At 41.8% G+C, this 68102-nt stretch overlaps 9 protein-coding genes across 17 annotated transcripts; 6 read left to right on the top strand and 3 right to left on the bottom strand.

The window, feature by feature from the left end:
• Positions 1–6968: 6968 nt before the first annotated feature.
• Positions 6969–14236, top strand: LOC117746515 (phosphatidylinositol 3-kinase regulatory subunit gamma-like). 3 transcript variants are annotated; one of them, XM_034555699.1, is made up of 10 exons: positions 6969–7306; positions 9368–9482; positions 9584–9682; positions 9800–9980; positions 10092–10208; positions 10340–10479; positions 10596–10772; positions 10891–10965; positions 11091–11261; positions 11372–14236. In XM_034555699.1, the coding sequence occupies exons 1-10, from the start codon at positions 7252–7254 to the stop codon at positions 11643–11645; spliced, it is 1404 nt and encodes a 467-aa protein (XP_034411590.1). In that variant the 5' UTR covers positions 6969–7251; the 3' UTR covers positions 11646–14236. The 3 variants fall into 3 exon arrangements, with proteins under 3 accessions (XP_034411590.1, XP_034411589.1, XP_034411591.1); XM_034555698.1 differs by having other exon boundaries at positions 10337–10479; XM_034555700.1 differs by lacking the exon at positions 6969–7306 and adding an exon at positions 7693–8214 and having other exon boundaries at positions 10337–10479.
• Positions 14237–19227: 4991 nt separating this feature from the next.
• Positions 19228–24785, top strand: ipp (intracisternal A particle-promoted polypeptide). Its single transcript, XM_034556028.1, has 10 exons — positions 19228–19328; positions 19692–20108; positions 20208–20419; positions 20661–20880; positions 21024–21179; positions 21278–21445; positions 21546–21683; positions 22427–22549; positions 22756–22976; positions 23057–24785. The coding sequence occupies exons 2-10, from the start codon at positions 19775–19777 to the stop codon at positions 23279–23281; spliced, it is 1797 nt and encodes a 598-aa protein (XP_034411919.1). The 5' UTR covers positions 19228–19328; positions 19692–19774; the 3' UTR covers positions 23282–24785.
• Positions 24786–24863: 78 nt separating this feature from the next.
• On the bottom strand, positions 24864–25822 carry LOC117746365 (transmembrane protein 69-like). The gene is given in 4 exon segments (XM_034555443.1): positions 24864–25172; positions 25175–25237; positions 25240–25465; positions 25784–25822. Coding segments are annotated over 4 exon segments (630 nt in total). The 3' UTR covers positions 24864–24870.
• A 619-nt stretch (positions 25823–26441) lies between these two features.
• gpbp1l1 (GC-rich promoter binding protein 1-like 1) lies at positions 26442–37907 on the top strand. 6 transcript variants are annotated; one of them, XM_034555765.1, is made up of 12 exons: positions 26442–26518; positions 28273–29599; positions 30080–30194; positions 31431–31560; positions 33821–34149; positions 34566–34641; positions 34756–34952; positions 35117–35260; positions 36438–36593; positions 36882–37006; positions 37102–37204; positions 37284–37907. In XM_034555765.1, the coding sequence occupies exons 3-12, from the start codon at positions 30135–30137 to the stop codon at positions 37452–37454; spliced, it is 1491 nt and encodes a 496-aa protein (XP_034411656.1). In that variant the 5' UTR covers positions 26442–26518; positions 28273–29599; positions 30080–30134; the 3' UTR covers positions 37455–37907. The 6 variants fall into 6 exon arrangements, with proteins under 6 accessions (XP_034411656.1, XP_034411658.1, XP_034411661.1 ...); XM_034555767.1 differs by having other exon boundaries at positions 26501–26780; XM_034555770.1 differs by lacking the exon at positions 26442–26518 and adding an exon at positions 26525–26797.
• A 1214-nt stretch (positions 37908–39121) lies between these two features.
• On the bottom strand, positions 39122–42934 carry LOC117746260 (histone-binding protein N1/N2-like). The gene is made up of 14 exons (XM_034555294.1): positions 42787–42934; positions 42494–42604; positions 42063–42143; positions 41851–41972; positions 41492–41752; positions 41309–41391; positions 41141–41220; positions 40985–41058; positions 40388–40576; positions 40141–40313; positions 39904–39975; positions 39649–39741; positions 39437–39561; positions 39122–39301 (listed from the first exon to the last, which is right to left on the bottom strand). Exons 2-14 carry the CDS (start codon positions 42592–42594, stop codon positions 39295–39297), a joined length of 1461 nt encoding a protein of 486 aa, XP_034411185.1. The 5' UTR covers positions 42595–42604; positions 42787–42934; the 3' UTR covers positions 39122–39294.
• Positions 42935–46490: 3556 nt separating this feature from the next.
• On the top strand, positions 46491–50528 carry prdx1 (peroxiredoxin 1). 2 transcript variants are annotated; one of them, XM_034555295.1, is made up of 6 exons: positions 46491–46619; positions 47928–48044; positions 48238–48391; positions 48488–48610; positions 48836–48966; positions 50043–50528. In XM_034555295.1, the coding sequence occupies exons 2-6, from the start codon at positions 47939–47941 to the stop codon at positions 50123–50125; spliced, it is 597 nt and encodes a 198-aa protein (XP_034411186.1). In that variant the 5' UTR covers positions 46491–46619; positions 47928–47938; the 3' UTR covers positions 50126–50528. The 2 variants fall into 2 exon arrangements, with proteins under 2 accessions (XP_034411186.1, XP_034411187.1); XM_034555296.1 differs by lacking the exon at positions 46491–46619 and adding an exon at positions 47102–47173.
• A 1110-nt stretch (positions 50529–51638) lies between these two features.
• On the top strand, positions 51639–55086 carry zte38 (zebrafish testis-expressed 38). The gene is made up of 12 exons (XM_034555275.1): positions 51639–51974; positions 52202–52346; positions 52647–52710; positions 52889–52925; positions 53021–53041; positions 53136–53162; positions 53283–53350; positions 53436–53584; positions 53687–53919; positions 54129–54174; positions 54253–54293; positions 54781–55086. The coding sequence occupies exons 1-12, from the start codon at positions 51924–51926 to the stop codon at positions 54826–54828; spliced, it is 930 nt and encodes a 309-aa protein (XP_034411166.1). The 5' UTR covers positions 51639–51923; the 3' UTR covers positions 54829–55086.
• On the bottom strand, positions 54867–60786 carry aldh9a1b (aldehyde dehydrogenase 9 family, member A1b). Its single transcript, XM_034555277.1, is given in 12 exon segments — positions 54867–55654; positions 55844–55969; positions 56085–56226; positions 56450–56537; positions 56631–56819; positions 56932–57072; positions 57324–57520; positions 58053–58187; positions 58540–58669; positions 59072–59217; positions 59923–60127; positions 60383–60786. Coding segments are annotated over 11 exon segments (1554 nt in total). The 5' UTR covers positions 60086–60127; positions 60383–60786; the 3' UTR covers positions 54867–55557.
• A 1312-nt stretch (positions 60787–62098) lies between these two features.
• uck2b (uridine-cytidine kinase 2b) lies at positions 62099–67749 on the top strand. The gene is made up of 7 exons (XM_034555276.1): positions 62099–62215; positions 64219–64378; positions 65388–65484; positions 65653–65795; positions 65898–65995; positions 66106–66154; positions 66507–67749. The coding sequence occupies exons 1-7, from the start codon at positions 62111–62113 to the stop codon at positions 66641–66643; spliced, it is 789 nt and encodes a 262-aa protein (XP_034411167.1). The 5' UTR covers positions 62099–62110; the 3' UTR covers positions 66644–67749.
• Positions 67750–68102: the final 353 nt, after the last annotated feature.

Raw genomic sequence — 68102 nt, 5'->3', positions numbered from 1 at the left:
CTGCAGGGGAAAAAAGAAACAAAGCATCCTCTGGCATGACCACCGAAAGCAGAGTCGACTGACTGCCCCAGGAAGAGAGACTGATGCTAAGCTAACCCAGCTAGGACCGAAGGCTACCCAACCAAAAGGAAAATATGGATTCAATGAACTTGTTGTGCCCACATCTCCACAGAGACCTGGTTCCATCGTGGCATCTCAAATCAAGCTGCTCTGGATGGGAAGACACAGGGACAGAACCCATAATGCTCGGTGCTCAAACATAGTCAATGTGGATTGACAATGTCTTCCTGCTGTCATCATTTTGAATGTTAAGATGCCATATTATCTACCCTCCTGATGCAAATTCACAACATGCACTACTGTTTTTCTTTTGTTTCTCGTGTTGTAAATGGGCTACAGCTGCATTGTGTCGACCTGTGCACTGCAGTCAGCGGTTTTACAGTCGTCACTCAATCGAGCATCTCTCGTATTGGGATTGACTGGGTGGTGGAAAGGCTTGTGGATAGTAATTTGTAATCAGTATTTTGGAACACAAAGTATTGGTACAAGTTGTATTAATAATGTAATTTAGTGTGGGAGGGAGTTTATGTAGCTTAAATTGTGTATCCAGATTGTTGCAGGAGATATTTCATGGAACAGAGGAGAGTGACTCTTGATAATTGTATTATTTCTGTCCTTTAATGTCAGAGAATGTTTTGTTCTTGTGAAAACTTTTTCTAAACCGAGTGAACTATTTTGACTAGACCGGAGGAGGACAAAATGTATCACATACTGGAATCTGACAATGGTTTGATTCTCTACACAATAATATGAATTCAATGTAATAGATTCATTTCGTGAAAAACAATCGAATACCTACTTTAGTTTGTTGCTGATATACAGTAGTCTAATTCTACTAACACAGATGGTAGGTAGCAGGAAACAAAGTTAAGTGAAACAGATGATGACGTTCTGGCGTATACATCTCAACCTATGGCTTTTAAGCATCAAGGTAAACCCCAATGCATGACGCCGAAAATCAGTTAAATTGCTCATGGCTCAAGGTTGTCTCATTTACACAAATCATAGACACTGTCATTGTTTGTGCACGAGATGTGTAATCCTAGATTCCTTTGTCCTATCCTCTTATTGTTATGGCTCCTGACGCAGCCTTTAACACATGCTGAAATAACTTCCTTAAGACCAATGTCAACAAATACCACTCAAAGTATTTGTGTGCCCGTACATGAGAGTGCATGTGTGTGTGCGCGTGTGTGTGTGTGTGTGTGTGTGTGTGTGTGTGTGTGTGTGTGTGTTGGCAAAATGGAAAAGGGGCTACTTGCGTGTGAGACAGGACAGGGGTGGTTTGTTTTGTCAGCAAAATGTCAATGTGTCTTTGCAAGGTTATCCCATATGATCTCCCTAAATAAGCAGGGCTTGGTTGTCCATCTGGTTGGCAGTTGAGAGCCCCCCCACACCCACCCATTTAACACCCACCGCTGCAAGCCCAGGTCTGGAGGTCTTGCCTTTCTACCTCCCACTGAGAGTATATGAAAAGGCCGACAAAGCTTTCCATTCTCTTCTTATACTGTCAGATTTTTGGATCAGTGTAATCCTCAACATGTGGACAGCGGTTTCGTTGCTCCTTATACGACTAACTTGACAACTAAACAATGCAATGCTTTTCACTCAAAAGGGACACTCAAAAGAATTTTGCACGTCCAGAAAAGATTCGGACTCCAAGTGGCGCGTGCACACACACTCACATAGCCAGGCAACCAACCAACATCCCTTAAAAAGCCCAAAAAGCTAGATCCATCCCCAGTCCAAACTGCCTTGGGCTCCCTTAAGCTATTCAGCATGTGCAAATGAAAGATGTGTCTTGGAACTGTGCAAGACTCTCGGCAGAGCAGGAACTAGCCTTGTGCACAGATATACACAGCAGCCCTCTGGACAAGTTTGGCACTCAGACCAGCAACTGTGGGCCAAAACTCATGTTGCGTGCTAACTCTCTCCCTCCCCCATCCCCTCATGCTATCCCGCTCTGCAATTATATGCTACGCTCCCACCCAAACATGCAAGAATAGGCCTTCTCAGTCAACAGACAAACCAAGTCATTCTGTCCTCAAACCATGACATCATGACCATTTGACTTCAGCGTGAAATCTAGCTTAATTTAACTTTGTCAGGGGAAAAAAAATGGTGCATGTTGTTACACGGTGAGAGTGCTGTCCTAGTGTGAACAGTAACTTTCGGCATTTATTCTCTAGAATATCACACACATGAGGAATATGTGACTCATGATAATCTCACACGTCATGTATTTATTGAAAGAAATGGTTTGACTACTTGTGCATGAATAGAGCAGGACATTTATATAACATTATTATGAACTTTAAAAAGTGAATCATCAGCTATGTGAGTTCCAGGCACATAATTAGAACAGTCACATGAAATTAAATTATCAAATAATTTAACTATCGCAAAAAAATTCAATATAATTTGATAACATCTTGACTTATGTCACAATATGGACATTATACTAACATATATGCCATGTCAATGGCATCCAGTGTCTGGAAGTTTCATGGGGTTTAGTTGCCTGAAAGGCATCTATCAAACTGCTGACAGCTATTGTGTGAAGCACACCTCATTTTCCAAATCTGCCATGCAACAGAGTCTTTTCCTCTGTCCTTGCAGCTTTGGGAGGGTATCCTAATGGTGTGTGAGTGCTTGCGTGAGCGTGCATGTGCATGTATATATGACAGAACTGAACCAATGACAGACACCTCAGCCCAGCCCAGCCCTGGCAACAAAGAGGGCTCGTGGGTTTCGTGGCAGCCCCTCTCGCTCTCCCACACGCTCATAAATAACCATACAGAGTCTCTGCCCCGGACAAGGAGAGAAAAAAGAGAGAAAAGAGCCATTTAGGTAGCTCCTCTCCTCTCATGCCTTCCAACTGACCTTTTCCAAGGGTCAATCAGTCCAACCACAACTCCTTACTGCGACCCCCCCCCCCCCTCCCCCCCCCCCCCCCCCCCCCCCCCCCCCCCCCCCCCCGCCACCCCCACCCACCCTCTCTACTTGCTGACACTAACCTGAATCATCCCAACACTGGTGCTGCGGAGAGAAGCCACTTAGCAGACTTGGGTCATTGTAAAGGAACATTTAAGACCTGAAGGCATAAAGCCTCACAAACTCTCACTCCCAGAGCATATGAGATGGCAGCAAGGGTCAGAGGTGAAGGTCACAATATGGGAGGAGGGGAATAAATCCTGTAGCATGGACGACAATGGCTGCAATCCCCGCTGACAATGATGCCATTGTGGGCTATGGGTTGCTTAGAGTGTCCTGGAGCTGTGCCTAATAGAGTTATAGTGCTGATGTGATGGCTGTGTAGTCGAGGAGAGTAGTGTCCTTTTATATAAAGGGGGCAACTGCCGAGGAGCTTGAAAGAGTCCACGGTTTCTCAGTTTTGCTTTGCATGAAAGCTGGGGATTGTGTGTGTGCATTTGTATGTTTGTGTGTGTGTGTGTGTGTGTGTGTGTGTGTGTGTGTGTGTGTGTGTGTGTGTGTGTGTGAGAGAGAGAAGGTTGGGTTACTAGCTTAACTGCACTGAGCTTCCAGCCATGAATCCTTTGCTTACTGACACCCAACATCCTCTCTGGGAAGACTCACAGTTGAGTCACAGTTGAAGATGCATCACAGAAGTTCTTCTAGTGGTGATGTTCAGGTGGGCTGTCTAAATCAGAAATAAAATATAGTTATAGTTAAATACATTTTAATTTATTCATGAGTAGTCCTGATATGACGGTATGTCAGTTCTGCTGATGTCTGGAGTAACAGTAGCCTCCAATTTGACATCCACCAAACATTGGTTTTCTGTTTTTTTCCTCTTTTTGGCTTCTTTTTGACCTCCTTAAAAGAACAAGCTATGTTTCCCATGGCCCAGCTATTTGAAGCTCATAGTTTTGGTCATCCAAAGTTTCCTGTTCCAACTCAAGCCGTTCAGACACTGTCCCCACATACATTTCCACAATGGCAGGGTCTTGGGGGCCAGACCATAGCCGCCCTAAACTCTGCCCACAGTTGAGTTGCCTCTGGCAGGACTACTGCATGCTTTGTGTGCTGGTTCTGGCCGGCTATCAGGGAAACCCCACAGTCTCTCCATGGTGGATGTCGAACACCCTGCCAAAACCATTATGCATGCCTTCAATGGCCGTGAATAGCAGCACACTACAGTACAGAAGATTTGAGAGCTGTACAATTCACCCTGGTCTACAATGCTAGACCATGACACAGATACCGACATTGGTGAACTGAACTAATTCCTGACACCGTTTCTCCATGTTGTGTATTTTAGTCTTTTTCTTTTTCCAACAACAAACAAAATAAATCCTGATGAAATGTGTCCTAGTTGCAATGCATGTGAAAACAGTTGATAAATGATATTCCTTGACACAGTTAGTGAACGAGCATTAGTCTAAAAAGCCAGGAGATTATTCCACTGATTCTACAAATACTGGTTGTTTTGATAGAGGGTGGCTGAGTGAATGACAGCAGGAGGCCTATCATATACACATTTAACACTCTTAAATATGGGGATTAAAGCACTTTCCATAATTTCACCAGAGTTCATGTACAACACACTGAACCTCACTGACCTAATAACCTCAAGGACACAAAAAAACAAGTTTACCATTCTCCTTAACTCTTGCATATTTATATTTCTCTTCCTGACTCAGTTGTCCTGAGAAGAGAATAGATCAAACTATAACGTCTTTAACAGCAACTCGCCTTGATGTTTGCTGCTTTTAACAGTTCCTCTCTAGTCATTCTACTTATATTACTTATCAGGTCAGTGTCAAAACATAAATCTAACAGAATTAGAGTTGAACTGTTATCTACATTTAGCACAGAGAAACATCTGTCTATTAATTTTAAACTCATGCAGCCTTTCCCAGCACTCCCACAGTCCAGTGGTATATTGAGATAGTGGATATCAAGATGAGTCACATCAGCTATAGCAGGCAGCTGGCAAGCTTGCCTATCCCGTTAATCTTACGATTAGCCTTCACTGATCCCATCAGGACTGCCTGGATCTGGGGTGCAAAGCCTAAAGGTTTATCCTGCAAGTCAGCCCACCCTTACCCTGGTCACTATACGCACACGACACAAATGGGGCCCACATACAAATACTCAGCAAACCCCCAAAATGTCAGTGTTTTCTAATACTAATCATAGAGATGGCATATTACAAACACAAAGCCCAAAGACTGGAGCTTGTCATGCCTCCCTGTCCCCCACTGACACGTCTGGAGCCCAAGTGCCGTTGCGTTTCCAGAGGATGGCGGTAGTGAAATGTGCCACGGAGTTCAGACCCAGAAGTTAAAGGGGCAAATTCTGTTCTCTTCTGACACCAGAGGCGAGGGGGGGTGGGGGAAAGTGACATGTCGTGACAGGCCCCAAGGCTTAAAGTAGGAACACATGTAAAACACACAAGCACTCACACATTGGCGCCCTGGTCGACTGAACTGGTAGAGCGAGCTCACCATGTACACTACTAAGGTTGATTCTTTACCAAAGCAGCTAGTGCATCCATACTCAACGTGTGCAGACACCCACAGGACCACATACCTGTCGAATGGTGGATATAATTCCAAAAATAATCCTGCCAACGTCCCACAACTATCCTACGGAAAGATAAACGGCATTTGCAGACAACATGCAAATGATACACAGTTTTATTTATTTTTGATAGCCGCTGTATTTGTTGGAAATAACTGTCCAGTGTGTTTTTCATGTCTGTCTGTGGATACGGGCTCTTTTGCCGAAATACGCTCCATCATGGCAGTTAGTTCAGGACGTTTTATGGGCACTGACTGGACACACTGAATGGTCTTACTGATGGGTAAAAGGGATGCTGGAGGCAATACCTCCCTGACTCTCTGTCCTCGGGTCAAAAGGGGGCCGGACATAAACGCCTGGACACCAACAGAGACAGACTTCTGACCATGCAGGCCTTGTTTCACTCTCCCTGCAGCCACTTCTGTCCGCTGGTGGCAGAGGCCATGGTTGTTTAAATTTATAGCACAACGTCATTCTGTGTCATGGACGAACAACAACGCATGTATTCATCCAACATGCATATGGGGATAGTAAGCATGATACTTTATACCACATGAAGATATAGAAACAGCTGAATTTTCCAATTCTTTATGCCCTTACATTGATTTTCAAGGCACTGATGTTAACACACCGGCTATTACCTATCATGTCTTCATCTGGACGATGTCAGAGCAGCAATAATTCTGTTGCATATTTTGCTGCTGAACGTGTTTGACAAGCTCAACAAGAATATAATACACACATGTAAAATACGCAGGCTACTCCGTCACCTCTCAGACAAAGGGGTTAGAGTCTGGTGCTCTGTGGATGCCAAACAGCTGAAGACGCTTTTATTATCATAGAATCTATTGCATGATGTCATTCTATTGAAACCTATTCACTGACCAGTACACTAGGACAAAGGTAAAGTGTCAGAAAATGCATTATCTCCAAGTTGAAGAAAGTATTTAAACGTCTAAGTTATACGTTTGGTTGTGTTATCATTAAACGATTCAAGCTAATAAACTAGGTTTTTCGATTTCCATTCATGCTCTGAAAGGCATTTTTCAGCTTGTAACTGTGCAGCTTGAGGAGAGCTGAATGAAACGGTCTGGAATGAACCATTACAACGTCGGGGGTAACTAATGTGGCACGAGCTAACTATATGTGAGTGGAATTCACATATTAAAATGTTCCTTTGTAAATTATACTCACAAAGTCTGGTTTTCTATTTAACTATGAGGCATACACTTGACTGGGTATGTTTTACATGAGGGTGAGATCTGCGATAAAAGTCGTACTCCCCCACTGTCAGTTGGACTGCGCCAAGATGATGTTACGAACAGCCCTTTAAAGTCGCTCTACTTCCGAGATGAAGTAAAGTAGAGCTCCGCCGCGCAGCAAGAAGGCAAGAAGTGATAATCCATCTGTCCAAAAATAACCTCAGTTGTACAGGATATGTTGAGAATACACAGTTGGACTTTGGGATGTTTCATGAACTCGGAATCAAAGGAGTTTTCTTTTTGTCCAAATCCATGTAGGACGTGGCGTTTACGACTGCATTGAAGTAGTCTACACTTGCGGCAAAAGAAACGTGCGTTTATTTGTTTTTAATTTACGCGTAAAGACAGCAACAGCAACCTGGACTACTCTTTTGAATCAGGAATGGTTTATCCTCCCGAAGGTTTATTCTACATCGAAATGGATCAAGCACCACCAGGTAAGTTAGGGTTAAAGGCAGCCATTGTCTGATCTGCGGGGGGTCAAAAAAAAACCTTTTATTCGTTTTCCTGCTTTCTCCTTTTGCATGCGTCGCTTTGTGTAACGTCTTTACTAAAGCTGACATCTGACAAATGCTGTGCAGGGGATGGTAAAAAAACAAAAAAACAACGTTATAATGGCCAGGTCCTGCGCGCTGAGCTCCCCCAGTGGCTTTGCCCAGGCATGCATAGCGCAATTCACTTGCCAATTACGTAATACCTTTCGGTGGACCAGGCGCAGTGGCTTTCTTTTGTCCCGGCGCGTATGTCAAAAACTTGGGACACAAATGCATGACAGTTTCGCATCTCCACGCGAATCAAACCCCGTTTTTTTCCCGACATGCCGATGACAATGTGAAGAGTGCATTTTAAAAGGGCAAAGCAGTTGAGGGCGCGTTAATAAGCGCCGCATGAAACGACCGCTTTGTTCTCCTCTGCAGCCAGCCGTGGTTAATTTGTGTGCTAGCTCTGAAAGTAGGCTAGAGGCAAGCAGGCGAGACAGCTCGTCTCATGACTTAACTCGCGAACACTTCATTTCTTCTTCATTTCTTATTTCATTTGACCGCCGAGTTATTACATCGCAGTGTGCGTCACTTTTTTTTTTTAATTGCGGTGCTTTTTTAATTTTTATATATGCCTTATCGTAAAAATCACCCACAACTCATTTAATTTGACACCAGCTCATCAAAAAATTGCACCATAATGTTAGGATCGCACTTTAATGATTGCGTGTCTGTTATTGATAACTGCAGTTGATATGATGCAATAGAGTGTGGACTTCAAGTGGTTACTACTGACACACCATAACAACACTACAGGTCCGCTTTATTGTTCCTATATGAGGTCTGTGGCGATGCCCCTCTGACTGGTATGTCTTTTATGAATTATACACACAGACGAAACAAGGCGACGGCGTGATTTGATGATTTGTTTTTATTTATTTATTATTCTATACTTTAATGACGTTGTTCGTGTCTGTACTGGTATGCGAGCGAGAGGTTTTTTTTGGAAGCCGGTGGAGTTTATTGGCAGGAGACGGAAAGGGGAAGGTGTGCGGATTTAATTTTGCTGAGTTCAGGAGCTTCGGCTTTACGTTTTGTGCAGGCCACTGTGCTGCTGCACCTGCCTTTTGTTTATTTTAAGGTCAGAAAAAGAGGCGAGCGGATGGTGGGAGAAACCCACATGTTCTCCTCTGAGGGTGCTCTTATTCTCCTTAACTGCCTCATGAAAGGCACTTTTGTCCTGCAGTGAAATATATCGCCCTACACCACCTCTTGATGCGGTTTGCCCTCATTTTTAGGAAAACGCTTAGTCTTTCAGCCAGACTCACAGATATTATTTCTTGAAGGTTGATGGAAAACTTAGTTTCTTCGAGCGTGCAATCATTCTAAAATGTGAGGAGTGGTCCAAGAGACTCATAACATGATTTATGGTGTATTCAATGCCTCTCGTGCACGTCCGTGCCAGAGGCTGCAGCAAACTTAAGAAGTTGGACTTTTATCTGCATTGGAAGAGTAGCAGGCAGCTGAAAACATACATCTTAGAATTTCTGTAATAATAAAAGAAAAACATGTTTCACATTTGTTGACTGATAGAAATGAGAAAATGAGGACTAATTGCCACATTTCCTTTTCAGTGCTGACCACAGAGTAATTATTTGGCAAGTGATATCTCTTGGAAACATGCCTGGGCTTGTTCTAAGATATTGACAGGCTCCATCAAGCAAGGGGTGTGACAGAGTGTGTGTGTGTGTGTGTGTGTGTGTGTGTGTGTGTGTGTGTGTGTGTGTGTGTGTGTGTGTGTGTGTTGTGTTGGGGGGGGGGATACATTCAGAACACTGCATTACCTAAACACGCATATAAAGACATCCTTGAATGATAGTCATAATATTGAAAAAGTCATGTTTACAGTACTTCACCTGATCGCATAACAGATCGATGCCATCCATTCTCTGATAGATCGCTGCTGTCCCGATCCTTTGCATTTCCTTTTCTTTAACTGTCTTTCTCTTCTGCTTGTAGCTCTACCCCCCAGGTCAACAAAGCCAGTGTCCTCCACCATGAACAACAACAACTGCCTTTCACCACCTACATACACGCTGCAGGACGCTGAATGGTATTGGGGAGACATAACCAGGTAAAGTACCTTCAGTTTAAACATGCCATCATTCTGTACGTTTGGTTGTTTACCGTATTGGAAAAGTTAGCTTTGTTAACCTTGAACTGACTTCCCCTCAGGGATGAGGTGAACGAGAAGCTCCGAGACACACCCGACGGCTCGTTTCTGGTGCGCGACGCATCCACAAAGCTACAAGGAGACTTTACGCTGACGTTAAGGTAAGCAGCAACATAATCTAACTATAAAAGCACGACCACAAATATCACCAACAGGGTTTGCATTTTTAGTTTTACGTGAAGATTCTAAACGTGCGACACAACGCTTCACTTTCTCAGGAAAGACGGACACAACAAGCTGATCAAGATTTACCAGTGTGATGGGAAGTATGGCTTCTCCGACCCCCTCACATTCACTTCGGTGGTGGAGCTCATTTGGCACTATCAGCACCACCCTTTGGTGGAGTACAACGCCACACTGGACCTAATGCTCACCCACCCTGTGTCCCGCTTACAGCAGGTCAGTGAGCAGCGGTATTTTATTTTCAAGAGTCTGAAACCGTAAAAATTATCATTGTTTAATACGGAGGAGTATCAATTGTACATATTAAGTGGTGTTTCTTTACTTCAGGTGAAAGAGGACAGTGTCGATGTGGCTGGAAGAAAGCTCAAGGAGGTTCACTGTCACTATCAAGAGAAGTCGAAAGAGTTTGATCGTCTTTATGAAGCTTTCACAAAGACCTCGCAGGTAAAAACCAACTCATTAAATGAGTCCTGATGTTCTCGGCTGTCAGACATTAGTACTTTTCTAAACAGTAGGATTTACATTCATCAGTCCTGAGTCTTTTCTAAGTGGATGAATTGTTTGTGGGCCAGGAGATCCAGATGAAGCGAACAGCAATTGAGGCCTTTAACGAGACAATGCTGATCTTTGAGGAGCAGTGTCGCGAACAGGAGCGTTATGGAGAAAAGTTTGAGATGAACAATCAGTCCGAGGGAGCCGACAAAGATCTGGAGAGGTACTTCATTACATCATGGTCTAAAGAATGTCCCTAAATGTAGTTCAACTTGGCTGCATGTTGAACCCTTTTCGTGAACTGTATTCAGACCTGTGACCTTTACTTCCCCTTGTTAGCTTTTTGATCAATTATGAGAAGCTGAAGTGCCGTCTTGGGGAGATATACGAGAGCAAAATCCATCTGGAGGATGACTTGAGAACGCAGGTGGAGGACTACAGAGAGACGGACAGGAAGATTAACAGCTTGCGGCCTGACATCATCCAGCTGCGCAACATCAGAGACCTGTACCTTAAGTAAGTATATTGTCAGAATACTGTCTGTGGTATCTTTGGAGAATATTTTGGTCGCTGCGCTGTGATTTATAACTATTCTATATCCAAATGAAACCTTTCTTTCCACATCTCTTTACAGCTGGCTTAATCACAAAGGCGTCAGGCAGAAACGCATTAACGACTGGCTGGGGATACTGAGTGACAGCCTTGATGAGTAAGTACCAAAAGATTCTGTCTGGAAACGTTGAACATTGCAACTTTTAACTTATAAATGAGACACTTTTAACATAATTGTTACGGATGTGTTACAATACGACTCTTGCTTCTTCTTTGTTTCAGCACATACGTGTTGAAGGGAGACGAGAAGAATTTGCCACATCAGGATGAGACAAATTGGTTTGTTGGCGAACTGAGCCGGACGCAGGCCGAGGAGATGCTTCAAGATAAGGCTCCTGGAACGTTCCTGATCCGCGAGAGCAGCAAACAGGGATGCTACGCCTGCTCTGTTGTGTGAGTATATTTTGGAAAGCGGATCGGTTTTGAGATTGTTATTATTACGCGTCATAATTGTGCGACGCACACCGATGCTAATTCATTTTTTTCTTCTTCATGTATTACAGCGTGAATGAAGAAGTGAAGCATTGTATGATCTACAGCACACCGCAGGGATACGGCTTTGCTGAGCCATACGACGCCCACTGCTCACTGAAAGACCTTGTCCTGCACTATCGCCTGCACTCCTTAGCGCAACACAATGACGCCCTGGATGTTCGGCTGTCACATCCAGTACACGCAAAAGCTGCAGCCACGCCTTCTCAACACGCAGATGAACACAAACTCTTACAGACTCCAAAACACACAGCGGGGCTCCCGCCTGCCGCGCCAGAAATGTAATTCAACGGAAAGAGACAAAAGGACATGTTTACTGTATCCTGCGAGAATGACTGCATTGAGGTGCATCGTGTTAAGTTTTGCACTACAGTGATTCCATCGTTTCTGTGAATGGGATTTCACAGATTGAAGTGGGACTGGAACTTGAATGTCAGCTTGACTGTTTAAGCTTTTAATAATTTTTTTTTTTTGTACTTCATTTATTGCCGTTTGTTTAATGGACATCTTTTCGGTAGGGATGTTGACAAGCAGAAAATTGCTCACTGACATCAGGTGCTGCACCTTTGTTTGACTTTGACTGACAACCCGAGTTGATGTTGCTAGAGATGTCCATTTCTCGAGGTAAATTGTATTCAGTTCTGAAAATCTGACCAATAGTTTAGAAATATATCTGGTTGCTATGGAGTTATATTTGTGCCTCATTCCTGAGCGTGTGATGGCAATTTGTGAGCACAGAAAAAAAGTTTTTTGGAACACATAAATTATATTTTGGAAAGACAATATTTATCATGTAAAGAAAATTTATCTTTGAGCAAAAGAAAAAAAAGAAGCTTTTTTTTTTTTTTTTTTTTTTCCTTAATAAATGTATTTACCTGTTCGCTAATATCCACGTAAGCATAGAATAATAACCTCTTTTACATTTGCCCTCTCGATGTGTACATTTCATAAAATACAACATGGTTGGGCAGCGGGTGCTACATCTAATTTTGTAAGAAGAATGCCCTGTCAATGCTAGCCATATACATATTCAGGGCTCTGCACAATGCTTTGGCTGCGTAGCTGGCAATCACAAAAAAGCCAAGTAGCTTCGTTAGCTGCTTCATATATGGCAGACGTTAGCTAGCAACCTACCAGGATAGCTCGGCTGCAAGTAAAGAGTAATTAACAAAGGTTCATAAAACCCGGAATGTCACCAAAACCACTTCAACTAAGCTTATCTCCCAGTGCTTCCCTACTCCCAGAGCAACTGATAATACTAACAATCAGACGCAACAGCCAATCAGAAATGCACTGTGGCATAATGTAACATTCTGTCAAGTTGAGTGCAGAGCAAATCCAAAGACACAGCGCAAGGCCCCAGGAAGAGCGCCAGGCTTTGAAGCAAATCAACATAGTGGCCAAACGGAGGAATTACAAATTTCCAGTTCTGTCACGTGACGCCATGGGGCCGAGAAAGATTGTTTCTCATAGACTTCCAGTGGGAAGTTTAAATAATTTAGGTCCTAAAAGTTGTAAAAGTCCACCGGAAGATCCGGGTAACTTTACACACGGAGGTGAAACTTTTTTTGTGTCATGTGCCACTGAGCCTCTTTCTTAGGAAATACCTGAGCACTGCCTCCACCGCTAGATCCAGTTCTCTTTACACATCTATGACGCAGAGCAGTGATGCTGAGAGTAAGAGAAACACTGAACTAGTGTCAAATCACACATTGAGAGTGGAAATGAGTAAAACTGAGGCGCACTCGTGGATAATAGGAAACACAGTGGAGCGCAAAATAGATTTGAGTTCACTCAAATTAAATAATTCTCTATTATTATAACTCTAAAAAAAATATGATTTTTTTTTTATTGTAAAATATATTTTCTGTGCTCAAAATGTCCCATTGTGTTCTCGTGAATGAGAAATGCGTTACTACTACTTAGTACATTTGTGAGGGGGAAAATGGTGCTGTAAACAGGCTGTTTCCGTCATACTGGTTTGGTGGACCAAACCGTTTTTTGGGTAAATGCCACGTGTGAATATGTGAAAAGTCGTGGTGCATCTTGACAATTTGCCCCTTTCTTAACAGACATTCATATACAGTGGACACTTATGTAGCATTAACATCCTGTAGAATACCATTGTAAGAGCATACTCAATGTTATACCCATTGACCAAAGCACTTAATAGTGAGCAAAACTACATCCCTGTTAAGTCTGGTTATTGCAGTTGGGCAAGGGGAGGGCAATTAATGTACACCTGCTGATGTGCTGATCAAAACATAATCTGAAGTACTGTATGTTATATTCTGTTACTCAAAGAAGTATAACCTTTTTGTATTCTATATATATTTTTTCTATAAACATGCCACAAGATGAAAGCTTGAAGAAAGTGCAATCCAACAGTATTTCTACTGTTGCAATGTATGATGATGATGATGATGATGATGATGGTGGTGAAGGTAATGCTGTTATGAGAGGATGACATTTGCCACAAAAATGCACTCTCTTTGGTGGTGTTGGTATGATGTGGCCTCCGATGTTTGTGTGAACTGCCAGAGGTCCGGAAGTATCCTGCCTCCATTACTTGAACTGTGGCATTGCTCAAGCTATGAATGTTTTTTCATGACATGCAGCCTACATAGCTTAAGAGCAAAGGAATCCATGTTGAACTTGGCACATTTTTCAAGTTTGAGGACAATAGATACTCTGTACAGAGAAACTGTAAAATGTATTTCTGAGGTTGGTTTATGGAAGGAGGGTGATTAAGCCTCTTATAAAAATATAACTCCACTGGGGGATTGAGGAAACTCCTCGGGTGAAGCTAAGCAATGTGAGATCCTGACCTTTTTCTTGCTGAAAGACAATAAACTGATGAGGGTTTTGTCAACTTACGTAATCCATTGCTTTAATTAACAGTCTATTGCTGATACTGTGCAACTGTCCGTTATTTAATTTATGGTATTATTTCTTTGACACAAGTAGAAATATTAAATACAAAGCATAGACGGACAAAATGAGAGAACTAGTTCTGTATGTGTATGTACCATATGTCTCCAGTGGAGCCATTGTCGTCCTTTGAGCTTATCCTTGGGTCAGCAGAGATAGGAGGCAGCGAGGGCACTGGAGGACACACTGTGGACAGATGGAAGAGAAAGGAAGCAATAAGACAATAGCAGGATATGTGCAGGCCCTTTCCCTACTCAGCCTGACCGCTGTTGAGTCACTGGAAAACAATGTATTGTTAAATACAACTTTCCTGAAGCTCCTGTGAAAGGAATGCCGCTAATCTGTATCCATTTAGCGCCAGCTGCCTTAAGTTTGGTTATATATGATGTCGGTGTTATGGTTTTATTAGTTTAGTTTGAATAACTTTAGCACCACCTATAAAGAAACACTTGTGTAAACCACAGGATATAGTCACCGATGATGACGAGTACCCCTAACCCTGGCACACCACCGCTAGGCCTCTGTGACCAGGGCAACAGGTGGCCTCTTTCAACTATCACATAAAGTCTGTGTTAGGTAGGGATTAATGAGGTGCAGAGGGCAAGGATGTACTGGGGTAGAGCGTCAGTTCCAGGACACGGATTACTCCCTCTTACCTGTGTCAGCACAGAGAGCTGGTGGACAGGCAAGCATGCGTGCTCTTTTCAGGATGGACCAGATGCAGGGGAGACTGATGCAAAGACAGAACAGATTGTACCAACGCTGAGTCACACTCGGAGTGTCCGAAAGACGAGGAGAGAGTGGGTAGAGAGAGTGTGCGGGCTACACAGAGAGGGGAAAGAGGAGGAACAGGAAATAGTGCATTTTTCTAACTCCTGTACAGGATGGTATAAAAAAATGAAGGCTGGAAAGGTTAAGTTAGGCCGCTGCTACATTTCCTTCGACCTGAAACTCCCCCATGGCTCTACCCCAAAGCTATTTGCTTTCACAACACTTCAGCATTCACTGCCCAGTCCCACTTTCCTTGGTTTCCTGAATCAAACTTTAATCTATGTAAAAGGCGGCACCCACGTTTTTTTTTCTTCTTGCTCATACACATACTACTTATCTTTTATTCCCTCCCTTTCTCTTCCCTTATCTGGACACCTCAGTCGCAAAACTCTCGCTCGTTTAAATTCATAGTCATTGTGCTTTATAGTTCTCAATTTAAATAAGTCCTGGCTGGGGGGGCAGCAGGACGAATTACCTTTGGAGTCACGCCTAAAATACACACACACTCAACTGTCTCACAGGCTCTCAGAAAAAGAGGTTTTCGCTTTCAGTTTGGCAGCAGCCAATCGCATCTCTCCTCCCCTCTGTCTCCGTCCGATTCCAGGGTTTCACGCTACCCGGTGAGCCAATGGGAGACCGAGAGCGTGCCGGGTGACGACCAATCAGCGACCAGTTGCTATGTTGGAGGCAGAATCGATAAGGGGCTTTTTTTCCTCCTCTCTTTTTTACTAGCTCACATTATAGCTGGCTTATAGGCTGAAGGCAAGAGATCCTGTTGCCTGCCAAGCAGCATGTAGGCTACAGACTGAAGCATTAAACATACCAGCTCCACATTTTCTTTGAAACCTCTGTAATACCACCATAAATAGAAACTGTAAAAGTGTATATTGTTTATCTGTGTGAGTGTGTGTGTAATGTATCTTATACACACTCTATGGAATGTAAACCAATTTTGGTTCACAAGTGCATAACCCTTGTTGAGTTGTTGAGGTCATGGAAAAGCTAGAAAATTAAGGTGGAAAATTGTTTCCAGGCCTGGCTGGATTATGGGGAAATAGTGCACATCAAACAGTTTCACAATGAAAACTATGTTGTGTAAGTTTGTACATGAGCTTTTCTCTTCAGGTATTGTATTCCTCAATATCTTGGCAATCACTTAAGAATAGCCCAAGTAACCACATTTTTGATTACTTGCAGTACGCCCCAATGTGCAGTAGTGACATTCAATACCTGGAATGCTGCAGTAAATAGGCTATTGTACATATTCAACAAAATAGTTAGGATAACATTGAGGCACACAGAGATATACCTGCATATACCAGCTTAGGCGGGGATGGAAGATGATGTGCCCAGCTCCTTGAAACAGGTAGAGCAAGATACTGAGTCAATTCTGAAAGTATAACTTTCCTTTTGGATAAATGCTCTACAGCATGCATGGCATACATATTTACATTGTACTTTTATTTCTCAAGGAAGAAATCCTCACTAATGGTTTCAGCCGTAATAAACGAAGGGCCTCAGCGTCCCTCAACCTCTCAGGACAATCTCATTGTGGGAGTTCAGCTCTCAAATAGATTAAAAAGAACCAGCGGGCTCATGGCCAGCAAACCAATGTTGCACAAGACTGACTGAATGCAGATGACTGAGGAGCTTCCGAGTTCAAATAAAACGTCTGAAAGCATAATGCTGTATGCACATTGTAGGTAGTGAACTCAAGATAAAGAGGAAGTACGTAACTAACAAGTCCTGTCAGGGGAGGAGAGAAGCTTTGTCAATATCAGAAAAAATACATGTAAATGAGATAACTTTTGAAACTACAATGTATTTGTGATAAGAATGATATTGTATGATCAATACAAAAAAATTACCCTCATCATACAAAAGATATATTTACATAATAAGTTATATATAAAACTTCAACAGAGTACTTTTATTACTTGTAATGTATGATCTGGTTTTATTTAAAGCCAAGTACTCAGTAAATGTTGAACTCTAGCTACTCCTATAAGAACCCTCTGGCTGTCAGCCTCATCTCATGATGTTTTTCTTTCCTGGTGAAGGCAATGTCTAGCCAGAAGACAGAGCCCTGATGAAAAAGTCAGACATACCCTGCACTTAAAACAGAATGGTAATTATGGTGAACGCTTTCCATAGGATGACCCTCACACTATTTACTTTTTCTCTCACTACATGGGAGATTCTGGGAGCAAGGCAAACACTCCCATCACCACAATGGAGAGACATGATGAATGGTGAAAATAATGACAAGTACAAATATTGCTTATAGGAAAAGAGAGACCAGAGCCATTCCTAAAAAATAAAAAAAAAACATAATCACACACTATAACAGAACCTCTTTCACAAAAAGAAGTCTATGTCACCACATACAAATTCATTGTAGCACCTACTTATTAAAACCTGTTTTACAGGAGACACCTGCCCAGGCAGCATAAAGAACAAAGGGGAAATGAAATGAAACACATTCATATTACAAATGAAACACATAAAGCCTTAACACTAGGGATAACGCATAATAATTCTGAAGTTAAGGTTAATTCAAAGGATTTAACAGAGGGTGTTTTATGCATCTCTAGTAATTATATCAGTCATTACAAACAAACAACAACAAATGCCTAAACTATTTAAACACTGGACTTGTAGAGAACATGTGTGTCTCTCACTAGCTTAATTGAAAGGGGACTGTTGTCATACTTATAAGAAACCAATGAGGCTCTTGAATTACACATCGGCACGGATCACTTCACAACTGCTAAACATATGTAATGTGATTAACACTCAGGCCTATGTGGTAAGTGTCCATGAGCCAACATTGAGAAAAACATATTTGAGTTTTAAAAGTTAAAACACATATATTTTCCTTCCAAATGTTTATATTGTTGGTCTCCTATGATAAACATGTTGCCAAATTAAGTTTAACATGACATAGATTCAAGTTTATTCATAAAAAAATTCATTGCTGAAAGTATATCATCAAACAATAGTATATTATTATCATGCATATATGATATATATGATATATATATATATATATCATATATATATATATATATATATATATATATATATATATATATATATATAGTATTCATTGAAAGTTTTTGGCAAACAAATTAGGTTTTTCATTTTCATAAACTTTGTAGTTTCTCAGGACAGACAAAAAAACATAAGTCCAGATTTTCAAATTCCTCCCAACATATTCGGCTGCAGCGAGGGTGGACATGTTATTTATATTGGCTCACTCGGAGTCCATTAAAGCTATATCCAATAAGCTAATAGTTCAACTGAGATAATGGCAATGATGGATGTCCTTTAGGGAAACAGGACACGCTGGAAGTTTAACAATACAGGGCAGACCAGACCAAACGTGTAGTACAAAGGGTTGCCAGGTTGGCACATACCTTTGAGTTTTAATTGGGCAACGTTGGTGCCACCTCATATTCTCTAGTTCATCACTGGCTGTTAGTGTGAACACATTGCAACAGCAGGAAATACAAGTAAAGTGACAATTAAAAGACATTTTCCTGAAGCCTAACTTTTTTTTTAACCAGGTAAAATCAATTGAGAACCAATTCTCATTTACAATGATGATCTGGCCAAGAGGCAATAGCAACTGTCATAAGCGTTTTTCATTTTCACCTCAACTCCAAGTTGTGTGTGTAATAACAGGTTTCCAGCCTAATATCTAATATGTAAATCAAGTTGTTGTCAAGCCACTGGTTGAAATAAACTAGACTGCCCATTGCCTGATGTCTAAAACGCAGTCTTCAGTGGAAGAGGTTACAGCCAACACAGTGGAAGATGACTACATTTAAAATGATCCATCTGCTGGGGGCTAACTTCCTAAGAATACTATGATAATTAACATGGCAGGTTTTTGTGGGTTCTTGTCAAGGACTTCCATTTGTTAAACTGCTTGTTCAAAGGCGACATCGCCATCTGGTGTTGTGCGTTATAACAAACATGGCGAGAATTGTTAGGTAAACTGACGGGGAATAAAATATAGCAATCATTAAAAAAAATAATAATAATAAGCCATACTGTTGTGTAATTTAAAGTCATGTCTCCAAGGGGGTCAAACCGAGGGCCACTGTCAATACAAAAATGATGCAGATGCATTCAAATGCAACGTTCTCGATGATTGATTAGTTCAGACTGGAGCCAGACCAGTGCAGTCGATCCAGAAAGATGTGTTGACAGTCTGGAGGGCGACGGAAGTTTCCAGCATCCTCATCAGTAAACTTATGGGTAATTCGCAGCTAAAATCCAGCTGAATATCGACATTTGTTTTCTATACAAGTCCGTAATTGTGTTTAAGTTGACAGTGTCTGAGAAGGGATTGTTCGAGCTGTAACGCTGTTTCATTACGGTTCATTTGATTGAGGAACACGGTCGAATCCACCCCGGCAAGATGTCAGTTGGCTAGCATGTCTGGCTAACGGCGGCAGTGGGGGTCTTTGTTATAACCAATATGGCAACAGTGTATATACAATAACTTGGACTCCCCCAGTGTGCTTAACCATGAGACCGCGAAGAAGCCTTATGGCTCATTCTGTGGCCGATATGGCCAGACGTGTCACTGACTGGGTGTTTTGGGGGTTGGTGCCTCAGTTCGTGTGTCTTTCAGGTCTGTTTCATGCTGGACTCACTAAAGAGGAGGGCCTCCATGTTAACACAGACCGACCCCAGCTGCTATGTCCTATACCTCAACATCCACTGGCTGTGGTGGTGATGTTGCAGCTGACATGGCAACCCAGGCGTCCGAGCAGGCTCTGCTGGCCTCAGACCGCTACGCCAGACTCATCCTGGCCCAGATGAACAAGATGCGGCTCCGCACCGATTTTTGTGATGTGGGGCTGAGGGTTGGCAGCCGGGTTTTCAGGGTCCACAGACTGGTGCTCGCTGCCAGCAGCCCTTACTTCTCCGCCCTGTTCTCCGGGAGGATGAGGGAGGCGGATAAGGAGGAGGTGCAGATCCTCGGAGTGGAGACTGAAGTCTTTGACGTTTTGCTGGACTTCATATACACAGGTCTGCATCCATCATATATATTCATAGTATTACCTTCCACAAGATCTCTGTGATTTCATACCATTTTGCTGAGTGGCTATGTGTTCCCTTTCCCGTCAGGCGTGATCAGTGTGACAGTGGATAACGTCCAGGAGATGATGGTGGCAGCAGACATGCTGCAGTTGAACGAGGTGGTGTCTATCTGTGGAGAGTTCCTCAAGGGCCACATGGACCCATCCAACTGCGTGGGCATCTTTCAGTTCCTGGAGCAGATTGCCTGCATGGACATGTTGGAGTTTACTGAGAACTACATCCATGTTCACTTTCTGGAGGTATGATACAATAGGAGGCACTTGATGTTGTTTTATTTCTCTGACAGCACTCACCCTCTCGGGTATATGTGTGTGTTGCTGTCCAACTCTGTCCTAGATGTACCTGACATCTTTTTATTCTGTCCTTAGCAAACACCATCAGCATATTATCAGAATAGTTTTATCATTTATTTTGCCAAAAATTCTCCAAATCACACTGAATTTTGTAAAGGTTTGATGCTTTAAACTTCTTCCCTTTTAGGTGTGTGTCACCGATGAGTTCAGAGGCTTGTCAAAGGATCAGCTGGTGAGGCTGCTAAGAAGTGAAGAGCTGAGAATTGAGGATGAGTACCAGGTATTTACTGCAGCCATGGACTGGGTTCTCCAAGATGTGGCAAAAAGGAAAAAACATGTAGTGGAGGTGTTGGAACCTGTCCGCTTCCCTCTGCTTTCTCCACAGAGACTGTTCAAGTACATAGAGGGTGAGGGAAACATACTATTTCACATGTCCCTTTTATACTTTATATTCTTTTCGATTTCTGTTTACAATATTGCTATCAATTTGATTAGGTCATGCATGGTAAACAACATATTTAAATGTTTGACATTTTGACTATTTTTAAAGGTATTACAGACTTTAGCCTGCGGGTGGCACTGCAGACTCTGCTGAAGGAATACACTGAAGTCACAAAGTCTCCCAAAGAAAATAAACTGTACAGTCAGCAACAACCAGCCAAAATGAGACCCAGAAGAAAAGCCAGGAAATATCTCTATGCCATAGGTTATTTTCAAATATTGTATTAACCATTTTTGGTGAATTTTGGTTCCAAATAAGAACTGCCATTTAATCTTGGACTTTTACTTGTTTCCTGGTGGCAGGAGGCTACACTCGGTTGCAGGGCGGCCGCTGGAGTGACAGCCGGGCACTGAGTTGTGTGGAGCGCTTCGACACCTTTAACCAGTACTGGACCACGGTGTCGTCCCTGCACCAGGCCCGCAGCGGGTTGGGGGTCGCAGTACTGGAGGGCATGATCTATGTGGTGGGAGGTGAGAGGGCTGAGGCCGTCTTGTGTTTGTGTTCAAGCCAAAAAAATGAAATAACCTCAACATTCTTCAGTCTGACAAGGAATAATTTTGTTCCCACCAGGGGAGAAAGACTCAATGATTTTTGACTGCACTGAGAGATATGACCCAGTGACCAAGCAGTGGGCCGCTGTGGCATCTCTGAACTTTCCGCGCTGTGGAGTTGGTGTCTGCCCCTGCCACGGAGCTCTGTATGCACTTGGTAAATGACACAGTATCACCATTTTTAACCAAAAACCATTGCCCATTGACATGGCGCTCAGTTTGCCCGTCATGGTTAGTGCTACTCGGCCTGTGAAAATGGTCTCATAATGTCTTCTCTGGCTTCGCAGAGTTTTGTCAAGTCTGATTACATTTCTCCAACTTGACAAAGCTCTTCAGGAGTTGGAGCACAATACTGAGTGAAAGTGAATGTACGAGGTGAGAGAGGTTTATTGAAATATGCTATTGAGTTGCATTAAATGAAAAGTAGGATCTGTGTTGTTGGAGTTTAACCCCTTCCATCAACTTCAAGTCAGGATGTCTTGATGATCTTCTTTTTCTTGTCTATGTGGCTCTTGCAAGTCCTCCAAGAAGTAGTTATTAACATGATTTTTAAACACTGCTATACACTGAACTATAAATGTGTTGACTTTGTGAAAAACCAAAAGCTGAAATAAGTTATCTGTTATTATTTTAAAAAAAAGTAGATGTGCTATGCTTGTAGTTTGTAAAAGAAGAAAACAAAAACAAGCTGACAGAGCTGGAATGGGTCATGGAATGTTATCAATATTGGAAAACAAAACAACATGGGAAGTTGGAGAATTAACATGGAAAAGTTCAACAAAATTACTTTGTGAAATGTTAATACTGTAAACAGTGAGTGCAATTCAACCAATAACCAGCATCTTGGGGAAACGTCAGACAAAAAGCATCAGTGATGACTGTACTGTGCCTCTGTGGCAGGTGGTTGGATTGGCTCTGAGATTGGGAAGACCATGGAGCGATACGACCCGGAGGACAACAAGTGGGAGGTCATCGGCAGCATGGCGGTGCCTCGCTACTATTTTGGCTGCTGTGAGCTACACGGTCTGTTCCTCCCCTTTGGTTGAACATCAAATGTGCACAATCAAATTTAGAAGTGCTTTTCTCAGTGTTCACAATTTTCACACAAACTTACAAATGCCACTGAACTCCCCTTCTCACTTTGGTTTACTACAGTGTATTTCTCTGCTTTTCTCTGGACTTGTACTCTGTGACGCAACTCTAAACTAAACGCTGTTGTCTCTTTCCAGGGTTTATTTACGTGATTGGAGGAATCAGTGATGAAGGAATGGAGCTGCGTTCAGCCGAGGTGTATGACCCCATCTCCCGCCGATGGAGCGCTCTGCCCGTCATGTCCACGCGTCGGGCCTATGTGGGCGTCGCCTGCCTCAATAACTGCATTTACGCGGTGGGCGGCTGGAACGAGGCACTCGGTGCACTGGAGACCGTGGAGAAGTACTGTCCAGAAGAGGTGAAGTGGAACAATTTAATTCTCAGTGTTCTTTTATGTGTCCCAACAGTCTCCTAACCATTGTACTGGTCTTTCTACAGGAGAAATGGGTTGAAATGTCTCCAATGTCTACTGCTCGTGCAGGTGTGTCAGTGTCAGCTGTTAATGGGCTGCTGTACGCCGTTGGTGGCAGGGCCGCCAGCCGAGACTTCTCTGCCCCGGTGACGGTGGACTCTGTGGAAATCTATGACCCTCATCTGGATACCTGGACTGAAGTTGGCAACATGATCACCAGCCGCTGTGACGGCGGGCTGGCCGTGCTCTGATAGCCAGGAATATTCAAAATGTGGACATCCATATCAGCACTTGAATCATCCCAAAACTGCATTGACTGAAAAAAAGCTGCACCTTAAGAAACACAAAATTGTGTTTCTGTCAAGTAGGCGTTCACCCGATTGTAGATGTTATTTATACATGGATTAGACATGTCTTTCCGTTTTATTTGTCGAGAACATTTTACATTAATTGAAAATATAACAGCAGATCTGAAACTAGAAAAACGTCTTACACGACTCGTCCGTCTCTATTTTGAATTGACTAAATACCTTTACAGAAATATCAGTGGAAACAAAGATATTTTTCATAGCAGAGGAGTTCTAGCTTGGACAGTTCTGCTTCTCAAGTCGTTTCTTTTGGGATCTGTTCTTGGACAAGAAGTGAAAGCACTCTTTATTTTTTCTCCAGAAATGTTTGAAATGAGTGCGTTGCTACTTGAAAGATTTATCAAACCACTTGAGCCTGTTTTATAATGGAACCAAACTTCCATGGTAAGTGGTTCCTGTAAACAGCACACCACTGTTGTCCCACTAGTGCAGTTATCACTAATTTCCACTGGATTATTTTTGTATATATGATACTGTATATAATAGTGCCTCTTAATCAATATTTACACTCAATCGAGCAATTGGTTGTCCTGTCATTTCACTCATCAGTTTCACGTGACATTACTCAAATTTAGATTTTAACGTTCCGATGTCGAGATACACAACATCATTATAAGACAATGTCCATACCATTATGAAGAAATATTTCTTTAAGTTATCTCATGTTTCCTCTTTGGATGTTGGAGTTCATCACGGTTGCTGACTGACTGAAGTTACAGTATTTCCTAGCAATACTAATAGCATCTTTTATTGATTGCTTTTCAAACTTAATAAAATGGTAATGTTCTTTCTGGGTTTAAACTTCACCTACAGTACCTCTCTCCTTACTTTGGATAGTTAGGCTCAGGGCCTCCTCCAGTGTAACATCACATTGATTTTGCACATACAAGACAAACACATCTGATTTGACAGTTCAAAGACATTTTCTGCACCGTGCAAACAAGAACATGTTCTGCACCGTTTACGTAACCAATTAAAAGTCAGGTGTCTGAATCATATTGTAAACTAACAGATCGGTAAGGAGGTTTTTGAACAGTTAAAAATAGTAACTGAACTATACTGACTTGTATCAGTTTGGAGTTGTAAAAGAAAGGTATGCAAATAGTCCAATGTTTATTGTCCCCAAGTTGCATATGAAAAATTGCCATATTCAAACACATTTCAATAATGGTACTTGTGTCCATTCTTTTTACAGCAAAGAATGATTTTACAAATGTTTTCTGATAAATGTTTCATTTCAAAGTCTGTCTTGTTTTATATTTTAAAACTAGCTGGAAAATTATGTGCCTATTTTTCAACTGTTATTCAGCTTCTAAATGATATACTACATCTATACATGTCACACTTGTCCCAAAAGATATTAAAAGTGTTAGATGTGGTAAAAGTACTGTTTTGCGTTGGTGTGCTGAATGAACAAAGCAGAGTGTCTGTTTAGCTGCATCTAATTTCACAGTGTCCACTGTCCTCATACATTAGTTCTGAAACTCTTTGATCTTCTTCTCAGTGCAGAGTTTTTTAATTGTCAGGGTAGCCACTAGTGAGAAGGTGGCGACCAGAGTGAGGAGAGTTCGCATGGCTTTGAACCAGGAAGGGTAGCCAGGCAGCAGGGTCAGGTCATAGTGCAGAGAGAGACCCAGTCCCATAATAACTACCAGGGCTCCCTCTGCAATATTGTCCCTGCAGAGCAGTGCCAGCCAGGCCAGAAGGGACGGCACCACACTGTTGCCCAAGTTCATCCAGTCAGGCTGAGCAGGACTACCGACAGGGATGGCAACCCCCAGCGGGCACCTCCCAGGAAGGAGACAATAGAGTCTCCATAGACCACTTGAGCATATGCAGTTCAGGGTAGAAGGACTGTGTGGCAGCCATCAGGACAGGAGCAGACAGGAAAGGGATGAGTCCAGAGAATCCAAGGTAAAGAGCTGGTGAGGGAGCCTGGGTTAGGGCCCTCAAACTGAAACCCTCTTTGGCGTTGCCTCTCTCCGAGGTGCTTTGTGAATCGCTGTGGCAGAGACGAGAGACCGGCCAGCTCACAGGCCTGATGCTCACAACCTTGTGGGAGTTAGTCTAGATGGCATTAACTCTGAGGAGGCCTCTGGAGTGAAACAGCAGCTGAGTTCTTGTGTTTTGTGGTGCTCCGATTATCTGCTGAAGACATCTCCAAACTGGAAACTGAGAATATAATTATCATAGAAGTGCATTAACATCATTGCCTGATAGAAGACATAATTGTCAACTTGTTACATTTGGTGGAGTGGACAGATTCGAAGGTCTGGACTCAGGAATAAACATAATGACTTCTTGTTATAATGCTGTCACAAATAGTACCTCTGTATTAATTAGAAAGCAAGTTGCATTGATCAACAGTCAAAGTATCTTACTTACCCCAGGTATTGTGCGTCTTCCAGATGCAAATCTAATCATTCTCTATCTGAAAAAAAGACGTTATTCATTTGTAATAAAACACTCTGCATAGCACAAACAAACTGAAGTTATAGTTATGATACAACAACCACGGGCTAACGGTGGTGCTATTAACAGTTAGCATACATCATCTAAACCTGATGCAAAACAGAGGTATCCAACTGTAACAACCAATACAACCCAACTGTTGCAATTGACTAAATCTTACCCTTTAATTGTTTATTATTCAATCGTTTGCCACGGCCACTGCAGGGACAATTGCATGAGTTAGTAAGTACAAAGTTAATGTTAATTAGCTAAACCAAAGGTCGTTTGCAGGCTATGATTATATCGGTGCTCAACTACATGCCTGTCTCCGAACAAACTGAATGAAGGCCGCCTCGTGTATCGACTGATTGGGCTGTCTGTGGCGGGGGAGGTATTAAGATATATTCAAGATGGCAAAAAACCCTTATCCGTGCTACCAACACCATGTTATAGAATATATATTATTATTAAATATTTTAAAAACATCATGTCGAAATTCCACGTATGCACAAGTTGTTATATTAAAATGAAACATGATTTACACAAGCTAACTCTGAACCCTGTTCGACTTTAAAAACACCGTGAAACCTCGTAAGGTTGCATAATCCTGCCAGATCTTGAACGTAGCATCATTGAGGTTGTTCGAGTCTCACAGCGCCAGCGCCAGTGGTAAGCCCTCCGAAAATCCAAACAAACATCAATAGCCTTTTAGTAAAGAAGAGTATATTGAGAAAATGTGAAGTCTGGTTAATATATTCAGATTATACATATATACTCGAATCCCTCTCTATCGGAGGCGATGCTGCTCATGAGAAAGAACACGGGAGCGTCATGAAACACTGCAAGTTAGCGCGAGCTAGCGAGCTGATAAATGTGTGCTGCCGCTGCTAAGGTGGCCATTTTGAAACTGTGTTGTTTCCAAAGAAGCCAGGTCTGTTTACCTCTATTGTATGTACGTGACAGCTACCCAAATATACAGTTTCAGCCACCGCGAGCCACATTGAGTGCGTTGTTACGGTACTAAGCCCTCTAACCGTGTTAATTAATTTAAACTACGTTGCTGTTTTCGGTTTGCTGACGTTACTTAATAGGCTGGGTAACGCTATCTTTTAGCTAACCAAAAGCTAAGCTAATGTTAACCTGAGCTAAGTATCTAAGCAGAGTTAGCCAGTAGCAGTTGGGACATATCTGATAACGTTAACGGTATTGGTTACCGATTAACGTTTGGCTGTTTAACAACGGCAGGACCGTGTCGCGTCGTAGTTTATTTCTATGCACTTTAATGTACAGCGCCACTCGGCTAACGTCAGCTAGCTTTTTTGAAACGTGCATGTGACGCTTCTGTGTGTTGGGATCGATCTACTGCAGTGTGTGTGTACATGTCCACATGGTGTGATAATGTCGAACTGGGTGCTTTTGCACACATATCGTGTTGCTGTTATTCATCTGATAAGTGTTTTTCAGTGAATGCACGTTTCGGTTAATGTCTGTGCTGCACATTGTGGTCCGTGGCAAACTCATTGATGTTGAGCTGTTACGTCAGTTGGAATATGTTCACGAGTCCACGGTAGCGCCGAGTTTGTGCGCACAGGGATTCATTTCGTGGTGTTTCTGTTTAAGCTGTATGATGGTCGAAGGTGTCGCAAAGGTGAATAATCTCTGAGATAATACACCTCAGTTTCATCCAGCATTGATCTCGGTGTCTGTTCGGATGCGCCGCAGTCTGGGAGAAGTACCGAGGAAGAATTTGTTCGAGTTATTTTTACACTGTTATAAATAATTAATTTACCAAAGCGGGCGCAATTTTACAAAAGACTCAGCATACAATGTTTCCTAGATCACAGAATCACGTTTTTCCTCATGTCTCTCCAACTGTATTTGAAGTGTCTTTGAAGGCATTGGTTGTATCTTGAATGGGAAGCTATTTTGGAGTTTAATGTCTGACATTAGGTATTTGCAGTTACACAGGCATAATATATAAATGGAGGTTTCAGTTTAATTTCCCTGTAAGGCAAACTAAGTCTAATAAAACAGTCCGGCAATGTATCTGTTACAGAGAGATGTTGATTAAATGGACTGGTCATTGTGAAAGCTCTCTGTTACATTATGTATTTTTTGCAATATTTTCATCAGTGACTTGTCTGCCCCTTTTTTATAACAGTAAGGGTAAACTAAATATTAGAAACGCATCCCAATGCAAATCAACAGCCTCACTCACACAATTCCAAAATAAGCTTACAGCCAAATTATTACAATTTTCATAAAGGTAGGATTTTATTTTATTACCAGGACTGATGTATTAATTGGTATTAGTAAGCTAGGTGTATCACATAAACTGGCAGTGTAAGTATTTGTGTGTTTTTTTTAACCTGCAGCTGTGAGATATGTTTTTCTTAATTAAGGCTGTTATTCTTTATTTGCAGGTCCAGTGTGCAAATACCAGTGAACCCTCAGCAAGAAAACCGAAAATTGCACCGCTATAACTTCATGTGTGAGGAAAAAAACTCGTTTAAGGGAAGGAAAGACTCTTAACTATCTTGGATTCTCAAACGGATGAAAGAAGTTGATTGAGCTACCTTGAGGAATTCTCTTTGGACACATTTTTGCTGAAGAACTCTCTGGACTCGCGGAATACCTTTTGGACTTGTGGAAGATTTTTGTTAAGCTTTTGAGCTTGCATATCTATGAAATCAGAGCTATACCCTTTATCTGCTTCAATCAGAAAAGAGCATATCATTAAATGGGCATCTTACAAATGTGATATTAAACGTATAAAGATAAAATCGGCATTATAATGCATCATCCAGCAGCATCTCTATTTCACTAACCAAAACTCAAAATGACGGCAATGTAACATAGGGTCTTACTTCCTTCATTGTCATGTGACTTTGAACCTTGGCGCATTATTTTTTTCAAACCTGGACAGTCTTTTTCATCAGTTTAATGAGGTGAGCAGTAGTTCTCAGTGACCTCCATAGCCAATAAAAGACTGTCTCTGAGCTCATTTTTCTTTTCTGCATGTGGTTTAGTAGATCTTAAAATGATTCGTTAAAGGGGAGTCGACGTAAAAACATACTGGCACGCAGTGTGGCAGGATAACACCTGTCTGTTTCCTTTCATCTGGTGTCAAAGTGGAACTGCTACAACAACTGCTGTCCATTTTCCAGGGCAAACAACTTTGACAGACTGCTTTCTTTTATTAATAACAACACAACCTGGCTCTTCCTCACCATTGGGACACATCACCTGTCAAACCAATTCATTTTGACATTCAGCATAAAATCCAATCAGGTTTTGAGTCTTACTTCTGACAATAAGAGCTAATGGCTCAAATACATTGGTGACGGATTCAGGCCGCCTGGAAACAAAATTTGGACTGGAATCCACAGAATTCATCGGAGACGTGACCTCCACAGGAGCTGTCCGGGAATCTGGTTGAAGTAGGAGAACTGGTTCTTCCTAGACCTCCACACTTCTACTTTGAAATCTACTTCTTGCCCCGCCAGCTTTCTGGATTGCCCTTCCAGATCATTCCTGCGACCTGTTGACTCAATCTCTCAGTGTTTCATCCTGGACGAAGGGATCTGCCTCTGGGGAAAGGGGCTGTGCTGTCCTGGAGGAGGTGGAGAGGGGGTTGTCTGTGTGCTGCTCCCCGTCTGTCAGTGCACGCACTCTGTGATCAGTGCCAACAGGCCTGAGGAACCGAGCCCAGCCGGAGCGGCAGAGGACTTCAGAGCCACAGACTCTGGGGTAATTATACAGTTTCACCTGACTGCCTTGGCTACTGCAAACATCCATGCATGTACTCGATAGCCATGAAATTAATTGAAACATTTTGTGGGTAGCAGATTTTAATTTTCTCACATTTTATGCACTATGGCTTTAAAGGAAAATGAAGACATGACCCGTTATATAAATTGTTATTGCATACACAATGTTGTACAATATTACTTGTATTATGCTATACAAGATATTTTTCATCCAGGCTGTCAACCAGTGATCAGCTTCATGGGTACAGCTTCAGCAAGTGGTGCTTTGTTGTTTTCTGTTAAGAATAGGACTCTTTTTTTTTGGCTCTTGAGGGAGAGTGTTTGAAAAAACACTTGCAAGAAGTTACATGAAATCAAGAATGGTTGCGTGGGGAAATAATTGTATTCATGTTTCTGGGCTTGAATTTGATGTATCCGAGTTTTAAAAGATGGCATTCCTCCTGTCCTTTTCCTTTGTTAGATCCTGGCCATGAGGTTTGATGCCTCGATCCACTGACCGGAAACACTGGACCTAAATGGCGCAGCATGACTTTGTCCCTGCCTGGCTTAACTTCTCCACGCCCCAGCCTGCCAAGGTGTGTGTTTGTATACTGTATGCATTAAAGTGTGTGCCAGTTCATAACTGGAAAAAATGGTTATTGAAATGGACAGAGCTTGAAATTATAACTGTCAGTGTCACTGCTCTAACACTGTCTCAGCCTCAGGGAGTGACAGTGCAGTCAGAGTTCAGCAGAGGGAAGCTGAGATGTTGTGTACCTTGATGAGAGACTGATGAAAGAAAACAATTTTATTAACATCAAATGACAACTCTGTGTACTGGTTGAGAATTTCATGGCAGTTTTTTTTGTGCCTTTTTCATCCTAGCATTACTAAATCTGGCCTTTCTAAAAGCACAACTTTCAGGGACTTGCAGATAAATTAAAGGCCCCTGATAGACTCCAACAGGAGAAACCACAATCACTGAAACATTTTGCCTCTTGTGAGTAAAATTGTTTGCGGGGCGGGGGTGCAAATGAAGACGAGTGAATGTTGTTGTTGTATTGATTTGTGTTTTCCTTTATTTTAAAAAAAAAAAAAAAAAAAAAAAAAGAGCTGTCCCACGGTCCATCTGAGATTCTGAACGTGTAAACTGTAAATCAGGAAGTTGCTCAGTTAAGTGCATGTCTCTGTATCCAAGACAAGACAGAGAAACAAGTCACTGTCCTGCTGACGGATGACTTCATCTCAATGTCATCTGTCTTCAGGGATCAACCTACATCCACTTGCGACAGTTCATTCTCCTACGTCATTTTTAATCGTATTTCTGTATATTGTCTGTGGGAGTTATAAAAAAACATCCTTGAGATGATGCTGACGATCGGCTGAAGGTCTAATTTTATCTTTTAACCTCCGCTTATATTAAGGATATGATTCAGATGGAGCACAGCTGTGTCAGTGCATTGACTTCAGGATCTCTTCCATAGAAGCACATTTTCTCATGATGGAGCATTCCAAGATGTTTTCAGTTCCTAAGATGTCTTTTTATTTCATTCACTAAGAATAGATCCACACGGTGGCGGGTTTCCCTTTGAGGTATTGAAGGTCTCTGAGGTAGTAGTAAGAGAGGAACTCGTATGGAGAGAATCTCTGCTAGTCTACGTTTCTTCACAAGAGGATGATGTAGAAGAACAAAAGTATAGTCCTGACCTTTAGTTAAGGATACATTTTCTGTTCTTTTGTGTTGTCAGTTTAACCTGGTGTGTGTGATTCATTGTCCAGTCTCAGTGAAAAGTCCCACTTTGACTGACTGTGCCCTTTCTGTCCTTCTCCAGTCCCCTGCTGCCAACCTTGACAAACAAGGTGAGCCCCACCACCACAGAGACGGCAGAAACGCTGTGAGCCGCCGCCGCCACAACTCCTCTGATGGTTTCTTTAACAACGGCTCCCTGCGCCCTCCAGCAGGTAACGGTTCAGAGCAGTTTCCCTTTTGTTGTTAACCCTGGAGCAAAAATAATGAAACCGTGATGAGTTTAACGGATTCATCTACGATGTTGTGCTGCCACTGTGTTGTGTAACAAAAGCATATTTTAAAGGCTTTCTTGGGAAATTCTCTAAGAATGAAATCTGTGCAAATTGTCCCGTCCTACAAGCGCAACAGAGATGAGGGAAATGTCAATCAAGTCCAGTTTGTACATATCAACACAGAAGAGGTGTAATCAGACACACAAGTGGAAACACCTGTGTGGGTGGTGTAGGGCCTTTTTAAATGTATCTTGATTAAAGACCAAGTCCGTTAATTAATTGTCTAAAAAGGTTGGATGTTTCCTGGCGAGTGGCTCGTTTACAAACAATCCATTACACCAAACTACATGTAGAGTCTCTGTTGACCAGATTACCAATCTGATTACAATCCGTCTTGATTTTTCCCAACTACATGAAAATCATGGCAAGCCTCCACCTGTTAAGATGGTGGTGGTACGGCACCTGAAGCTGTTTTGGTAACTGCCAAAAACACCAGAAGAAGAATGAATCCTGCGCTTCTGTTACAACAGTAACATTTATGATAGCTTTGGCTAACAACAAATCCATGAATGAATTGTAGTTGTGAACTGGATAAGACAGTTTTTTTTTTTTCATCATAGTTGCTAACCCGCTAATCACCCATGCATATCATTCAGTGGTTGAATGAATCGGAGATCAGAAATCTAACAGCAGCTCGGTGTGCCTTGTATTTTGATCGTCTGTGGAGAAAAACGGCTAATTTCAGTTCTCAGGACAGAGTGAGAGCGGCGGATGCATTTGCACTTTTTCGGCATCTGGCTGTAATGTGTCTCAAGCCACTACCTGAGCTGGTTGATTACAAAGACGCATCCTAAACACTTTATTTGTCCGAGCTGGTCATTGTTACAGGTTAATACATTGACAGAATTGGTTGTGTGAAGAATGAACAGGTAGAATTTGGAGACTACTTGAATAGTCTCTTATTGAGCTTTCAGGGTACAAATAATGCTGGTTAAGTTTCAAACATTAAATTAGTTTTGCCAAGTAATAATAATATAATTCTTCTCATTGTGTAAAGATGATGGCAAGCAGCAAACTTCTACTTTAAAGAGGACTAGAGGTCAGCAGACAGGTGGCGTTGGAGACCTCTTCCTTTTTTGAGGCTTTCTTTGACATGTCATATATCGTCTCCCTCATTCCAACCAACCGGTCTCTCTAGATTATGGTCATTATTTGGTTTCATATCAGCGTCTATATATTCCACGTAGACGTTGCTCTGCTGATGTGTGGACATGCGGTTCTTTGTGTGAACTAAGAATTGTCGCAATGTGATGCCCGTTTATTTTTTCATCATATTTTCCTTTTGTGAAATGATGCTGAAGATCCAATAAGCTGCTGTGTGGTTTGGTGAAATATCATATTCTATCCAACAGTGTTTTGTCTCAGTTTCGGCAGCATTGTTCTGGATGACTGGTTTTGTTGTGGTGATCAGTTGCACAACCAGGATGCATTTAGGTGCAGTGGCAAAATGCAAACCTGTGTGTCAAGCAGTAGTCGAGTAATCAATAAAGCTTCTCAGATGTCTCACTGTCGTCCCTCACTTTACCTTTTTGTAGCTCTGTAAAGCGGAAAGGCAGCTTCATGTGTCTACTTACTTTTGGTGTGCGGTACCAGTCAGCCAAGAATTCTGACCTCGTGGTTTGGACGCTATCTGCTGGTATATTTTCATTGTAGGGCGGTGAGCTGAAGTGTTTCGATTCATTCACTCAATGGCTGGTTCTGTATCCTGTAGGTGCTCTTGGTCCTTCACTTGAGTTTGTTGTGCAAAAAGCATGAACACCCCCATGAGCTATCAGGGACTTCCAATGCCAGTGTGAAATATTCTGCTGCTCAGACCTTTTTTTTATTATTTAGTTTCTGGTAGTTTTAGTAACTTTCTTTTTAGTGAAATGTAGACAAGTCTCAATGGACTTAATAGATTAGACTCAATTGCATGATGAAGTTGACTCATAAGGATTGCCACATTTTTCTGCCTACCTGTTTTCAGTGTTATGTTCAGAATAAGAGGATTCAAAGTCGAAATAAAAGGAATATTTAAAATGATGAGATAAGAAATGATAAATATTATATTTTTTTGTGTTTTTTTGTTAAAGCCGTATATCACTGGTATTCAGCACTTACGCACGCATAATGACATCATTCCTATCTGCTCTCTCTGGAGGCGACGGATGGCAGCAGCCCTCTCTGCTTCTGAGGCATGACTCGGTGGACTCGGGGGTGGCCAAAGGAGGGCATGGTGGGCTGGCAGGGGGATCCTGTTGGAAGGAAACGCCCAGCTGGCATGGAGCGCAGCGGGGTGCCCAGGACGGCCACCACCACCAGGGACGCCACCCCAAACGGCTAGGAGTCGACAGGGACAGGCAGGTGGGGCACCGGCAGCGCAATGGCAACTTTCATCCCCGCAAGGGAACCTCGTACCAGGACAAGTTCCCCAACGAGGAACGCAAAGACGGCAAGGACGACAAGCTGAAGTTTGTGGAAGAGGACTTTGTAAGTAGATAACCTTGATGGAGTATTCTTAAACATGCCGCTGACCTTAACATCGTTTTTTTAATGCCTGTTGCTCTGTGGAATGATAAGATACTTTGAGTCAGTGGCTAAGCGATATGGATTGTTTAATAAAGAGGTTTCCGAATTCAGTCAGCTCTGAATAAAGAACGTATTTTTATGACAATTGCTGTTTACACTGCACTAGACCGTAAATCATCAAAACTATTGTTAGAAACATTTTCCATTTTCTCCCCACATTTACGACGTGATACAAAATGTAGTATATTACATCACAAGAGTTTCCCTTCACTGATCCATCAGGCTCAATCCTGTCCGCAACAACAAGCTCAGACTCTTAACTTGAATATACAAAATGTGAATGCTACGATATTTAATGCACGTGTTTCTCTTTTTAGCCTTCACTCAACCCTGAAACGACTGGAAAGCCTGGGACTCCGATGCGAGCAGTGGCTCCCCATGCTGGAGTGTGGGGTAAGGGCGCCCATTCCAGATTTGAATAAAGAAGAGACTGTTAAAATATTTAAGCTCTTTTTAACAGTTTCTCATCCTAAACTTTGTAACATTTCCTCACTGAATATGTTCCAGAAAACCCCCCTAGTGGCAAACAGATGGTGTCCAAAATGCTGGTCATTAAGAAGGTTTCCAAGGAGGATTCCAGCACAGCCTTCTCTGCTGGGTTCGCCACTGCTGGCATCTTGCCCATCAATGGCAACAAAGTTCCCATTTCAGGCTCCAGCATCTACAAGAACCTGGTCCCTAAGCCTGCTGTGGTGTCCACCAAGGTAGGATTGCTGTGATGTCTCAAATTATTTCAACAGCTTAAAGATAAGCACCTCTGTATTAAATATCAAGCGTTGGATGTATTTCAATGCCAGTTGTGTAGTTGCCATGCTGAGATCGAAGCCATCTCTTTGTTTGTGAAACAAATATGTCCCCTTTGTTCCAGAGCACCCAGTGGAAATCCAGTGGTAGAGAGATCATTAAGTCTGGGCTTCACATGCCAGGCCGAGATTCAGTCTTCACCAGCCCCGTCTCTGCAGCCAAACCCAGCACCCCAGTCAGTGCACCACAGCACAACACACAGAAAGAGGTAGAAAAAGGCCGAAGGAATAACTTTGTCTGTCATTACAACAGACATTCAGGACATTTCCAACCCCTACATGATGCAGTAGTTTACTCCGACTTCCTACTAACATGTACAACTGCACAGCAAGCACACTTGTAAAGTTTAAGTGTAGCATTGTTAAACTCTGAGCTCTTATGGCTGCATGCGTGGCTGCTTGAGTAAATCACAGGTTTTATTTAAGCAATAAGGTACTAGAGGCAGTACTGTCGTCAATGTACTGTTCAAGGGTGTTGTACTGTTCAAACCCTCGAACAGTACAACACTGTTGCCTGCGACATTAGAAATAGTAAGTAAATAGTAAGCTGCACAAAATAGTTGTAGCCACCAAATGTTGTGTATCGCATTTCAGTAGCCTAGAGAAAATAGTCCCTGTATGTGTGGCTGTCGCTATGCAACAGACAAACAGCATTGGCAACATCACATTTGTTAGCCTAGCTAGATCTTGCACCATCTCATTCATTCACATTGCTTATTTTATAGAAGTTACCATTAAAATGGCTCGGTGTTGGAAGTGCCTTCTCCAGCAAGGATATCACTCCAGAAGAAGAGGGCTTTCAGATTCATGTCCACTCACTGACATAATTTATCTTGCTTCCAGACAGCATTAGAGAGAGTTTGCACCAAGGTGTGCTGCTCAGCCAGTGATTGCTTGATATAACAGCTAAAGGTCGCGCAAAATCCACCTGTTATTTTGAGTGCGCACTGATATGGAACGCTCAGATAAATGTAAACGTGTGTACAGGACATTATGGCTCAATACAGTACACCCTTGTGCTTTTAAACAAGTCTTTAATATGAAAGATTTCACATTTGTAATACCAGTATGTATGTATGTATGTGAGCCACCTCTGTCCATAAATCTGTGTGCTGTAAACTGAGGTTTTCAAATCAAATAGCAGCTCTAAAACGAGGCACTTCCTGAACGCCTATGGCGGCTAGCAAACTGTTATAAGAAACTCATCAGAAAGTAACGCTGAACATGCTGAATGGGCAAAATGACTACTGCAAATGTTCACTGCCCAACTGGATTTCATAGTTGATGAATATTTGTCGCAGTTGAAAAAAAATAATGTTGAGTCTCTTCTTTTAATGGCTTCTGCTGGTCCCTCTCTTCCTTCCTGTGACACCGTCACTCCTACAGCACCCTTCCAGCACGACTCCACCCATAGACATTGCCCCATCGAGGCTGAAGCTAATGCGGCGCGGTCCGGACCGCAAGAGTGAGTTCCTGCGAGCTCTGAAAGACGAGGGCACTGGAGAGATGGTGACGAGCAGCAGCCCCGGAACATCGGGAGAAGTAGGCAGCAGTTTGACTTGAGTTTCATAAACATCACACAGCGCAGCAGTTAAAGAGACGAGGAAATGCTTGTGACATGTTAATTTCTTTTATTTTTGTTAATGTGAATGAATGAGGGACATTTCATGTACCAACTGTCCTTAAGTGCTGACTTCAACTGCTAAATATTTCACAGAAACAAATCTAAACGAAAAACAGACCGGTTGCTGCATTCGACTGTGTTGCTGTTGGAATTGCTAAGTAAATGTTTTTAAGTGTGTTGTGTTGCTGTGTGAATTTTTTTTTCAGGGGGAAAGCAGCACCCCCGAGCCCAAAGTCTACAGCGAGGAAGTCTGCCACGAGAATGGTGTGTCCTACTCCCTCAGCGACTCTGACACTGAACACCTGTCCAGTTCCCTGGAGGCAGAGCACAGGTAGGTCACCGCTAACAGGCTTCTACACACAAACACACACTCTTGTCACTCTCTCACAACAATCAACTAAGCAGAAAAGTGCTATGCTTTTTAAGGTTGCTGAAGGCCATGGGCTGGCAGGAATACCCAGACAATGATGACAACTTCCTGCCTCTGACTGAGGACGAGCTGAAAGAGTTTCAGACTAAAACTGAACAGGTGAGCTCAGATCACAGAACTTGTTACCGGAACACCTTGTGTTTGTTTTGGTCCTAACTCCTTGTGTCCTTTTGACCAGCTGAAGAGGAACGGCATGCAGAGGAACGGAGCTCTCCCAAGGGCGCGGGGTGTGACCCTCCACTTCACCCCCTGGAGGAGTGTGGCCGAGGCGAACGTCGAGGAGGGCTCCGAGTCCGAAACCAGTAGCAGCAGCCAGACCTCTGACGACGACGACTGCATCAAATCCTAACGTGGCTTTACGGAACAAAGAAAAACATCGACACAAATGCCAACAAAACATCCCAGCAAGCAATCCCCCCTCTTCCTCTCATCTCTGTTTTTAGAGCACCATTTTGAATTTCTTTTTGTTTTTGATTTTTTGTTTTTTGTTGTCATTCTTGCACAAGGGAAAAACCAATCATATCCCAGTGAAGGGGGAGATTCCTGCTCCGCCAGACGTCGTTTTCCCTGCGTTTCCTCCTTCACTGCAGTCCCGGTCCTCTTTGACCCCCACCTTCCCATCCCTTCTTTTTTCTTCCTCGCTTTGTGGAACTGACGTGTTCATCAAGAAAAGAAGGGCAATGAATGCACACTTGATTCTGCTTTAAACAGACTAACTCATTTCATTGATGATGCTGATGACACATTATTAATGATATTAATAAAAATTGGTTCCTGACAAGCTGATATGTTTCAATATGAATCTGGCTACTGTGGTGTTTGAGTCAACATGTGATTCACTTTGTGTAGATGAGTTTTATGAATGAAGAAGATGATGAATGTTCACTAAAATGCTTTGTAAAGATGCAGCTACGTCCCGCCAAGAAAACGTTTTCCACTAATATTATATTTGCGGAATATGCCTGGTGCCTATATTTTGCCTTGCTCCAAGAGGGATTGTAGCTTTAAGAAAGGGCAGCTCCATGATGTGTTGATATGTGTGAGACTAACATAGACCAAAGCCATGTCTTGTTCGTGAGGTTGGTCTTTGAAAATATTTCTGCAATGAAATTTATGAACAAATTTGGTTGTGGAGTACAAAAAAACTGCTGATTTATTGGGATTTAATATATTGCAAAAGTTGGACCAGAGCCCTTAGCACAGTGCATATGTCTGCTATGAAAATGTTGCTCTTTTAAAGGTGTCTAAGTTCAATAAATGCAATTTAGGCAAAAAGATTTTTCTTCAGACTGTTTGGCTGGTCATGGCAGGAAAAGCAAAGCAGAAATGAATAAACTTAACCATTCAAGGCTCTCAGCCAGCTCTGTTTATGGGTCCACTGAGACTGAATATTTGATATTTCATACTTCCTGATTTGAATGTCTTCCAGGCTTTCCTGTTTACATTTTTTTACGTCTACTTCCAGCCTTTCACACCAGGCAGTCAGGTCCCTGAGGGGTGACATTGGGATTGGGCCACGGACCAGTGTCCCCCCTGAACCCTCACATCACCTGGTAACTGGTTGAGTGCAAGAGGCTGAAAGGGCTTGAAATGGTGTAAATACAAATGGGACAGCACTGCCATGAAAAAAAAAATTCTTTAAATTATAATTGCTCTGATTTCATGTGTTACATCTTTAATTTCCATGCCCTCATTGGTAACTGCTTGTTTGACCTCACATTGCTATGCATTGTGGGTAATTTCCTTAGGCAAAATCAGCATCTAATGTTGGGTCACAAAGGGCTCTAAAGGTCTACAAGTCTCAAACACTCGACAATTTGACAGCGGGACAGAACTAAACCCTCAGACTTAAAGTCTGTCAGGGTGGAGATTGGGATTGGGCCTCCGAACACATCAGGATGCTGGTAAAGTAATTCCCAGGTTGAAACAGTCTTCATTCATTAGCAGAAACAAGGTTAATCGTGTCGGACATTTTAATTATACAAGATGCCTTTGCAGAATGAGCAACTCATCAAACAAGGTTTATGAAATATTCTTTATTGAATTTTAAAGGTTACACATGCTATTAAACACTGACACCACAACAGGCATAGAAAAAGACGCACATATTTACAGCAGCAAACAAGTGACGCAACAGTAAGAACGCATCGTGTTGGTGAATCTCTTGGGTGGATGCAAAAAGTCCATCTTCACTGACTGGAAGAGAGAACATGAGTTGGAGTTATTCCCAACAGCAGAAAACTCAACATTAAAGCTCTTATTGTTTCTGACTATAAAGGGTGGAAGCAGCATTAAACAGTCGTCTGGCCAAGTCAACACTGCGTCTCTCACCTCTTGACCTCCGAACTGTCAGTGTGTCCGTTAGTGTCTTCGTTGGCTTTGTGAACACCGTTGGTCTGTCCATCGTTCTGCTTCATCTTCTTCACCTCCTTTACTGGACTCTCCTCAGGTTTCCTCTGAAACAGACGCATTCATGCAAATAAGACAATTCTGCTATTCATTTTTAGAGTCCATTCATAAATAAAAACATCAAGCTCGCTCACCTTCTTCCTGACCAGGTGGGAGATGTCTGAGACTGGAGCTTTGGCAGAGAGTTCTTTGGTTGAGCCGACTACGTTGGGTGACGTGCTGTTAAACTGGGTAGAGGGCGGAATTCAAGACATGTCTACTTAACCAGAGCGAAACGTATTTAGCCAAACCAAGTATTACTCTGTAGGAAATACAGTGATCTAATATTCTGATAAACAGTCTTCACTCATCTTTTCTTTACTACAGAGGCGCCAGAGTATGAGACTTACCTTTGAGCTGGATGAGGCGTCGTCTTTCTGCACAGTTGAGACGGGGAATGCAGAGGAAGTGGAGCCTCCATCCTGACAGATACATTAAATCAAGTCAGAATCGAGCTTGTCGATTTACATATCCAATAAGCCTAAAGTGCATCGAGTAGAATACATCATATGTGGATCTTCTAGTTTGAATGGATGATGTTGCCCAAAGTTTCCCAGTTGAAATGACCAACTTTTACAGGAGCTTACCGGCACAGCCTTCCCAGCCTCAGCAGCCGTGCTGGTCATCTTCAGGCCCTCTGCGGCGTCCTCCACCTTCTCCTGGATTTCTGGCAGCAGAGCCTTCAGCTCCTCCATCTCCTTCCTCTCGTCTGGCAGAGCATCCGGACCCTCGGCCTTGTCGAGGATCTCCTGCAGTTTGTCTGCCGGACAAAGTGAGAACGTTGGCATACAAATGGCTTTAAAGACTGCGGCTGTGATCGTGTCAGCCGCTTACCCAGACGTGTTTTTATGACAGAGATGGAGCTCTTCAGCTCCTCGATGGCCTGACTGTACTGGACATCCAAGCTGTAGGTGAGCCCGAGCTGGTAGTGAGTCTCAGCCAGCAGGCGGCTGTCTGAGTCCAGGTGCTTCACCTGCAGCTTCAAACACTCACGGAAATCCTCCAACGCCTGAGTGTAATTTCCTGGAAGACAAGCAGCAACTCAAGACACTTTTCTCAAGAAAGGAAATAAGGACCATTTAAAAACAGGTTCAGTCTTTCAGGCATTTTTGTTATGTTGAAAGTCTAAAAATTAATAATGATTTTTATTGACTCGTAAAATACCTATAAAATTACACAGTAGTGAACAATAGTGACAATGCCCAGTTTGTATGTTAAAGTTAGTTTGTCTTCCTTATGTAGAATGGCACACTAGTTTATTAAAAATGTAAGATTGTTACTTTCCGCTATTAGTTTTCAAGTCTGTAATTTGTGCTTTTATGTGAAACTTTAATGCTGCCGTCTTGGCCAGGACTCCTTTGGAAACAAATCTCAATGGGACTATCCTGATAAAACTAACCATCTCAAGCTCATTCAGCGATCTGTTGGTACCTGATTCAGAAGAAACTTCCCCCAGTTTCAAGTGAGTCTGTGCTGCCATGAGTTGATCCTCTTTTGTCTCCTTCCTTGTTTCATGAAAAAGGATTCACAAGTTAACATGGAGGCTGTAGCTTAGAGACCATAACATTTAGATCAGTACACCATTACCTTTTGTAGATTACTTTAGCTACTTCCAACATCTCCCAGGCAAGCTGCAGATTGCCCACCTCCTCCTCCTCGTCACTATCCTGAAAACACACAAACAAATTAAAAAACCAACACTAAAAATCACCCAACAGTCATTTTGAAGTGTGCTCGAGTTGATTGGTCAAGTACCTTTTCAGCAGCACCATCTTCTTCACCTTGCTCTTCTGCATCAGCCTCCATTTCTGCGTCATCACAGTCTTCCTCCTCCCCATCTGACACATCAGTATCAATAACATGCGTTTAGATATCATTACAACCATCAGAAAGCTATTTGCAATCACGGTCTGAAGTTGAAGAACAGAGAAAGTTCACCTTCTGTTTCCTCTTTCTCGTCTCCTGATTTTTTCTCGGCTTCTTTGGGGTTTTCTTCCATGTCTTCAGTTGAGTCACATTTGCTGTTTTTTCCCTCATCTTTCTCTTCCTCTGCAGTGTTTTTTTGTTGCTCATCACCAGCCTCAGACTTTTCTGCATCACCCTTCTCTTCATCTTTGCTCTGCTTCCCATCAACGTCCTCATTTTTCTTCTCTGCCATGGCATCGTACACCTGCACCCTCAGCTCATCTCTGGTCTTCTCTGTTGAAGTTAGAGACAGTTAGGAGGAGCCGTGAAAGAGAAAAAAAACAACCAACCACTGGTCAAATGGCACAACATTTTTTTAAAAAGGTTCTCACCATCAATGTTTTCTGTGCTGTCAACATTTGAGTCCTTGGGTTTTTCTTCGTCGTCCTCCTCCTCCTCCTCTTCCTCTTCTGGTACTCCTTCCAGAGCATTACCTAGGACCGAGTTCTCCATCCTACAACAATAGTGGCAGTTAGCTCTGCATTTTCACACATTCCTCTAATGCAAAAGGAACAACACAGAGTAGCCTAGCAGAAGACTTTACCGAGCCAAATCCAGCAGCGCTTTTCCACACCAGAAGAAAGCTTCTCCACACTCGTCTGCTGTGTCTCCATACTTCTTAGCTCTGAAGGAGAACAATTAAAGTTGTAATGTCAGATTATAAATCAGTATAAAAGCAAACCTGGCAAGCACTATTTATTGCATTTGCAAAACAGCTGCATACAGTTTCCATCAATTGAGTAATAGGCTTTAAACTGCCATTAGAAACGCCATGAAAAGCTGCTACACAGACTCATAATAGTCAAGGAGAATATTCTAATTAGTCAACGTTACTTTTATTGGATTAATATTGGGGCTCGATACCCGATTCCCTTTTGTTGTTCGTTTAAAGCTCGTTAGCTGCAGCCGTGTGACTTAACAACATGACCCGTTTGAAGTCGGATCCGGTTTCTATTGTCGGACAGTTGAACTCACAGCATGCCGCAGGCCTCCTGCAGGGAGCCCACCGCCTCCACCACCTTTCCCATCACCAGGTGCTTCTTGCCCGTGCCGATTAGCTTGTTGGCCTCCTCCATGTTCGCTGAACTGGACACACAGAAAAACGACATTTTTCTTTCAACTCGACCTCTCACACACACACACACACACACACACACACACACACACACACACCAACTGCCGAACCGTTGGGCCCGTATACGTTTTCAAATGATAACTTTCTGTGCGAAAAGCAAAGTCTAACGTTATATATTTATAAATATGCATACCTTGTCCGAGAGATAGCGACTGAACCGTTCAAAGCAGTTGGTGTGCGTCCTGCTGGTGCTCAGAGTAACGTTACGCCGTTGTTTCAATTTGGCGCGAAGTATTCCTGCCTTTTCCGGTGGACTTCCGTGCTCGTGAAGCAGCGCGCGATAGTTCTTAAAGGCGCAGAGCAAAGACAGACTGACACCAGTTGATTACAAGAGCGCTACACCTGCGAGGGCGGTGTTCACAATTAAAAATGACATTAGGACATTTTTAATAGAATCAATACTGAAACAAACGTGAAATAATCAATATATGTCTAAGAAAGTCACGCTGGTTAATGATTTTATTATATTTTATATTATATTTTTCTAGTCAAGACAAACAAGGCAGAGCCAGTTAAATGTACTATTGATATGGCCTGAATTAGTAGATAATATGTTATTGTGAGAAGGATAAGGATGAAATTTGAGAATTGTACAAATATAGGCTATATGATTCTTTCCGAGTCATGTTTTTACTCTTCTTCGCTTTATATGGTTTTATTTATTTTGTATTTTTATTTGATACTGAGCATGTTGGGTATCCATTAGGCCTAACTGTACGCAACTGTTATTAAATCTGTTCAGTATAATATAATAGAAATGAGCTGGTAGTGTGCGTGTGTGTGTTTACATATTACTGCTGTCATGTCCTGCTGTGAGGGACAGGGATCTCTCCCAGCTCCTCTCTGAACACGTCCTGCTGGCTCCACTGTGTCGCTGCCTCCTCGAGACCAGTCTGGGCCTGGCATCCAATCAACCTCACACTGAGACAATCACACTTAACCCTCCTCAAATTGTCTTTATTAGAGACAGCTATAATTTCCCGGTGAAATCTACCAACGCAGCAAACCACAGCTAGTTTAGGACACATTTCTTTCAATCTAGAGGCAATCAGTTTGAGAGGGAATATTCTCGGGGGAATATATTTTTGAAGGCTATACATTTTTTCATTGTTTGCCATAGTTTATAGTGTGTACTCACCCTGCCCTGTAACAGCACACGTTTCATTCACTGATAAAGAGGGTAAGAGTATATTTGTATCATTCACTAGTTGCTTTCTTGCCGAGAGTTGGATAAGAGAATTGATACCACTCTCATGTTTAGTGTATCTAACCTCTCATCTAATTCTCAGAAAGAAAGTGAATAAGCATGTCCCCAAATGTAAAACATTGCTTTTTCTTTCATTCCATAACAATGAAACAACATAAGTATACATTTAAATGTTAAAACCTTCTCAGCTGGTTCAAGTTTTTTATTTCATGTAAAAATGTAATGTAATTTGCCTTTAATTTGAAACTGAAACCTTTTGCAATACTCTAGTAGCACTTAAATGTCCCTTACCGATAGCACTTTGTTGTTTAGCACTTTAGTAGCACTTAAATGGCACGTACGGATAGTACTCTGTAGTTTAACGTTATTGAAGAAGTTGTACTTGCTTGATTATTGTTGTTCTGAGTATGGACTCATGGTTTAATGCACTTATTGTAAGTAGCTTTGGATAAAAGCGTCAGCTAAATGACATGTAATGTAATGTAATGTAATAATGCAATACTCTTTGAAATATGTTGCTTCCATTTGTTGGGTGTGTCAGAGCTTATAACAAATACACCTTTGATGAAAACCCCACAGAGCAGTGATGCATATACCATCAATCCGTTGTAGCAATATGTGAAGCCTTTAAACAGGTTGTATACCCCCATGTAAATTAATGTGGGGAATTACTAAAAGGGGACATGGAACTGCTTTAAATAACAAATATTGGCACCAACATTTTGAAAGATTTTTTGTCCAGTTAAATTGTTTTGATCATTTGCATGGCTGAATGTGAACGGGTGATGGACACACAAGTGCCTTTCAAAGACTCTTGCAAACAGCAGCGGAGTAGACGCATTAATTATGTGCACATTGTGAAACGTCTGTTGAACAAAGGGGTACGTTTGATCAGTAGCCCACCATGGAGCTTCTAACAGGAGGTTATTGTGTGTCCCCCTCTTATCTGGCCCTTGATGCGGTGTCCATGGCAACGGCATGCAAAGACATCGCTTGGTGACAGTGGAGAAAAGAGGCGTGCTGGAGGGACTGATTGAGCCGATAACAGCCTCCGTCTGTCCAGGTTATCGACTCCGGTGAACTAATGCAAAACAACACAGGTTTCACTTAAATGATAGTTGGAAAATATACATATATGATGCTTAATTTCCTTAAAAATCAACGTGTCAGCATCTCTGCATATATTTGATTATAGAGTAAATTCTGACTGGCTTTAACATTTTATTTATATAAAGTTCAATATAGGGTCACTAAACTAGTTTGATACTGTGACATCATGTAGCATTGAGAAACCAAGGTTTACTTCCCTTTCATTTTGTAGCTTGTTGTAAAATACAGGATATTATGCTTGTGAGTAAGTTAGACTCGTAGCTGTCAGAGCTTTACAAATTGTTCCAACTATCTGACATGTGAGCGAAAATGTCAGAATATCTTAATTAATGGATAAATGTTCTTAATCTTTTATCAACTATACAACTAAGGTTGATCAAATAAAAGAAGTGTCTTAACGATTGTTGTCTGGAGTCAACATAATACTTATCATTGTGACATCAGGATACTATCTCTATTTACTTATTTACTGTGGCCACAGAAGTTATGTGATGCTTGTTAAAGGCATTGTCACCGTGACAATGCACAGACAGAGGTCGGTGTTCCTCAGCCTCGTCATTAAGTAAATAAAGCAGTGGGGGAAATGAGAATGAGAAATGCCTTCTGCCGCCCACGGCATAGTGCAAGGTGTTGCAACAGTGCACCACCCTGTTACTGTAAATACAGAACAGCTTGTGTGTGAACATCCAGGAAACATGAATGAAACTGGCCTGCACATGAAATGGTCTTATGGAGCTTAATAGAATGAGCGATATTTTAAAGTGCAGAGGTCACAGTCTATCATTAATATTAATGAAGTACATTGAATTTGTTGTAGTGTTTTTCTGTTATGGGGAACTTTTGTTTCTATTCATAGTATGAAAATCACTTCCCTTCAGTTTCCTCTCAAATGTACTGTGTTGACAACAAGGAACTATCATAATGTACAAAACACTTCACGGAAGAATGTGAGCTCATGCTTTTCTTCTTATATGTCTGAGGTTCAGTACACAGAACAAAAACAACTAAATAGTAGAATGTGGGTTTGATGGGGCAGTAGTCTATTTCCTGAATGGGAAAGTTTATCAGGAAATCATTGCCACTAAAACACTAAAATGCTGCAACAGAGAGCCACGGATGCAGCAGCAGTAACGTGTTGTTTCATGTCTAATCATGGTGACAACATGCTCTGTATCCTAAAAAAGTAATGTGATGAAACCTCATATCTCCTGCATGGATTAGGAAACTGCAAGCCTATAAATACCTGCTGTTTATTTTTATTATTTTAGATTAAAAGATTCAGTGTTATGCATACACAACTGGTTGTATAACTAATTCAGGTTGCCCATGATTACTGAAGATGGATGAAATATAGAGGGAAGGTGTCCCACAGGGATTATTAAATAAGTGTGAGTGTGAATATTTCCTCTGGGCCACTCCTTCCTCCTTGATTTAATGAGGTTTCACGAGCACGAAATTTCCCAGAAAAGTCAGAAGGAAAAGTGCAAAGTCATGCTGTGTAGTGAGAAGTTAGTGGAGACTGGAGCACTGGACCGACTGGAGTGGCCTGTAGTCACGTTCCGACAGACTTATCGCGAGAAGTGAGCCTTGGTATATATGCTTCAATCGCGTCTGCCAGTCACACTTGGTGTGGTGTGAAAACAACTGAGGTATGTGTTATAGAATGCATTTCATTATGTCTTGAGTATGCTTTTTTACTAATTTGTATTTCCCAGTGTTCATTTGTCAGGTTTGTTGACGCTATTTACGAGTTTTCTTTCTGTCTCTTGGCGTTTGCTAAATTTACAGTTCAACAAGTGGGTTTTCACTAACTAAATGAGTATCTTCATTCTAAAAAAAAAACGACACGGTGTTATAAGTAGCGATTTGAGAATTTAAGAAAATTATCATTTGTTTCCATATATATGGTCCGGAGCCATAACTCCAAATCTCAGGAGAAACGGTTTAGTGCTGCAGTTGATGACAACCAGCACGCATATATACACCAAATGAGAGTCTTTACCTGGTCTTTAGCGGACTGTTGAACGAAGGCAGGCACATTACTGAAAATGTACGTGGAATGTGTATCAAGAAAAAAAACAAATTGTTGATTTCCATATGCGGAAACACCTGTTAATTTAAAAAAGAGCAGAAGTGGAAATGGTTCACAGGTTTCGGTTGTTGCCAGTTCAAGTGCTCGATGCTTAATATGATCGAGGTCTGGGTATGTATATGTATATATATCTCAATCTGTGGTTTTAATGTTGAGTTAAGCAACAATCTTTAGTTTTTCTTTATCTCTTCTGGTTTTATAATAGCTGTTACCGAAAGCATTATGCATGTCCTTATTCTATATGTCACGGATATTGGCATAGTTCTGTTAGAATGGCTTCAATCTGACGAAGACATGCGTTACAATAACACTTTTCTTGCTTTGCCTTTGATTATTAGGAAATAATGAAAATGCCCAGGTCCATGGTGATGTCTACAGATATATTGTTCTGACCAATATAAATTAAGAATTGGAGAAACTGGTACAAGAGAATGTTTGGTAATGTTGCTTGAACAATTTCCTTTAAATCAAGCCATTATCAAAATAGTTGCCCATTCACTTTCGACTTTTGATATGGCGTTTGACGATTAATTGATTACCAACTATTTCATGAATTGATTGATACCATTTTGTTTACAAATATTATAAAACTTGGGTTTTAAACTGTCACCAGATATCTGCATTTTTCACTGTTTGCATACAAATAATTTAGATCATTGTTATGGGATTAGTTGCAGCCCTATAACTCAACGTGCTTTCATAAGAGACAGAGCAATTGTTCAATGGGGTCAACATCCTATATAAAAGAGACACACTTGTTTTCTTGTGGACGGTTTTGGTTTATCCATGATTGTACACACAAAAGAAACAGTGCACTGCTGAGATTGCGTAATACATGAACCTGTTTCCTCCTTCTGTTATCCAGTTAGACTGAAGATGGCTGCAGGCAAAGCACAAATTGGAAAGCTGGCCCCAGACTTCACAGCTAAGGCGGTGATGCCAGACGGACAGTTCAACGACCTGAAGCTTTCAGACTACAGAGGTATACCTTAAACAGTGTCTCAGTGAAGGACACGCTTTGATGACGCTCTCTTCTGGACTGTGACACACTGCTGCTTTGTGATCTCACAATGTATTGAATAGACATTAATTTGCACTACTGTAGACTGGAATGAATTAGCCTGTAATTACTACAGGTCCAATAGATTGATCTGTTTTCCTTTCCTTTGGTGCAGGGAAATATGTTGTCTTTTTCTTCTATCCTCTGGACTTCACCTTTGTTTGTCCAACTGAGATCATCGCTTTCAGTGATGCTGCCGACGACTTCAAGAAGATCGACTGCGAGGTCATCGGCGCCTCTGTTGACTCTCACTTCTCCCATTTTGCATGGTAGTTACAAGCTTCATCCTGTACACATTGATTGTGTGGACGCACTCTTGCAAACGTCTAATTTTTTCTTTTTTTTTTCGGCTAATGTTCTTAAAGGATCAACACACCACGAAAGCAGGGCGGTCTGGGTGCCATGAAGATTCCCCTGGTGTCTGACATACAGCGCACCATCTCCACAGATTATGGTGTTCTAAAGGAGGATGAGGGCATCGCCTACAGGTGGGTTTAACAGTGTGGAGTTTCAGTCTGCTTTGATGAAGATTATGAACAATAACGCTAGTCTTAGTTGCTTTTGCCGCTGGAGGGAGATGGTACACTTTTCTGTACATATCATTAAATGCATCAGCCTAAAAACGTTTCAGGCAGCGACTGGGAGACCATGAACTTTCCTGTGTTCACTTACATCTTGGCAAACCCATGACCTGCTCTTTCTCTCTACTTCAGGGGTCTGTTCATCATTGACGACAAGGGGATCCTGAGACAGATCACCATCAACGACCTCCCAGTTGGACGCTCCGTTGAAGAGACCATGCGTTTGATTCAAGCCTTTCAGTTCACTGACAAACACGGAGAAGGTAAGTTACAGCTGTAACATACTGCATACCTTAAAAGGGTGTAGGAAGTGTGTAGGATTTCATGGCAACAGATTGCAACCGACTGAATACTCCTCTGCTCACCTCTCCCTTTCCAAGACTCCGGTAACACAAGCTTCCGAGTGCAAAACCGCTGTAACGCCTTTCGCCTCGCTCAGAGGCCTTCCTTACCGTAATAACACTACTGTAGGTGCAACGTAATTCAGACGGCGGCTGGTCGTACCACGGTTTTGCACTCTGCGGTCTTACGTTACTGCCATTTCACGAGCATGTCGGAGAACTATAGCGGCCTTCAGGTAATGTAACAATGCGGAAAAGCCCTCTCTAGAGCCTGTGTTTGGTTTGTCCATTCTGGGCTACTGTAGAAACATGGCGGAGCAACACGGTGGGGTCCGTGCAGAGGACCCGCTCTCTATGTAGATATAAAGGACTCATTCTGAGCTAACAACACAACAATTCTTAGTTTCAAGTGATTATAAACTAATGAAAACATAGGTCTGACTTTTGTATTACATTTCTGCTAATATATCCACGTAATGCTACACACCGGCCCTTTAAAGTATGTGATGTATTTGTGTTGTTCCCTTTAGCATATAACACAAGTTTATTAAACCCTTCGGTTTTTATAAGATTTTTTCTAAATGTGCTATGTTGTGAGGGATATAATTAATCTCACCTTGCTCTCCACGACCCAAGTATAGTTATGATAATACTTAACCTTTGTACTTCTAACCACGTTATATTATTTGGATCCAAAGTTTCATTTATGTCACAAAAATATTTTGCGACATCCATGTTAGGCAGGACGTAAAAAAGGTTTATTCAAAACCAACGTTTGATATTCTTATCAGTGCTGATGTTTATGTGAACTGTACACCGAGTTGAGGAATGAATGTAGAAAGGAGGGCAATAACTTGTGCTTTATGCAACCAAACTATTGATGCATTTAAACCAAAAGGCATGATAGGTTATATATACTGGATATGTGTGTCATATTGGCAGAGGTCTTTACTGTTTTGTCTACTGGGCCAGGACTCATTACAGGCTTATCTTTTCAGTCTGCCCAGCCGGCTGGAAACCAGGAAGTGACACCATCAAACCTGACGTCCAGAAGAGCAAAGACTTCTTCTCCAAGCAGTAATAAACCCAGAGTCTGCAACCTGCTGTAGAGATTTCATTTAGAGATTATATTTCCGGAGAACAATATTTCAGTCAGCCGCTGTGCCTGTGGAGGAGTAGTTAGGAACATGCTGTGTGTGTTCAGTCGTCTGTAGAGTGAATAGTGCACTAATGACCAAAGTATATCATTGAGTAATTATGTTGTGGTATTGTATGCTATTTTCACTGTCAGACTGAGCTAAATGTCTGTTTGTACTATTTGAATGTCATTCCTTACTATTGTTAACGGCAAAGCACCATACAAACAGTTTTATTGGAATGAAGCTATAAGCACATCCCTAAATTATGTTGTGCTTAACTCTTTTTTTTTTACAGTGAACGACACATGTTCTTTCATCGAAATAAAGAAGTTAATAACACTGTTATTGTAGAGGAACATATTTACTTCAAACATCACAGGGGAAATGTTAGGATGTTTTTGATGGTGTTAGCAGTATTTAATAAGTCAGGTGTTTTGTTGTTTGTGTGTGTGTTCATGTACTTTCAAAATGGCACAGCATTAGATTTAAGGTACTATTATACCTTTATTTGTATCACAACTATTACCTCATTGAACAATTACAGCACATATAGTGAAACAAATAAAAAGAAAGGTGGAAGATAAACCATATTCTTAAGTATCTTAAATAAGATTGAGGCTTATGCTGAATTATGCCCATGTATAGCATTGCAACACTGAGTAATGTGTGAAGTTTACAATACATTAGTTTACCAGAGTTACCAGAAGCGTTGTTCCCCCTAGGGATGAATAAAGTATCTATCTATCTATCTAAATGCTCCCGCACACTGCTGCACACAGGTGTTTTTATTTATTTTGGCTGATTAGTCCTCTCCTCATTACTATCGCATGAGTGTCAATTCAACAGGTTTGATTGACATCTTCTCAACTTTACTGTTATAATTAATCTGTTGGGACAGAACGACCAATTTGGCTCCTTTGAATAGATGTAGTTCAGTGACCTCAACGTAGCTCTAACCCACATTTTAACTTCTAGTCTTAACAGCCACAGTAACTGAAAACACCCCTGAGAGAGATGGCTTTTATTCTTTATTCTAAAACCTTGCAACAGGGTAAAAGTGAACAATCCTAACTGTGTTTCATTTAGGGTCCTGTATTGTGCATTGTTAACTGGCACCCTTAAATCAAACAAGGCCATCATTAATATTATTAATTACACCTGTGTTTTTGCTGCTATAGAGCTGGTTAGTAAATCAGAAGTTCCTCTGGTTGGGCATGCCAGATGACTCTTTAACTCTTAATGTATTCGAATTAAATTAATAAATTAGTTAGATGTTAATCTTTATCCACGGAAGTGGCTTAAGTGCAGAAGAAAAGTTGATATTTTCTCATGGAAAGGTAATATTAATATTGTATTAATTCAATACCGACTTATATATAGCTATATATATCCATTTATTATATATATAACATATACATAGCTATATATATAATAAATGGACTTCCGGTCATGTACGTGGAGAGACGGCGATACTTTTGGCGGCAAAGACAAACTACGATATCCTGGCTAATGTTAATGTTCCCGTGATTATAACGGTTGACTGACTTTACCCTGAACTTTAACTTAAGCGTCACCGGTTGAGACTCTAGTTAAGCTTTTCACGACAGCACAGGGAAGCATTATCCAACTGTCTACGTGAGGAAAGGTGTCTTTACTAACGTCGTAGTTTCAGTATCTCCCGTGTTAGCTTGTTGTCATCTTGTTAGCTTCAAAGACCCGTCGGCTCCAGAACAGGAGACCATGGCAACCAGGAAGATGTGCATCCGGAAGAGCAAGGAAGAAACGGCCGAGGTTTGACCACAACACCGCACTGGCAAACGATTCACGTGTTCATCATTTGATTTAATCGGTTTCTGCGGTTTATAAGTTTATGTTTGATCGTGATTTACTAGCGGGGGACACTTGACGTGGACAACGGCGCCATCGTGTGGTCTTCAACTGGAGTTGACGAGTCAAATGTAGTCCAAATGTTTTCTCAACGTCTTTTGTTTATCTGGTTTATTTTCATTTTTTTAAAGTGGACTCAGTTGTTCCTGAAGGACTTGAAAACACAGCAGGAGTCCCTTGTCTTCATCAAGAGGATGATGGCTGTGGCAGTCTCCTCCATCACCTACCTCAGGGGGATCTTTCCAGAGGACGCCTACAAATCCAGATATCTGGAAGGTGACCACACAGGATAATAGACACCGGCAAAGTTTAGGAAAATAAGGAACATTCATGCATGCAATTCATAGGAATAACCGTAACGCAAGACCAGAACTTGTTTCACACATTTCAGTTGTTAACTGTGTTTTTCTACATTGTAATTACAGCTGTATTTGAGAAAAATATCTTTTTAGAACTCTAGCAAAGGCAGGAAAATGCACATCACTTTACAGGAGCACGGTGGTAATTGTTGCTCTTTATCAGAGAGTAATATGTTCTGTTTATTTTTAACCTTTTTGTTTTTTTTCATTTCACCAGATTTGTGCATCAAAGTTTTGCGTCAGGACTGCAACACCCCTGGTGCCAGCAAAGTTGTGAAATGGTAATTATAATAAGCCTGCTCTAATACACAATATACAGCCGTAGTTTGGTCTGCTGGCCACAGCAGCTAGATGAACACCAGGAGTAGGACGTCGGCAGTTATAATCAGCACTAGGTGGCTGAATGTAATTTCCTTTCCTGATTGATGTTTTCATCCTGTTCAATCTTGTATGTTCCAGGATGATGGGGTGCTTTGATGCGTTGGAGAAGCAGTATGTAAGTGCATCCGTGAATACTTTTAATTTGTAATGTTTCATCTGGTCTGCCATTTTGATCTATAATACTCTTGTTCAACATTGTCCTTTTTACAGCTCCAGATTGTATTCATCGGGGTAAGTACATTAATAAACATTTATAGTTAACATATTGCTTACACAGAGAAAACAAACCCTGGCAATAACTGTACAACATGTTATTGCAATCTAGGTGTACACCAATCCAGATGAACCAAATGTAAGTTGCCCCTGGAAATAATGTAAACTATGTAAACATTTTAATAGAAACACTATTTTATCAAATCATAATTCAAAGGTGAAGTCTGATTAACATCAGGAAACATTTCTCCTTTTGCAGTGCATACTTGAATCGTACCAGTTCAAATTCAAGTACACTGAGAAGGGACCAGAGATGGACATACTCAGGTTTGGATCGACTTTCTCTGTTTGCATAGATGTATTGGATAAGGCCTCCATATGAGATGATGACATAACCTCTGTGAAACCACAGATGCAACGATGTGAAGATGCAGGTGACATTGGACGACACCAAGAGAGCCTCGGTGCTGCTCATCAGGAAGCTCTTCCTGCTCATGCAGAACCTGGATGTCCTCCCCAACAATGTGCATCTCACCATGAAGCTCTACTATTATGACGACAGTAAGATGCATCAATGTCTCTGCCGTACAAAATAAATTAATAATCTATTGTCATTTCTCGGGTTGCACACTGTAAACATCTCCTCCTGCTCTCCTTTCAAAGTCACCCCAGCTGACTATCAACCGCCAGGCTTCAAGGAGGGCGAATGCGACAGCCTCTGGTTTGAAGGCATGGCTGTGCACTTCAAGGTGGGTGAGGTGCAGACGGCATTTCACACCTTGAGAGTGCGTGTGTCGGCGGAACAAAGCCGGCTGGAGAAGCTTCAAGAAGGGAACCACATGAGGGAGACCAAGCAAGTTTCTCAGAGCAATCCTCCAGAGAGGGAAACAATCAAGGTGGGTGCAGAAAGAGGGTTATTAAATGTTGGATTCCTGTTTTACCTTTGTCTCACTGTAAGCACGCACAACATTCCCTCTTTCAAAAATAGCTAAATCTAGCTACTTTCTGATCAATCTTGTCAGTTCTCCCATGTAACAATGTTATTTTGTTCGCTGGTGCAGTTTGCAGTTGTTTATTATGATTGTCTGTAAACACCTGGTTACAGGATCCTCGTGAGAAAACATGCGACGAAGATCTCCCTTCCGAAGATGGTAAGTCTGTGCCGCTACTGTTACAAAACTGTAAAAACTATATCAAAAGGTTCACACTGTTAACTTTCCTTTTAACAGAGTCTGCACAGTTCAAGAAACCGAAAAAACCCATGGCAAAGGTATAGTTGTAGTAGAGGCATGATTATACAGTGGAAACCTTTTTATACGAGTCACATCTGTTCTAGTCAAATGTATCACTATATTTGAATTATTATAAGCAATTTATTCATCACGCATTTTACCATCTTATTGACATTTGTATATTATTACAGAAACATAATGTAAAGAAAAGGACAGCTTCGGTATTACCTATTGTATATAATATATAGTTTTTTGTAGTTCAGGCTATAGCCTAAAACAGTGTTGGGCTGTTTACCAATACAGTAACGTCAGTAGTGCAAACAAGTCACAGCTCAGAAGTGCTTTCAGCACTTTACTTAATATTTAACAGGCCTGAAATGAAACTGAAGCCTATCAAGAAATACTATAATAATTACTGTGATCACAGTAAGTGGTTTCCACTGTATCAAAAGTATGCGTGTTAGAGAATACGATATATGACACAATGCAAACTTGACAGGTGATTATTTGTTTTGTTTATCTCAGAGAAATGCAGCTGCCAAAAATCTGTCCAGGAAGAAAAGAAGAATTTAGACACGACATTACACAAAACAAAAGCTCTGACAGCAATGTGAACACAAACATTTATTATTTATGAATTTTATTGAAATGTTATACACAGTTTTGTTATGTTACAATTTATTTGACATGAAAATGTGTCAAGACCGGTTCCTTCATAATTACCTTGACCCACCAGGCGGGATGTTACAGTCTAGTTCTGATTTAAACAGCATTGTACAAAAAGCATATATGAACTGTACATTGTAGATGAATTAAATCAATACAACATTTAAGGTGCTGATTGTTTTTGTATTTTGTGTGTATAAAAATATATTGTTAAATATAGTGAAATATAGTACAACAAGTTTTTTTTTGCACATGGGTGACATAATACATCAAGTATCTATTCTGTAGGAGCTGAAATCAACCAAGCAAATCCATCGATTTGCTTGGTTGGAGCAGATCAAACGGATCCATCTTTAATTTCATCCATTTGACACAGATGCTAACTTTAATTCAAATCTCTTAAGATTAAAATGTTACATTCCTGCTATTCTACATAGCTAGTTGCTTCAGACTGCTTCAGTGTTGCATCTATTTCACATTCAGATACATACATATTTTCTGGACGGCCTCGCTCCTCAGCACTTTGAGCTCTTAACGTTTGATGCTCCGTCCCTGAAGTGTTGTTTCTAGTCCAGGCCGTCTGTTTCAGTCTCCGGCTCACTGTCCAGCCCCGTCGTCCTCCCGATGTGCGTCGTCCTAGAAGAGGCTGTCCACATCTCCCATCTCCACAAACACCGTCTTCAGCTGGGAGTAGTACTCGACTGTCACCCTGGCCGTTTCTCACGCCCAATGCCTGGTTAATGTACAGATCACAAGGAATAAAAGGAAGTATAATTATCAGTTTAGCTACTGGTGTTTTGTGACGCTGCTGAAAAAGACTTTGCAAACAGAAAACATTGACAAATAACACCTCTATAGTGCATCAAGCAGACAAGTCATTTCAAGAAAAATAAATGACGTTTGGCCCCTGGTCTGTGCAAACAGCCTGTCAGTACCTGACATCTTGAACCCTCCAAAGGGCACCTCCACTGGAGTGATGTTGTAATTGTTGATGAAACAGGAACCAGCCTTGAGGTGTTCCACCACACGATGGGCTCGCTTCACATCCCTACAAAAGTTGTTTGTTTATTTATGTAGATTCTTCAAGTTTCAAGACAATCATGGTTTAAAAATCTCATTTACAAGCCTGTGATGTTGCCCTCAATGTCTCACCACAAACCCACCTGGTGAAAACCCCTGCAGCCAGACCCATGGTGGTGTCATTGGCTCTCAGCAGCACCTCCTCTTCGGTTTCAAAGGACAACACAGACATGACAGGACCGAAGATCTCCTCCTTCACACAGGTCATCTCATCTGTGCATTCACCTGAAGGAGGAACAAAGGAAAAAGACAAACAATGGTGTGACCTCAAAGTCACCGATCTAAACTATTCAAGTCGAGATGAATCCACCTTTTGACTCTTACATATTTGTGATGTTGCAGCCAGACTTAGAAAAGGGGTAAAATAGGTTGCAACACTGGCCCAAAGAGTGAAGATGTGCATCCTCTGAATGCACTGTATGCACAGAGAAATATATGGACGTCTTACCCAATACACATGGAGTCATGTAGTATCCACCTCTGAGTTTGGGATCTGATGGTACAAAAGCTTCACCCCCGCACAACACTGTAGCTCCCTAGAAACAGAACAATTTACAAAAAGGTCTATTTAAAGTTGCTGCACAAGAGCCTGTTGACGAAGCAAAATAAATTATAAGGACAAGTCTTACCTCTTTCTTGCCTGATCAACAAAGGGATAGGACTTTTTCCAGGTGTGGCTGGTTGACCAGTGCTCCCATTCGTGTGCTCTCCAATAGTGGGTCTCCTATCTCGATCGCCCGTGTCCTCTTCACCACCTCCTCCACAAACTCAGGCAGAATATCCTTCTGAACAAAGACCCTTGTACCATTGCTGCAGACCTGTGTTACATTTAATCAAATAGAATATGCTTTCATTTGTAGATTGGTCACATGTTGTGTCAGCATATACAAATGAAACAAGATAATAAACTAACCAGAACACAATATCTACCTGGCCTTGAGACAGGAAGTTGGCCATCAGAGCTCCCCTCACAGCGTTCTCCAGATCGCTGTCCTGAAAGATGAGCAGAGGAGATTTCCCCCCGAGCTCCAGAGTCACAGGCTTCACCCCCTTGGATGCCATCGCCATAATCTGTGAGCCAAAGTCACACAGACAGAAGAATAACCAGCGATTGTTCTGGTCACATTTAGGATTAAAGCGGAACAGACGGACCTCCAAATCTTTGACACTAAATCCACAAATCCAACATCGAGGGAATCAAAAGGACCAATTATGTTTCATGATTGACTTGTGTTTTCTATTTAATATCTCGCGGTAATAAAAACAGTTAAAGTTGACACGATGTGTAGAATGTTCAGTTCTACCGTGTAACTAGCACCAACCTTCTTGCCTGTGGACACACTCCCGGTGAACGACACCTTGGCGACGTCTGGGTGGTGGCAGAGTAAGCTGCCCGTCTCCTGGCCGCCCTGCACCACGTTGAGCAGCCCCTCTGGAGCTCCGGCCTTGGCATAGATCTCCGCCAGCATGACTGCTGTCACGGGCGTCACCGGTGACGGCTTGAACACCATGGAGTTTCCTATTTTAGATGACAGCCAACAGAGTAAGTAAAATCATTGTTTGATTAATCTAATCCACGAGAAAGCCCTGAGAGATCGGACCTGTGCATAATCTGAACAATAAGGCACGCAAGACACGATGTTAAGGAATGTTAGGACTTATTATAACAGCAATGAAGCAGACTCATGACTACCGGGATGTGATCATTTAAACTTATTATGTTGCTGTAGTGCCATCTACAGGTTAAAAGCCTTTACATTTTTCAGGATCGCGAAGAGTAAATAAACGTGCATTTGAATTTGGCTGCAATTACAAAGTAAGTTTAGTTCGGTGAGTTGTAGCAGTTTATGTCCAATAAGTCAAAAAAATAAGTCAAGGAATTTGGAAACCAACTAAAGAAAAATGATAGAGCACATCCACTAGTTTTTTAGATATTATGCAATAAATAAACATAGCTAACAAAGAGAAAATAACTTCCCTGACAGCGGAAACCATTTTGGTGTTTTAACGGTAATAATTTATGTCTTGACAACTTCAGAAGTATCTCATACCACAGGCCAGGGCTGGAGCGGATTTCCAGGAAGCTATCTGGAACGGATAATTCCAAGCACCGATGCCGACACATACTCCCAGAGGCTCCCTGCGGGTGTAGGCAAAGGATCCCCCAGGCAACTGGACATGCTGGCCTGGACAAAAAGAAAGCAACATTATTTTGTAGAAAAACAGGTACATAAAAAGGTGACATTTTTCAGCTTTTGGTTAAAAAAAAGTGTACATTTAAATAATATACTGCATAAAGCCTTTTCTTCTACCAACACGTATCATAGCAATACTGACAGATATCAGATGTCCACTTATATCTGACAAATGCCCCATCACATGACTGGCTTTCCCACTAAACCTTGTCATTCATAAAATTGAGGGATACATAGTTAGATCCAGAGTGAAATTGGTGTCTCTTTTTTTGCCTCCTGCTTCAAGACCTCTTGGAAAGTGGGAAATGATACAACTAAAGAGCGAGATTCGTTTTGTACCAACCTGCGAGAGTGCTAGCCAGGGCTGCGTAGTACTCGGTACACAGTCTGGCAGAGTCCACATCCAGGCGGGCCTCTGTGATGGACTTCCCATTGTTGACCACCTCCATTTCAGCTATCTCTTCTCTCCTGCTCTGAACATGAAAGCCAGAGTAAGTGTCATACATTTTGTTTCAGATCCAACACTGGAAATACAAAACTCTTTTCATGAAATACACTTAATGTAGGTCGGGTAGTGTCCCCTATTTAGTTTTGTTATATAATCATAAAGGAAGAGATGTAGATAAACAGCTACAGAAATATTTGGTGTTGACTTCTTTATACTACAAGTGTTGCTGAGTGTTTGTCTCTTCAAATGTTCTGCTGAGACAGTCCAGATGTGGATCAAGAAAAAAATACTTTTTTTTCTTTTTACATTAACTAGACACATTGTGTACCAAGTCCCACTCTTTAGATCTTTGTGTATAAAATCGAATTACAGACACACTGAATGGTGATGGAGACCAGGGGGAACAAATGAACCAAACCAAAAACACCTCAATGATACGGGCAGCTTCTATCATGATCCTCGCCCTCTCCATCCCAGACATTTTGCTCCAATGGCCGAACGCCGACTTGGCAGCCTTCACAGCCTGATCTACCTCCACAGCACCACACGGCTCCAAATGGCACAACACTCGCCCTGCACAGTGAAACACGTGATGGTGACAACCATGAAGTACACAGGTGAAGTACAAAACAAAAAGGTTACACAGGTCAAGGCCACATCACTTTGCTAGTTCATTTAGTTTGTACCGGTTCAGAGTCATCCCATAAATAAAGAAGGAAATGAAGTTGTGTGTCAGCTCAAATGGAGTATGCATCAAAACTAAGATCCAAGTCACAAAGAGTCTACAAATCATGACCATCATTTTGACTCTGATGAAGACACAGTCGTGTTGAAATCTTAGTCTGTTTGCACAATTAAAGGCTTTCCCATGCACGTTTGTTGTGCTCGAGCTGAGGAGCACCAGAGAACCATGTTTCAGCCATGAAGATCAATAAGACTGAAAGGTCTGCACCACAAAAGCTATAATAGCTAGAGTTTGGCCATATGGCCCACTGAAGCTGATCAGGGGCCATAACTGGTTGTACAAGAAAGTGGCTGTGATGACATGGATATGCATGTAAAGGAGTGTGTTGAGGGGAAAAAAACAAGTGTGTGCAGTGGATTTATTTTGAATAAGTAAACGTCATACATAGAAAATGTATAGTGTAGAAAGACAAGTATAGGACAAGTGAAGATAACAGAACAAGACACATGATACTGAGCTCACAGGACATGGCAGACAGTTCAAACAGCAGTGATCAAAGTCCAGTTGGGAAACTACATATTTGCGTGGCTCACCTGTTGCGGGTTCGTAAACCTTTTCCCTGTTACATTTCTCCAAACTCGTCTGTCTCTTTCCAGCCCAGAAGTTTAGCGGGACCTTGATGTCCACTGAGCCCGAGGAGACGCATCGCACCGCCGCTGCAGCGGGCAGCCGGGACGCCGCGAGCCTCTGGAGCATGACGTCACTCAAAATGACCGTTGCTTTAAGATCAGCCGATCACTGGAAAACATTCATTTAGCTGCTAAACGTAATGCAACACCGTCCCTTCATTTAGACAAAACCGACAACATTAACGTTAGAAAACGTGAAAAAGGAGTTTCACTCAACTAGCAGTTTAAAGTTAGTTACAACAAGTGTATAAAACCGTTAACATGCAGACATGCAAAAAAAGTTAAAGACAACATGAACAAATGACAGCGATTAAAGCGCTGTCATTTGTTCATGTTGTCTTTAACTTTTTTTAAATTTACTTACAGTGTCCGTGTACAAGTTGATAGTGAGTTTTATGGTGTCATCGAAAAAACGAAGAGTCAGAAACACCGTGTTGCCTGCATCATAGACTGTAAAGGTAAAGTTGTTGCATACGATCAGCGCTGGATTTTATTTTGACATAATCGTACTTCCGGGTCACCTGTCTCGTTTTGCGTATCTCTTCAAAAGTACCAACATGTAACAAAAGAGGAATTAGCAAAACATCAAGTTGGCTCGTTATTTGAGATTCTCTCGTATTTCAAAAACACGGATTTTTCGTTTTACGTTTTAAAGACAAGGGAAAAAACGGAAAAACCACAGCCGTTTTTGTTATCCGAATCCAAAAACTCAAATAACGAGCCGATATAGTTTATTGCTAATCTTTTCTTTTGAAGAGAGACAAAACGAGAGAGGTGACCCGGAAGTAGAAGTATGTCAAAAATATAAGCCACGGCAATAGTAGGATCGTATGCAAGAGCATTATATTTTCGGAGTATGATGCAAACACATACCAGGGTTAGAACATACATTAATGAATATAAATAAATAAACCTGGGACGATGGGAGTGTGTGAGCAACAGTAGTTGGTTTAATATGCATTTATCCGTGTACACAGCAATAATCAAGTTTTTTATTGGTCCGTACATTGTTTGATGCAATGCGTAATATTCTAATCAAAGTCGTTTTTATGTGCCCAGAGTTGTTGAGGTTAGCACTGAATGATGTTTATTTTTCCACCGTATTGTGCAGAATGAACGCGGAGAGGCAGAGCAATAGTGCTTATCCTATACCAGTAGATGGTAGTGTAAGTGTATTTGTTTAACCATATATGTTGTTATATTTACCCGTGTCTTTGTTAATTATCTAGGTTATTGATACAGATGTGTTTAATGTTCTTTATTTAATCTGATATTTGATACTTATGGTTAATTCGCAACGTAGTTGTATAAATGATGTAACTACTTGTTATTTGAATGTCATTTTTAGAACCAAACCTACATGGAAGAGGGAACATCTTTTGATGATGAGGCAATACATCGGACTAATCAAAACATGGATTATTGCTGTGTACATGGATAAGTGCATTTTAAACAACATGTAGTCAACTATTGTTGTTCACATACTCCCATCGGCCCAGGTTTATTTATTTATATTCATTAATGTATTGTTCTTCTAATGTTTAACGTTCAGTTATAATGTGCTTGCATTGTTGCTTTGGCATAATCGTACTTCCGGTTCACCTGTCTTGCTTTGCGTTTCTCTACAAAAGAAAAAAACAACAAAAGAGGGATTTGCAAAAAAACAAATCGGCAGGTTATTTGAGTTTGGCTCTCATGTTTTAGGATTCACACAACAAAAACTGAAAAAAACTGCTGTACTTTTCTGTTTTTCCCCTTTTTTGTTTAAAATGAAAAACGAAAAACCCGTGGTATTTCTGGGTTTTCGATCAGAGGATAAAACAGACTATCAAAACGTACACAGTACTAGCAGCCATACTGGCGCAGCGAATGATTGGTTATTTCCACTGTCAATCACAAATAAAATATATAAAAAAGTACATAAGGTAATATATTATATATTATTATTATTCGAGTTAAACTACACTGTAAAATAAATAAATTTAAATAAATTACTGTAAAGAAAAATGCGAGTGCATAAAGACTTGTGTTGTGGGCGGAGCTCCGCCTTACTTATGCTCCAGCGCAGCAGCTGTGACGGCTCACTGCAAGCATGGCCGGGGACAGTGAAGCACACCTCAGGGACCGCGGCGAGAACACCGACGTTATCCGACAGCCTTTCCTCATCGGTGTCTCCGGGGGCACGGCTAGCGGCAAGGTTGGCACTCCAGCTCGCTAATTTGACGGGTTTCGCGAATTGTCACGGGTTTGGATTTTGAGCTAAATCAGGGCGACGGTTTTTGTCGTCACCCCGTCGACCGCGTGGCTCCAGCGACGCAAACCCACGGAGTTATGATTGACAGCTCCATCGTCTGCCTCACGGTCCAGCTCGACACCAGCGTCACTTAGTCCGCATCTAACGTCTCCCGTTGTTCGTTAACGTCACTGAACTTCGCGTTAGTTCAATAGTTTTTCCCCCGGTTCGTACGGGATGTCGGTTGTCAGCAGCAACAATAACCGTTAGTCTCCGTGGCGAGCCTTGAGCTTCCTAGAGTTAGCTGGCCGGTTACATTCCATCACATCCAACAGCACCGGCTGTGCTAACGGTGGCTAGACAATGAGTGCGCGCTTGTCTCGAGGCCACACGAAGAGTTAAATAAAATAGATGGCGTGAACCTTTTTATTGGATCTAAAGAATATCATTATGGTAAAAGTGTGTCGGACATTTACCCACTGGTTAGTGGTAACCGTGTGTTTGTTCGACTGACCTGGGATAACCGCTAATGTTGCCTTAAATGACTTTAACGTAACCCGGTGTTGGTGTAATAGTCTGTAGGTTAGTGAAACTATAAATGTGTCACCTCGACCACCACCTTGTGTTCTGTAGAGGCCACGTTAAACACCAGATGTTGGGCTGTAGTTTAGTATGTAATTAGTAGAGATTAAAGCTCTACCCTCCCTGACTTTCCTTCTACTGTAATTTGAGCGACCGTGAACGCCACCGGCAGTGACACCCACGTTCCAGCGAACCCACGGCTATTGTTAATGACGTCATTTTCTTTGTTATGAACCGGTGTATTTTTTTTTGCGACCGTTCGGCGGTACGGAAGACCACGCCTGGTGTTATCAGGAGACACAGATTTAACCACGCGCGCGTGTCGGCGCCGACAGATAACGCGTCGAATATGCGACTCCCTGCAGTTTTAGGTTCACATAATTATTAACGAGGGCAGACACTCGTCTTCCGGGTTAGACCCTCCTGCAAACGTTGTCGCATTGGCATCAAGCCAGTGTTTTCTTTACTGTTCGCCCCACACAAGGTACTGAAGGAAGGGTGTCTGTCCTGTTTTGAGGACACTACTTCCGGCTCGAGTCTTAAGGTGACTGCTCTGGTCTGAAAGCAGCACAACGTGGAAGCAATGCACACTTTGTATTTCTCGGCCTCACTGCCGAGGCTTTGTTTTAAGGATAGATCGGAAGTTCTTGTTTAATACAGAAAAGCATTTCTTTGTTCTATCTAATAAAAACAAACCTTAAGACTCAAAATGTAAGCATAAATTTAACCCATTAATCCCTATTTACAGTACTAAATTCATATTGCTACAAACCCCAGTCTCTAAATCAATTTTATTTCGATATGAAAAGAGTAGTGCCACCATTTTTTTTACTTTATGAATAACAATGGTTATTTATGGTTTATCAATTTGTCAATAGAGTTTGAGCATTAAAAATGATGCCGTAGATTGCCTCATTTAAATATCAGTGTAGACTAGTCAGTTCCTCTGAAATTGTTGCTTTGAGTGTTGACACAAACTGTCACCTATCTAATGGGGGAGGGTACATATAATTTACACAAAGGCAACAGAGCCTTGGTAATGCCCAGTCAGCACTGGGTATGAGATTCATTTGGTTGGCAAGGTCAGTGGGGACAAACATGATTGTTAGGTGACCTCACACAAAGTGGGACATTACCCACCCACCCACCCTATTTCTGCTTAAATGTGATTGTGCTTGTTACACAAGTCTTAATTCTGTTCTATTTGGACTGAAGTGGAAATATTTTTCATTAATATTTGTGTTGACTGTTGTGGAAAAAATACCAGTGTTCCTGCAGCTTTAAACCACATGCCCAGTACGTTTATCTTACCTCCATGAATGTAGACTATTATGCTCAGTCACCCTAGTTTTCCAAGTAATGGACTACTTTCTGTCTTTCTGCAGTCGTCCGTATGTGAGAAGATTATGGAGCTGCTGGGCCAGAACAAGATCGACCACCACCAGCGGCAGGTGGTGATCCTCAGCCAGGACAGCTTCTACAAGGTGCTAACTGCAGAGCAGAAGGCAAAAGCACTTAAGGGCCAGTTCAACTTTGATCACCCAGGTATGCACACGCCGAGTCGTAAGTGGCACAACTAATGCAGTGTATGGGACATACAGTGCACCCAGAAAGTATTCACAGCGCTTCACTTTTTCCACATTTTGTTATGTTACAGCCTTATTCCAAAATGGATTAAATTAATTATTTTTATCAACATTCTACACACAACAACCCATAATGACAAAGTGAAAACTGATTTTTGCAAATCTATTAAAAATAAAGAACGAAAACATAACATGTACATAAGTATTCACAGACTTTGCTCAATACTTTTGTTGAAGCACCTTTGGCAGCAATTACAGCCTCAAGTCTTCTTGGGTATGATTCCACAAGCTAGGCACACCTATTTCTGGGCAGTTTCTCCCATTCTTCTTTGCAGAACCTCAAGTTCCATCAGGTTGGATGGGGGAGCGTGCGGGGAGAATGGGAGAAACTGCCCAGAAATAGGCACATGTGTGCCCTTCACATTTCAATTGACCCAAGAAACGATTCTAGACTCGATTCTGAAAACTGGTTTTGAAATTCCCCACCCACCAACCTGACTTAACCCACATTTATAGTGTATGAAAAGAGATGCAATTATAGCTGAGGCACTGATTTAATAAATGCTTTCGGATTTAGATTACAATAACTTGCAATTTATATAAAACTATATATTAAATCTGGCTTGTGTTGAGCAGCACGCATTGCTGCCATGTTAATTTCTACCACTGCGTCTTGGCAGAGGCATCGACTCCATTTTTGGAGTCTGACTTGTCCCTGTGAAGCTCCTACTTCCTTTCTCGGCTGATTTTAAATCCTCAGAGTCAGCAGGCCTTTCTTGAAGGCAGCTGCTCTAAGGCTCAGGGACTGAACCCAACACCTGTTACAGGAAAGGGATTCCTGGGTTACCAAATGTGCAGTGTTGGGTCCCACATGAGCATTGGCGCACACCAAGCCGGTGTAACTAGGGCTAAGTTACACAACGTCTCACAAAGATCCCAACTGAGCGTTTGCCTTTTCTTTTCCTCAGATGCCTTCGACAGTGAGCTGATAAAACAAACACTCAAGCAAATCCTGCAGGGGGAGACGGTCCAGATCCCAGTTTATGACTTTGTAACTCATTCCAGGTGAGCACCTATCTCTTCACAGTTCCTGTTTGGTCCACGCCCAGCATCGTGTTCAAGCAGAATGGGATCACACTAATAATCATGTTGAACCAGTTCCCGATTACCTTGGTTGTGTAATTATTGACATGTCTGAATGTATTTGCTGACAAAGGAGGAAATCTGTTTCAGGAAAGAGGAGTTTATTACGGTGTATCCGGCTGACGTGGTCCTGTTTGAGGGCATCCTCATGTTCTACTCGCAGGAAATCAGAGATCTGTTCCAGATGAAGCTGTTTGTTGACACGGATCCAGACACACGACTCTCTCGCCGAGGTGTGTAGTGACGGTTGGGTTGATAGACGGCGTAGAGCATTGCACCCCCTAACGTCAGTGTGTTTAATGGCTAGTATTTATATTGGTTTTGTGTGGTTTCAGTTCTTCGAGACATCAGTGAGCGTGGGAGGGAGCTGGAGCAAGTGCTGGCTCAGTACATCACTTTTGTGAAACCGGCCTTTGAAGAGTTCTGTTTACCAGTAAGTGATGTTCTTACCGTACAAGCGTCTGTGGTTGTGCATGAGAGTCCAGCTGATCATCAGAAATGTTTTTTGGCCACTAACTTTGACCATATCTTTATTTCTACTAGACAAAAAAGTATGCAGATGTGATTATTCCACGAGGAGCAGATAACCTTGGTATGGAAAATAATTTTACACTACGCCAATGTTGCATTCTTGTTGGGTCAGGCTGGGAATTTTACAGATCAGTAAATTTTACTTTAAAGTCTAATAAACGTCAGTTTGGTTTGAAGACTACACGTTTTCAAATGAGAAATATATGTGAAAGTGGAGTTACAATCAAGTGAGCAAATTGGAGCTGCAATAAATCAACAAAATGTCTGACTGAACTGTTGACGAGTGTTGCACTGTGGGTAATGTAGGCACCGGGTATTGACAAAGTGTCAATTCTTTTTTTTTTAATATACCAGTGCAATGCCAAACCCGTGGCGTACTCTGTGTAAACATCCGTCTTCCTCATTTTCTGCAGTGGCCATCAACTTGATAGTCCAGCACATCCAAGACATTCTGAACGGCGGACTAAGCAAGCGCCACAACGGCTGCACGAACGGCCACAGTACTCCACGCCAGCGGCGGACCTCAGAGTCCAGCAGCCGGCCTCATTGACCTCGTCACACCTTCACACAAGCCAGGGGGGGGCGGGCGGGGTGCGCGCTGTAAATAATGCCTTTTTGGCATTCCTGTATTTAAGAGATGCAAAAATAATTGAAATGCCTTTTATGACTACTCTTGGGTACTTTCATTGTAATTATTGAAGTTAGTTTTTTTTTTTTTTCTTTCTTAGCAGGTTAAAGGAGAAGCTCTTATTGCCATGAGACCATGGGTTAAAATTGACCCCATGCATTTTCCTCCCAAATTGCATTTTGTTTTTTATGTATTCCCTGCTGCTCTATGATAAATTGTGCCGCTAATGAATAAAAGAGGGGAACCCTTTTTCTTTATTGCAATGTCTGATAAAACTTGAACCCCTTATAGCAGGGAGGCTGATACATGTTTGGTTGGGTCCCAGACGAGAAGGATGCGACTTAGAACGTCACCAGGATTGCACTCTGTATTTGTACCAACAATCTTGGAAGTGTGTTCCAACCCTTTTTATTTTTGGTATTTACTTCCTGTGGGATGTTTCACGAGAGGTCTGTTTTTCTACAAAGCATCCACCACACTGGCTCTGTATAATGTCTGTAGCGGTAGCGACACGCTACAAGGATTTCCAGTACTGACTGTCGGCTGCAGAATAATGTGACCACCAGATCAATGAAGCCAAAGGCTGTGAGGGTCAGCTGACTAATGTATTAACCCAGTCTAGTGTTAGGCATTGTTACACTTACCTACTAATGAATTACAATGCTGTTGACTGTCCCAATCAAAAGTAATTTATACAAACACTTTTGTTATTGATTTAACTATGAGATGGTTATTTCAATTGGGATATGACTTACTTAAATATTCCTACTTTTGGAAGGTTAGACTAGTGTTCATGAGAGAATCCGCCCTTTTATGACAAGTATATGCTCAGGTTGGAAAAACCATTTTGATTTGAAATGCCAGAAAAGGTGTTCGCAGCAATATTAGTTTTCCCAGGTGGTGCCATTAACCACCAAGACCCACAATGCCTCTGCAAAGTTGCCTCAGGTTAACGTGTACAGTAAGTTTCCACGCTAAAAAACAGTTTTCATTCTTTAACTTAAGGGTATAATAAACTGTTGAAACCATTTTGTATTCCACTTGCTGTATTTATTGTGTATAGATACATTGAATGAATCATTTGTACCAGGATATTTGTACTGTAGGCTGTGGAATGATTTAAGACTGAAGCAATTGCTTAATGGTTAATAAACTGATGCAGCTGAGTGTCCTTGTCTGAAGAGTGATTATTAGTTAACGTGCTTTAATGTGACATAAATGTGTGTAAATGTATAATAAGTGGTTATGCGAGCACCTCATTCCTGGGGTCAAGCCAGTCCTGAATCAGAGACCACGTCCGAAGGGTCTCTAAGAAACAGGACTTGGACTGTTGCTCAGTGGGTCAAAGTCCTCTTTTCAGATGAAAGTACATTTTGCATTT

This window comes from Cyclopterus lumpus, chromosome 17 (assembly GCF_009769545.1).
Source record: "Cyclopterus lumpus isolate fCycLum1 chromosome 17, fCycLum1.pri, whole genome shotgun sequence".
NCBI lineage: Eukaryota > Metazoa > Chordata > Actinopteri > Perciformes > Cyclopteridae > Cyclopterus > Cyclopterus lumpus.
This window is presented reverse-complemented; position numbering and strand designations above follow the sequence as displayed.

What these genes read in the sequence shown, in the direction of transcription:
- LOC117746515 (XM_034555698.1), top strand. Translation starts at nt 7,252, where the DNA reads ATGGTTTATCCTCCCGAAGGTTTATTCTACATCGAAATGGATCAAGCA. An exon ending in GACTTTACGCTGACGTTAAG is followed by an intron (nt 9,683 to 9,799) that starts GTAAGCAGCAAC and finishes TCACTTTCTCAG; the next exon opens with GAAAGACGGACACAACAAGC. An exon ending in GCCGACAAAGATCTGGAGAG is followed by an intron (nt 10,480 to 10,595) that starts GTACTTCATTAC and finishes TCCCCTTGTTAG; the next exon opens with CTTTTTGATCAATTATGAGA.
- ipp (XM_034556028.1), top strand. Translation starts at nt 19,775, where the DNA reads ATGTCCTATACCTCAACATCCACTGGCTGTGGTGGTGATGTTGCAGCT. An exon ending in CATGATCTATGTGGTGGGAG is followed by an intron (nt 21,446 to 21,545) that starts GTGAGAGGGCTG and finishes TGTTCCCACCAG; the next exon opens with GGGAGAAAGACTCAATGATT. An exon ending in TGGCTGCTGTGAGCTACACG is followed by an intron (nt 22,550 to 22,755) that starts GTCTGTTCCTCC and finishes GTCTCTTTCCAG; the next exon opens with GGTTTATTTACGTGATTGGA.
- gpbp1l1 (XM_034555765.1), top strand. Translation starts at nt 30,135, where the DNA reads ATGGCGCAGCATGACTTTGTCCCTGCCTGGCTTAACTTCTCCACGCCC. An exon ending in AGCACAACACACAGAAAGAG is followed by an intron (nt 35,261 to 36,437) that starts GTAGAAAAAGGC and finishes TCACTCCTACAG; the next exon opens with CACCCTTCCAGCACGACTCC. An exon ending in TTCAGACTAAAACTGAACAG is followed by an intron (nt 37,205 to 37,283) that starts GTGAGCTCAGAT and finishes CCTTTTGACCAG; the next exon opens with CTGAAGAGGAACGGCATGCA.
- LOC117746260 (XM_034555294.1), bottom strand. Translation starts at nt 42,594, where the DNA reads ATGGAGGAGGCCAACAAGCTAATCGGCACGGGCAAGAAGCACCTGGTG. An exon ending in GGAAGTTTCTTCTGAATCAG is followed by an intron (nt 40,577 to 40,984) that starts GTACCAACAGAT and finishes CTTGTCTTCCAG; the next exon opens with GAAATTACACTCAGGCGTTG. An exon ending in TGTCATAAAAACACGTCTGG is followed by an intron (nt 40,314 to 40,387) that starts GTAAGCGGCTGA and finishes TTTGTCCGGCAG; the next exon opens with ACAAACTGCAGGAGATCCTC.
- prdx1 (XM_034555295.1), top strand. Translation starts at nt 47,939, where the DNA reads ATGGCTGCAGGCAAAGCACAAATTGGAAAGCTGGCCCCAGACTTCACA. An exon ending in CACTTCTCCCATTTTGCATG is followed by an intron (nt 48,392 to 48,487) that starts GTAGTTACAAGC and finishes ATGTTCTTAAAG; the next exon opens with GATCAACACACCACGAAAGC. An exon ending in CACTGACAAACACGGAGAAG is followed by an intron (nt 48,967 to 50,042) that starts GTAAGTTACAGC and finishes TTATCTTTTCAG; the next exon opens with TCTGCCCAGCCGGCTGGAAA.
- zte38 (XM_034555275.1), top strand. Translation starts at nt 51,924, where the DNA reads ATGGCAACCAGGAAGATGTGCATCCGGAAGAGCAAGGAAGAAACGGCC. An exon ending in ATGCGTTGGAGAAGCAGTAT is followed by an intron (nt 52,926 to 53,020) that starts GTAAGTGCATCC and finishes TCCTTTTTACAG; the next exon opens with CTCCAGATTGTATTCATCGG. An exon ending in CCAGAGATGGACATACTCAG is followed by an intron (nt 53,351 to 53,435) that starts GTTTGGATCGAC and finishes GTGAAACCACAG; the next exon opens with ATGCAACGATGTGAAGATGC.
- uck2b (XM_034555276.1), top strand. Translation starts at nt 62,111, where the DNA reads ATGGCCGGGGACAGTGAAGCACACCTCAGGGACCGCGGCGAGAACACC. An exon ending in GACTTTGTAACTCATTCCAG is followed by an intron (nt 65,485 to 65,652) that starts GTGAGCACCTAT and finishes AATCTGTTTCAG; the next exon opens with GAAAGAGGAGTTTATTACGG. An exon ending in ACGAGGAGCAGATAACCTTG is followed by an intron (nt 66,155 to 66,506) that starts GTATGGAAAATA and finishes CATTTTCTGCAG; the next exon opens with TGGCCATCAACTTGATAGTC.